Source organism: Lithobates pipiens, unplaced genomic scaffold (assembly GCF_037356315.1).
Source record: "Lithobates pipiens isolate NorthernLeopardFrog02 unplaced genomic scaffold, aLitPip1_a1.2 Scaffold_28, whole genome shotgun sequence".
Classification (NCBI taxonomy): domain Eukaryota; kingdom Metazoa; phylum Chordata; class Amphibia; order Anura; family Ranidae; genus Lithobates; species Lithobates pipiens.
The window spans coordinates 42,954,506-43,024,707 of NW_027507789.1; the positions used below are offsets into that span (position 1 = coordinate 42,954,506).

General features: G+C 45.2%; 1 protein-coding gene across 1 annotated transcript; it reads left to right on the forward strand.

The window, feature by feature from the left end:
• Positions 1-23,168: 23,168 nt before the first annotated feature.
• Positions 23,169-58,505, forward strand: PIGU (phosphatidylinositol glycan anchor biosynthesis class U). The gene is made up of 12 exons (XM_077459144.1): positions 23,169-23,342; positions 35,001-35,065; positions 40,115-40,174; positions 42,110-42,172; positions 44,523-44,632; positions 49,766-49,866; positions 50,545-50,642; positions 50,720-50,874; positions 52,011-52,154; positions 52,364-52,488; positions 55,871-56,013; positions 58,084-58,505. Exons 1-12 carry the CDS (start codon positions 23,213-23,215, stop codon positions 58,195-58,197), a joined length of 1,308 nt encoding a protein of 435 aa, XP_077315270.1. The 5' UTR covers positions 23,169-23,212; the 3' UTR covers positions 58,198-58,505.
• Positions 58,506-70,202: the final 11,697 nt, after the last annotated feature.

Genomic DNA, 70,202 nt, shown 5'->3' on the forward strand with positions numbered 1-70,202 from the left:
AATGTAAAACTCAGCTAGCCCAAAAAAAATCATGCCATTCGATCTTTGAAAGCACAGGCAATGGATAAAGTGCACAGCCATTGTTCTGCTAACAAGGATACACATACCTTTGTAACACAGGAGCAGGGAGACAGGATGCTGTTGGAACAGCAACCAGTATATTCGGCTGACAATCCTGAAGAATCCCCAAATCAGAGTTCAGCTATTTACTCCAGAAAGGACTGGGCAAGGAATAGGAATTATAAAAAGGGTGGGTAGCACCCAATCCACGACACTCTCCATACAAGATCGCAGAAATCTGTGCCAGATATTGGGGAAATTTGACACTAGCGCTTCACCCATTAGTCTCTCAAACTGTCTGGAAGCGTGGTGGCACAATACATTTTAAACAACATGGATGCATGCATACACCTCTGTGCATGGCTTCCATTGCAACTGTGTGCTTTGTTTGTAAAAAGGGAGGTCAAATTGCTAGGTATTGTTTGGTGGCTAATAATGATATGCAAAGCAAATACCCTAAAACTACACCAAGGCGTTATGAAGTTTATTCTGCGAGATGGGGTAGCAATCCAAGGCATTAGAGGCCATAGCAATCAAACCCGTTTCCCTTTTAAGACCCAAATGCTGAGACTACAAACCAAAAATAGTAGATTAAGACAGGAAAAGCATCACTATGTAGAACAGTCGTTTAAACTCAAAATGGAGGTAGCTGCATGTTCATTCAAATATAGCACTGGGGTAAACAATGTTGCAGCCCTTAGCGAGCTGCATGGATGATAAGAATTTTCTGGTTAATGTTTCTTTGCTATGAATAAGGTTTAGATGTGAGTTTCAGAGATTTGCCCTTCATGTTTGGAATATTATAGAGGACCTTGATATATTTTTAGTATCTTCAAGGATAAGCTTCTGGATTGTTATTTTTTTTCTTCTGTTGATTATCATGGCTTTTTTTTTCTTCTCTTATTTTACATTTTTTGTAAAAAAAATGCACCTGTCACCCATCAGTGCCCATAAAGTGCACCTGTCATCTTCAGAGACTGCCATCAGCGGTGCACCTGTCATCCATCAGTGACCATCGCCAGTGACCGTCATAAGTGACCCATCTGTGACCCTTATCTGTCACCTATCAGTCCCATAAAGTGCACCAGTCATCATCAGAGACTGCCATCATCAGTGACTGTCACCCATCACCTGTCACCCATCAGTTACCGTCTCCTGTTGCCCAATAGTGACGTCACCTGTCGCCCATCAGTGACCATTACCTGTCAACTATCAGTGAACGTCACTTGCCACCCGTCTGTCACCTGTCACACAGCCTATCAGTAACTGTCACCAGCCACCCATCGCACAGCCCATCAGAAAAATGTCCAAAAGAGTATATACTAGTGAGGAGGCATTCCAGATCATCTCCGTGACTAATGAAAGCAGCTGGGAGTTCTCATCAGATTCAAATGCCAACTCCAAGTGTGAATAAAATTTTAAAATTTAGCATTGGAACTTATCGATAGTAGTGGATCAGCAAATCAATCAGAGGAAGTATGGATCCCTCCTAAAAGGGCAGGGCGCTCTGGAAACCAGGTAGCCACCAGCAATATACCCCAGGATCAAATTCCCAGGCCCAGTACCAGCGCTGCCCCCAGCAATAGACCCCAAAACCAAAGGCCCACTACCAGCACTGCCGCCTGCAAAAGACCATAAGAAATGCCCAGGCTCAGTACCAGCACTGCCACCAGCAAAAGACCACAAGACATGCCAAGGCCAAGTACCAGCGCTGCTGCGGCATCACCCCCAGATGCCAGCACAGGAACTTCAAATCCCCCCAACTACTAGCACTGGAGTGCCACGTCCCCCAAGAGCCAGGGCCGCTACACATGTTCCAACTGGTCTTGCCAATCCTACATGGCTGCCTTCCGACTAAGCAAGAATTCCCCATTTCACTGCACAGCCAGGTCAATACCCAAAATTTTACTGAAATGGATTGTTTTTATTTTTGACTGACACTTTGCTGCAATTCATTGTGGACAAGACCAATTTATATGCCCAGCAGCATATTGCCAACAACCCCAAATCATCATACGCCCGTCCGTTTGAGTGGAAGGATTTGACTCTGGAGGTGTTGAAAGTGTTTATGGGCCTCACCATAAACATTGGGGGTTACAAACAAAATGAAGGTCCACCAACCCCATCCACCACATGCCTATTTATTCTTCCGTAATGTCCAGGTCACGATACGAGATGATTGTTCGCTTTCTTCATTTCAGCAACAACCCCCTGTGCCCTCCCCGCAATCATCCAAATTACGATAAGTTATATAATATTCGCCCACTCATTAATTTCTATTCCCAACGATTTGCAGAACTCTATGTCCCCGATCAGCATATATGTGTAGATGAGTCCCTGGTACCCTTTTCAGGCCGGCTAGGAATAAAGCAATACATTCCTAGCAAAAGGGGAAAATACGGAGTGAAATTGCTTTGCGAGAGAGTCACAAGATATCTGTATGCGTTCTGCATATACGAAGGAAGAGAGTCCCAGCTCCAGCCCCCTGAGTGCCCAGACTACATGGCCACAACTGGTAAAATTGTGTGGGACCTGGCATACCCACCCCTGAAGAAATGTTACCACATATACTTGGATAACTTCTACACCAGCCTGCCCCTTTTCAAACACCTATACCTCGCAGAAACCCTGGCCTCTGAAACCTCCAGAAAGAATAGGAAGGGCTTCCCACAAGCCACAGTGAATAAAAAATTGCGAAGTGGAGAAAGAGCAACTTTGAGATGCAACAAAGAGCTGGCCTTGAGGTGGAAGGATACATGATGTCCATAATGACACTACAATTGAAGTTCAGAGAAGACGAGGTCCCATTGAAAAGACAACATGTGCACAAGATTACAATCTCTACATGGGGGGTGGATTTCAATGACCAAATGCTTCAGCCCTATTTATCGATCAGGAGGTCCCATTTCTGAAAGTAGCAATCTATTTACCGTATTTATCGGGGTATAACACGCACCGGCGTATAACACGCATCCCAAGTTTAGGAGGGCATTTTAAGGAAAAAAGTTTTAGGAGGGAAGTTTAACCACTTCCCGACCAGCGCACGACGATGTACGTCGACAGAATGGCACGGGCAGGCATATTGGCGTACAGGTACGTCCAATATTCAATGCCGCCCTGCGCTGGTTCGGGACCCCCGTGAGTCCGGTCGCGGGACCCGCGGACTCGATCACCGCGGGCATCCCCGCGATCGTCTCATGGAGCGGCCGAATGGAAATGGCGAGTAAACAGCATTTCTCCATTCTGCCTAGCAACTAGTGACGCTGATCTCTGCTCCATGTGATTGGAGCAGAGATCAGTGTTCACTAAATGAAAGCCCAACCCCCCAACAGTTAGTAACACACCCCTAGGAACACTTAACCCCTACACTGCCACCCCTGGTTAACCCCTTCACTGCCAGTGTAATTTACACAGGAATCACTGCATTTATATAGCAGTGATTACTGTATAAATGACAATGGTCCCAAAAATGTGTCAAAAATGTCCGATGGGTCCCCCACAATGTCGCAGTCACAATAAAAATCGCAGATCGCCGCCATTACTAGTAAAAAAAAAAAAAATAATAAAAAATTATTAATAAAAATGCTATAAAACTATCCCTATTTTGTAAACGCTATAACTTTTGCGCAAACCAATCAATAATCGCTTATTGCGATTTTTTTTACCAAAAATATGTAGAAGAATACGTATCGGCCTAAACTGAGGGAAAAAAATGTTTTTTTATATATTTTTGTGGGATATTTATTATAACAAAAAGTAAAAAATAATGCTTTTGTTTCAAAATTGTCGCTCTATTTTTGTTTATAGCGCAAAAAATAAAAACCGCAGGGGTGATCAAATACCACCAAAAGAAGGCTCTATTTGTGGGAAAAAAAGGACGTCAATTTTGTTTGGGAGCCACGTCGCACGACCGCGCAATTGTCAGTTAAAGCGACGCAGTGCCGAATCGCAAAAAGTGGTCTGGTCTTTGACCAGCAAATTGGTCCGGTCTGAAAGTGGTTAAGTCTTTTTCGGCGGCGTTCGGTCTTTTTCGGCGGCGCTCGGTCTTTTAGGCTCACAGACAGTGGGGATCGGCGTATAACAAGCACCCACGACTTTCCCCCGATTTTAAGGGGGAAAAAGTGTGTGTTATACGCCGATAAATACGATAATGCCTACATAATTCACACAAATCCATGTAAAGCTCTGCCCACTTCCTAAGATTTATTGAAGAAGTTGTCACGTCCCTCATCAAAGACCCCCCCCAGAAAACCTTTGCTCTGATGCTGTTAGCCGACTTCATGAGCGCCACTTCCCGGACAACATTCCACCATTTGAAGCAGGCCGAAGATGCCAAAAAACATGTTGAGTGCGCAGCAAGAGGATTTCGAAGAGATACCAGCTAACATTGTCTCCAGTGTCCCTCCAAACCCGGCCTTTGCATTGGTGAATGCTTCCAACTATACCACACATCCCTAAAATATTAGCCCATATTCTTAACTATTTCCCCATTTTCATCATCTGTGCTGACCATTTCCCATGCTTCCTCAAATAACCATGCCACTGCCTTCCACGAGAACTGACCCTGGCCTGTTTTTTGACTATGCCTCTGCCTACCATTTGGACTGCTTCCACGTGAACTGACACTGGCCTGTTTTATCAACTATGCTTCTGCCTACCGCTTGGACTGATCTGTTGCCCTGCTACTGTGCACAGGTCTTACCTGATTGTGGCCTACAGCCTGCTGCAGACTTACTGCCATCATGCCTCTGCCTGTCGCATAAACTGACCACACCTCTGCCTGCTACCTGGACTATTTAAATAATTAGCTGTAGCAAGAGGCAGTATGTTTATGAAGGGTTGGAGAGCGGTACAATAATGAGTGCAGGCAGGTAACGGTGTACCAGGACCAATATTATGGCAGTGCTGGCTGTCTCTGCCTGGACAATTTCTATGGACAAATGCTTTGGCTGTGCTGACAATATCCATGTGCTGACTATAGACAATATTCCTGCCTGCTGCCTGGATAATTACTATTGTTGTTGCTAAGCACATCCCTGCCTGCTGCCTACTGCCTGGACCGATTCTCTCTTTTGGGGACCACATACTTTTTTACCCTTTCCTCAATAGAATTTCTTTTGGAGTGTAATTTTTGGTATGTAAATGCTACGTGTTTAGAAATATGAAGGGCCTTCAAAAATGAGAGGTTGTCAGGGAATTAGATGTGTAATTTATGCTTGTAGAACGCCTGAAGGTGCTACTTCAATGGTGGGCCTCTGTATATGGTCAGGCTGTGTAAAAGTCTCACACATGTGGTATCGCCATACTCAGGAGGAGTAGCAGAATTTATTTTAAGGTGTTATTTTTGCTATGTACATGATATGTGTTGGAAATATCTTAAAAATTGACAATTTTGCGTAAAAAAAATGCGTTTTAATTTTTTTCCAAAAATTTTTGTTTAAAAAAAAATATGGAGTTCTCATTTTTTTTCTACATTTTCCAAAAACTTCTGGAAAAAAATTAACTGTTCAAAACACTCATTATGCCTCATAGATTATACGTTGGGGTGTTTGCTTTCCAAAATGGGGTCATTTGGTGGGCGTTTCCATTGTCCTGGTGCTCCAGGGCCTTCAAAAGTGCGATAGGTCGTCATGAAATTATATGTGTAATTTATGTCCCAACAACACCTGACAATGCCCCTTGCATGTTGGGCCTCTGTATGTGGCCAGGCTGTGAAAAAGTCTCACACATGTGGTATCGCCATACTCAGGAGTAGCAGAATGTGTTTTGGTGTGTAGTTGCAAGCATGCATATGCTGTGTGAGAGAAATAACCTGTTAATGACAATTTTGTAAAAGAAATAACAAAATAAAATAAAAAACGCAAATCTTCAGTTTTCAAAGAATTGTGGGAAAAAATGACAGCTTAAAAAAACTCACCATGCGACTTACTAAATACCTTGGGATGTCTACTTTCCAAAAAGGAGTAATTTTGGGGGTATTTGTACTTTTCTGGCTTGTTATGCCGCATACACACAACCATTTTTTCCGTGAGAATAAACTGACAGTTTTTCCGACGGAGTTCCGCTGAAACGGACTTGTCCACACGATCACACCAAAGTCCGATCGTTTAGAACACGGTGACATACAACACGTATGACAGGACTAGAAAAAGGAAGTTCAGTAGCCAATAGCTGCCTTTGCGTCGTTTTTGGTCCGTTGAACAGCATACAGATGAATGGTTTTCCTGATAGAAATTGATTCTGTCGGAATGATTTAAAACATATTCTATTTCTAGGTCCGTCAGAAATTTAGAAAAAAAAAAAGTCCACTGAAGCTCACACACGATCGGAATATCTGATGAAATTATTCCGTCTGACTTAGCTTGTAGACTCTATAACTTTTACAAAGGCCAAAAAATATATACACTAATTAGGGTTATTTTTACAGAAGATATGTAGCCGTATAAATATTGGGCAAAATGTATGAAGAAAAATTACTAATTTGCAAAATTTTATGACAGAGACAAAGAAAAATGTGATTTTTGTACTCACCGTAAAATCATTTTCTCTGAAGCTCATTGACGGACACAGCTCCTTTAATTCTTGACCTTAGGGTTATCACGCCACCTTCAGGAGAGGACTAGTCAGAACATGGAGCTGTCAGAGGACCAACAGACTACAGACCTGTCAGTGTCGGTGCTTCCCTGTGCGCCTGCGGGGTAAAATGGCGCACACGGGCGCGCAATGCAATGGGTTTGCGCATACGGGTGCGTGAATTAGCAGGTCTGCAGTATTATGGGTTGGCGCACGCATGCGCATGATACAGCGCAACGGCGGGCGTGCATGCGCACTGCGTGATTGCTCTAGCAGGCCTATAAAAGGCAGCAGTGTGCTCTGTGTCCTTGCTGGTTTGTCTCTTCAGCTCCAGTGTTCCTGTGCCTTGCTTTCTGTGCCTACCCGTTGTGACTCGGACCGTGCCTGACTGCTCTTGGACCTCTCCTGCGATTGACCTTTGGCTTGCCTTTCGGATCTCTCTCTGCCGTTTCCCATGTTTGACCCGCACCCTCTTGCTATTCCAAGCTCCAGGTGTAAGAGCCCCAGCCGGGCATTTCTCCAATCAAGTACCAAGTCCATCTTGCACGGGTACCTCTTCTCCCAGAAGACTTCTGCCTACGTGTCACCTGCTGGCAACCCGTTCCCTTCAGTGCCCAGTACCCGCTGTTCCACTCTTAGCCCTTGTACACACGGTCGGACATTCCGATGGAAAATGTCCGATCGGACCATGTTGTCGGATAATCCGACAGTGTGTGGGCTCCATCGGACTGTTTCTGTCTGAATATCTGATGGACCAAGTTTGAGAGCTTGGCTTTAAAATTTTCCGACATCATGATCCGATCGCGTCAGTTCCAATCGTGTGTAGCCTAGTCCGACGGACAAGGTGCCACGCATGCTCACAATAAAATTCTGAGACAGAAGCGCTCGGTCAGGTAAAACTACCGCTCGTACTCTATATAGCACATTCGTCATGCTGCAATGTTAAAAATTCTTTAATGCAGCACATTCTCTTTTTCTTTACAATGCTACAAGAATGAAGTTGTTTTGCTGCTCATATTCACACACACTTCTCCAAAACTTTTATTCTTTTTACTAATTTCATGAATACAATATTTTAATTCGTCACATCTCCCCAATCATTTTTTTTTTTTGTGGTTGGTTTTTTTAATCAACATTTCCTTTTTTGACAGTTTGCTCATCTTCCCAGTTTTTTTGGTGTGTTTTGTGTGTCAACTTACCACAACACCATTATTATCTTTTTATTTTATTGTTTTCTTTTTTAATCTAGAGGAGGTTGTTTGGTGTTGGTGCCCCTTGTTATTAATTTGACTTTGTATTTTTGAAATGTACCTGCCTACTCACAACTGTCCTTTTTGAAGTAAAAAAGTATTTCTTCAAACAAAAAAAAAAACCTTTATTTAGGTGTCAGTAACAAATATAGAGGGAGGCAGCGCTGGAGAAACTGGGGAGATTAGCGAAGCCTTTGGCCCCCAGGTCAACTATTTAAATGCAAAATTTGGTGGGCAGAGGAGTACATATTCGAGAGAGAGCAGTCTGGTCCTGAAGTCCAAGAAACCCGGAACAGCAGCAGATGACATCTATGTTCCCAGGCTGTGGTCCTACAAGAGGCTGCGTCTTCTGTTAGACCAGACTGAACCCAGGTTATCACACTCTGGTCTTCCTTCCACGCTTCCTTCCAGGCTGTGGCGCTGGAGGTGAGGCAGAAGGAGGAGGAACATGGTCCAAATCACACAAGTGTGCTGCTTGTGTGATTTGGCCCAACAACCCATTGTTGAGGGTGTGGATGATGAGCTCCTCACACAAGATCTGTTGCCCCTCCTCCATTTGCTGGAGTTTGCAGGCAGCCAAGGCGGCAAAGGCCTCTTAATATGTGGGGGTGGCTTTGAGGGCAGATGAAGCCTCCCGATGAGATTCAGAGCCGACTCCTCCACATTCCCCCCCTTTCTGGCCCTTTTGTGTGGAAAGCGGAGGGGAGGGACCTGGGATTCAGTCAGGCACCTCCGCCTGCCCACCGCTTGGCTGCCGCTTACCCCTGCCTCCTCCTGGCTGCCACTTTCCACGGTCAACTCCTGGCTGCTGCATTCCACAACCTCCTCTTCCTGACTGAGGTCTTCCTGTGTACGATAAAGGGACATAGTTTTAGTTTTTGTTTCATCAAACACACACAATTTTCAGCTCAAGACTGTTGCAAATTGTTAACAAATAGAAAAGACTATCATTCTGAGCCCAGCATTTTTCATTCTTGGCCCAAAGGTTTTGGCCACTACTGTTTATTGATATGTGAAACACTTTCTAAAATCAGCAATTAGTGAGCAAAAATCAAGTTAACATCATTAATTTTTACTCCCAAAATATGTAGAACAATACTATACCTGGCTCAAGCTGGGCTCCTCCAGTTCTTCATGAGTGGAAGGCCCAGGTTGGGCGTTGGAAGACTGAGCAGGGGTGGAATGTAGCGTAGAAGGACGCGTGGAAGGAAGGGTAGAGAGGGATTCCCTGACATCAGCCTGGTCTGCCAAAAAATGCATCCTGTCATAATACCACAGCCTGGGGACATAAACGTCATCTGCTGCAGCTCCAGTTTGCATGGACTTCAGCACCTTCCTGCGCTCCCTCAGATATGTACTCCTCAGGCCACCAATTTTCATTCTTAAATAGTTGATGTCTGCTCTGGGGACCACCGGCTTCACAAACTCAACCAGTTTCTCCATCGCGTAGATTGCCACAGACAGGGCAGCTCCCTGTACTTATCGATGAACAGAGGGAGGAAACTATGATCGTTAAAACCATCCATATTCTCTGCAAGATACAACACAAGACAAACCCTAATGTCAGGCTAAAATCCACTAAATCTTGTCCCAATGCAGGCCTTAATCTAGAATCAGTATAGGCTAGTGATGTACAAAGTTAAAAATTGTACCTTCGTTTGCACAATTGGTGTGTCAGCTTCTCCCTCTCTTCACAGATTGTACGTACGCCACACGCGCCTTGCGTTTTATATACAGTGCGCATGCGTGAAACTCCTCTCGCCCCTGACGTTCTTTCTAGACTATTCCCCGCCCCTTCTCTTTCGGCGCAGTGGGGAGAGCACATGGCGGAAACACAGCAGGTGCGCACTAATAATTCCACTAACGAGGAGGAGGACGAGGAAAGCCCGGAGCCAGAAACGTCCCGATCCCGGAGGAGAAGGTTTAAGGCCTCAAATATGTCTTTGGGAGAGATGTTGGAGATGGTGGACATATTGAAGAGGAACGACTATGATGGGAAGTATGGACCTTACCCAAACCCAAATATCAGAAAGGCCAAAATCATGAATAAAGTTGTGAAGAGTCTTCAGAAGAATTTTGGGTTATGACGATCCAAGGATCAACTGAGAAAACGCTGGTCAGACCTGAAACTGAGGGAGCACGATCAGTACAGAAGGATCAAGCAAGTTCTTCAAAAAAGTAAGTAGGTGTCGTGTGTTCATATTATTATTATTGCTTGCATACTGCTCCATGTGCTTTAATTTAATGTTGTACAGTTTAAAATGGCCACTTTCGTGTTCATGGGTTCACTCGTTCGTAATAAACATTGTTCGTTAGCCCACTCCAAAAACAATGTTTTGCCAACTTGCACTTGACTACATTTGTTCACACTACAGGTAAGTATTCCAGCTTTGGAAAGTGTCAAAAATAATGTTTTCACCTTTGAACTCTGCCAAAAAACACAACTATATGACACTTCCAAGCAATGTTTCACATTCCTAGTTCTGCCCTCAAATATCTGTATGCTAAATGTATGAGGACACCAGGGACCCCACACCTCCCAAAGAAGGGGAAATACCAAAAGCACAAGCAGAGGAGGAGGAGGGAGAGATTTTTGAAATTGGCACCACAACAGGTGAGTGTCGGAGACCACAGCTTCTGGTAAGCTAATCAATGTATGTCTGCATATTTATAATACATGGAGTTGTTTTTTTTTTTTAGGTGATGTGGAAGAAGAATCGCATTTTACCAGTGAAAGTGCCCAGATCCTCATTGGGGAGATAATGGGGTGCAATCGTGATTTAGAGAATATACAGAAAAACATCAATGATGTTCAACAAAAAATTAAGAACATCATTGATGTTTTGGGGAGAGTCTGAAACACCCCAAACTAGCTAGCATAGTTTTTAAATTTTCAAAAACACTTTTATATTTTTAGAAAAGCCAAATTTGGAAGATGCACACAGTGTGTCAACATGTACTATCTCCCATCATGGGGGATCAATGTACGTGTTTTGTGGGTGCAACCCCTTCCTTGCTACTAAAGTGGCTGAGATGAAGGGGTTGCACCCCCAAAACACGTACATTGATCCCCCATGATGGGAGATAGCACATGTTGACATTAGGCATGGGATCAGGAGGAAACTGGCCACTTTTTGATTCTCAATTTGTGTGCATCTTCCAAATTTGGCTTTTCCAGGGGTGACACCCCATCTGATGAAGGCAATATCAGCACAGTTTGTACAAACTCATGTCTGATATTGTCTTCACTTTTCAAAGTTGAACTTTGTAAGTTCCTGTGTTCTGTATGTTATGCTTTGATACATGCCTGTTTACACAAAAACTACAAGTTCTAAAAATGTTACCCAAAATAATGTTATATACACCAAATATGTTGGTTTGTTGTAAAACCCTTTTCTAAACGCACATGTGAATGTGCTTTGAGTAAAAAGTTAAATTATCAACAATGTGTGGCTTCCTTTTTCAATGCACAAAAGCAGTATTTGGAGTAAAGTTGTGTTTTATGTGGCAATGGGTGTTATTTACTAAAAGCACATCCACTTTGCACTCCAAGTGCAGTTTTAGGTGTACTTATGCAGTGCACTTGTAGTGCATAGTGGATTTGCCTTTAGTAAATAACACCCACAGTGATGTTTAAATTTCCCCAATCACGCCATTTTCATGACCCCACATATTTCTGCCATGGTGCTGAAAATGAGCAATATTTTTGTCAGTAATGCACTACATACATTATCATCAAAAACAAGGTGTGTGTGTAGCAGACCCACAACATAATAAGATTATCTGAAGAAGAGACTGTCACCTCATCTTGCTCAGAACTTGGGTTTGCACTGTTGTAGAAAAAGGCCCAAAAAAAACAGCAAAAAGACCTAGGAGACACCTAACACAAAGCCAAGCAGTAAATGAAAACAAAGATTATTGGAGTTTCAAAGAAAAATGTATTAAAAAAATGCCTCTTAGACATTGTCTGGCATATCAATGGCCTTGGTCCTTTAGCACCTGGTTTTCAACAGCCATGCTGTTAAAACCAGCAACGGTAAAGCAGGATGAAGTATCGGACTTTGCAATAGAAGGTCCTCTCGCAGCGGTAGCCGCCAAGGAACATCCGCCACCAGTCGTACTAGTTCGGCATACCAAGGATGCCGAGGCCAATCTGGGGCAATCAGAATTACTGGAATCTCCTCAGCCTCTACTCATGTGGTAGAAGTTTGAGGGGGGGGGGGGAGGGGGGAAGGCATAAATCAGCCGATAATGCCCTCATGGAGACACCAACGCGTCTGACGCATCCTTCAAGGGGTCTTTTGTCCTGGACACAAACCTCTGCACCTTCCAGTTGAGCCGAGAGGCCAAGAGGTCCACATCTGGTGTGCCCCACCTTTTTTTGGAGGTGAGCCGATTGCAATAGCAGAGATGTCCACCAGTATAGCACCAGCTTCTGACGCTATACTGACTCTCACTCGCCTGTCCCAACTTAGGGACTTAAGGCAAGGTAAACAAATCCCACCCTCCTAGTTGCTCACAGACTGAGGGGCCCCTCCGCAGGACTCACCACCCTGACCAATTGCTGCGCTGTGCTGCCGCTGACCGCTCTGCCCTGTTTCAGTCACAAAATGCTCAGAATGAAAACCGCACTGTTTTGAGGTACACAGACCCAGCAATAGAGGTAAAAACGCACTGAGGCTACAAGAAAATGGCCGCCGGCCATCCTTGTACAAAAATCACCAAGAAAATGGCTGCGGAACCTTCTAGAAAATGACTAACAGCCCATACACTGTATAGACTACAGGAAAATGACTGCGGCCCACGCTGCAGCCTCTCCTGAGGTAAATTTACTCACACCTCACAACGCAGAAAAAAGGGACAGAAAAACAAAAACGGACCCTAACAGCCAGCACAGCTCTGCCAAAGCTTGGAGCCCCCCCGGAGGACCCCCGGCATAAGTACATACACCGCACCTCATGCCCAGTCACATGCAGCCCCAGCAGGGGGAGGAGGGAAGGAGGGATAGGGAGAGAGGAAAGGGAGAGTGAGAGACCTCCTAGTCGACCCCCCAGGGAATGCCCAGCTGCTCAATCCTGCGGAGGTAGGGACAACCGTACTTACCCTTCCTGTCCGTATTGCTGGACGCATTCCACCACAGACCCATCACCCGAGCAGTACAGGGTGGCTGCTGGCCACGGCACACTGTGACACGGACAGCAGTAGCCTGGTCATATGTGTGCCCCGGAGCATATAGCTCACCTGTGCGCCCCTGGAGCAGAAGGGGCATGTCGTGGCCGACCCAGCGCGTAGCTAGGGTATGCTAATGCTCGATGACCAGGCTGGGGAGACTACAGGGATCTATATTATCCAGCCTGTCACCCAGCCAGCTGTTGATAGTAGATCACAGGATCAATTTGTAGAAAAAATTAAAAAAATCCCAGGACCAATGGTCCCCTCAGGGAGCCAGGTCCTTCTCCTACACTAGGCAGAAAAAAACTGGGCTGCAGGAAGCATGGTCAGAGACTGTGGACATGGTACAGGAGATGGTGAAAGACTGCGGACATGGTACAGGAGATGGTGAAAGACTGCGGACATGGTACAGGAGATGGTCAGAGACTGGGGACATGGCACAGGAAATGGTCAGAGACTACGAACATGATATAAGAAATCAATGCAGCCTCACCAGTGCCTGTCAGATGCAGCCTTGCCTGTGTGTCCCCGGTGCAGCCTTGCCGCGCAGGGGAAGACAGAGGAGAGCCGCCGCCAGGTTGATTAGAGCGCTATCACATACAGCCCCTCCCCCTTGTCCGGGGGAACTTTGACAGACAGATCACCCATCTTAGATCGGACGAGTGATCTGTCTATCAAAGTGCCCGGACAAGGGGAAGGGGCTGTATGTGACGGCACTCGGCAGGGAACAAACAACTATTGAAATGAAAGCTGTGATGTTCCTGGCGCTCTAATCAACCAGGCTGTGGCCGCTCTCCTCTCAATTCTGCACCATACAACACCCCCCTAATGGGCGACACCAGGGGTGGGGCCCCCGCCCCTCCCCATTTTTGGCTCCATTATCAGCCTTTTTTCTCTCTGTGCAAATTGCTGAAAAGGCAATTTTTGGCCGATATGTTTCGGCAGCCGAAATTTCGGTGTATCACTAATACTAAGTAAACAAGTTTGGGCTGGATAGAAAAAAAACAACTTCAAGGACTTTAAGGGAAGCAAACGCTACTGTGCAATTTCACATAACAGCAAACAGTGTTGTGATCCTGTTAAGAGAAGTGAAAAAAAAATAACAGATCTATTGGCAGGATCAACAGGTAAGGGCTCATGCACATGGGTGCAGACAGCCGCAAAAGCGTAAAAACTGTTATATTTCAGTGCCGGGAAGTCACAGGTATTGCATACAGCCGCCTGTAGAAATCAATGACAGGCTACAGCTGTGCACTGATAAATGCAGATCTGTATACATTCATAGAAGATATGGATGTATGTCCCTGGATATAGACAGTCTGCGCCCAGGGCATTCATTCATATATGTACACGTGTACATGCTTTGCTGCAAACAATACCTCAGGCACAGAAATACAGTTTTTATTTTATGCTGTATGGTACGGAGCCCACGTGTGCATGAGCCCAAATTGTCTGCTCCCAAGGGGGGGGGGGTTGAGGGAAATGGATGGAGACAGTGATTATCTCTAGCAGCTATAGCAGCTACTAGCAATTATCCTAAGAGAATGTGGTGGGCTGGTTGTACCCAAATTGTTCAATCGATCAACTTGGTACATTCAGCCTGTCCATTAACAGTTCAAATCTTGGCCGGTTCCTACTGAACTGGCTGAGATTCGAACTGTGTATGGCCAGCTTTACGGGGGGAACTCCAGCATATATATAATTTTTTGTTTTGTGTCCATAGTCCTAAACAGCCAAAAACCAAAAGTGGATGTGCTTCTGCAATTGCTGAAGGCCCCCTATGATGACAGTGCTCTATAATACCCAGACTACCTAAAATACAAAACAGCAATAGCAAGCTGGCTGCTATAGGCAATGTTATCAGATTATCCATTAGGTACTTTGAGCAACACAGGATTGTGCCAGTTATTACAACATGTTTTCCCTGTGAAAAGAATAAAAAACAACACTGTTTTAACACACAGTGACGTCTATACTGTGCAAAACATATGATTCACTGGAGTAGTATTTATCAGTAAGGCGGGCGGTGATGCATGGCATGTGGACGCAGGCAATCCAATTTTATGAATCAGTAGTATCATGGCATTACGAGCAGGCTGTTCTTCCTGGCTATTTATCTACTACAGCATATACTGCATGCGTGACAAGGATAATAGTATTTAAATCCAATTATAACTGATATCTGGAGTCATTCAAGCATACAGAACTCAGGAACACTACTGAAGCACTAACATCCTGTGAAAGGCCATCGGCATGCCAATTTTCTTATCTTCAAATAAGGTGTATTTTATTGTTTAAAAAAATGTAGTTTTATAAACAACCATATAAATAAATATATAGAAAAGACACAGACAAGATATGTTGAAGTAGAGGGGATGGCGAAAATTTACATGGGAACAATAGGTTTATACTGAAACAAAAGTCCTTAGTGATTCACTGCTGAGTTTAAAAAAAAAAAACAATCAAGATAAAAGTGTCCTGCAAAAGATGAACTGTTATACTTACCACTCCAAGGGCCCATTTGTCTACCTTCCCTCTTTTCCAGCGATGCAGCTGCCATCAGTCTCTTTGGCATTCAACACTTCTGGGATCAGACTCCCTTTTTCCCGACCATGGGCTGTGGTTCCATCCTGTAGTGGTGTAAAGCCCCATACACACTACCAGTTTTTCTGCTGAGTTTTTCCTTCAGATTTACCAAAACCATATAATATGAGGTCAAACCTTAGGAGTTTCAATGTGTATGTAACCATGCAGGCCCTTCTACTACATGGTTTTGGTAAACCTGAAGGAAAAACTCAGCAGAAAAACTGATAGTGTGTATGGGGCTTAAGTGTTGAAGGATTGAACTATGATGTATGACAGGAAATCCAATCAGGCTCCTAGAAGTGTTGAATGTGAATTAGTAGGACACATGGTCTATGATTGGCTATGGTTCCTGTCTTTGCCTGGCCAATCATTATCTGCTGGGTTCTTCGGTTTTCTGGATTCCAAGACATCAGGCTGTAGGGTGCCAGCAGGAACACCCACTTTTTAAATTTTGGCAAATTCATCAGAAACTAGCCAGAATTTGATCAGTATATCATCAGCTTTACAATGGTGCTCAGTGGAAAATTCCCTCTTTGTACTGGTGCTCAGTGCGGGAGATCAAGACACTATTTCAAGGAACCCCTAGCAACATGAGGTGACACACTAAGGTTTCATAGAACTCTGGTTGAGAGACACTGGGTTAAACCATGACATACCAGATATAATATTACAGATGGACAATTCAGTAGGGCCAAAGCTTTGTTGGCCATATTTCTCCTGTGGGTCACAAGAGTGCACTTAGTGCTGCACTCCAGTGACCCGTATATACTTTAGCCCACTGTTGGTTGAACAGTGGGCTAAAGTCTGCTGACAGCACTCAGCCGGTCCAGACTCTGGAGGGATCCTGACTTCATTGAAGACCGAGAGCAATCAAACAATCCAGTGGAAAAGTCCGGCGGACTCAAGTCCGCCGGACAATCCGCCCTTGTGTAGGCTCCGGCGGACTGTTTTTTACCCAAAAGTCCAGCGGACTAAGAAAGTAGTTTTGCACTCCAATCTTTTCACCGGACTCGCATTTCGGCGGACAGTACGGTTGTGTGTGTGCCAGTCCACCGTACTTTTGAAATGAATAGACTTTTCCCGCCCAGAGAAAAGTCAGCTCAAAAGGTGCTTTGGGCCCCATGTTGAGGGCACGCGGCCTGGTACGGCTCAGGGGGGGGTAGCTCTCGCTCGCCCCCACCCCCTTTCCTGGCCGGCCGGGTAGCGTACTCAGATAAGGGTCTGATATGGACCTGGGGGATTTTTCGGCGTAGGGATTTCCCTTTAAGTCCATACCAGGTGACGGGACCAGCGACGCTTACTTCGCTGGTCCCGGCTACCTGGAGCCACGCTCAAAATGAGCGGATTTTACTCCGTGTGTGTGGACGAGTCTGTTCATTTTAAAAGTACGGCGGACTTAGTACGCCGTATTTAATCCGCCGCAAAAGTACCGTGTGTGGGCAGGTAGTTCGTTCGGACAGTCCGCCGGATAGTCTGCTACGTGTGTACGCGGCATTAGAGGCAGCAAGGAACAGATGCAGCATTGGACAGATGCTGCATCCACCTAGATCAGTATGTACGTTTCTTTTTTTTAAATCCTGCACTTCTCTTTTAAGAGGTGTTTTGGGAAATCCACAGACCCCACTGTTTAGCTCCATCGCAGCCAACTCCCTTCAGCTGTCATTTAGAAGCAACCAGAATGGAAGGAGGGGGTAGGGAACATTGTCATTGCCAGATAAGTGCTGAAGGTGTAACTAGGGTGTAGATCTATGCCTCTTAGTCACCAACTATCTAGGCCTTTTGTTTTTCCAAAAGCTATTTAATAAACTAAAAAACACAAAGTCAATTAAATTACACATAAGAATGACATCTATAGATAAATGTGTCATTGCACATCAATATCTGTCTCTCATTAAAAAAAAAAAAGTGTCTTCCGAGACTGAGCAGGTTCATGCCAAAAGAGAAATGGCGCCACCTACAGCCTTTCAGTAGTCAAATGCAACACTATTTTCAAATGCTGTGTGTGTTAGCAACAAACCTGGATGCACCTGATTTCCCTTAAATCCAGAACAATATTCCCAAAGCACACATTCCTGTAAGAGTCTGTAAGGTAAGTGGGTGCTGAAGCAACCAATGGCTTTGATTGTGAAAAATTTAGAAAAAAACCCCCAAAAAAACAGTTTTTATAGTTTGATTGAAAGTGAGAGGATGGGATTATAAAGGTGCTCAAATAATCAAATACATATCACAGATATAAAATTTGTAAGAATTTATTTATTGTTACAGAGAGTAGAAAAAGGTTCAATAAAAATAATTGACAAGGCATATACAAATTGCTTTTTTTTTGGGTCGCTGGTGTCCCACAAAGGTGAAGATGGTCACAGGTAGGTATTCTATCCCAACATTGGCTTCCCCAATGTACCACCAATATTAAACCAGCTCTAGCACAGACAAAGTACAAAGAAATTATCGTCAATTATATTGTAAATATAGGCAAGGATATAGAAGTATGTTTACATAACATCTGTCATGGTTTCAGAGCACAAATACCCACCTCCGCCAATCCTAGATCAAGGGGCACAAGGAAAGGGGGCCCCACCACCCCAGCCAGAGGCGGGGGAGGCCGTGCAAAACCACAGGAGGTACAAAAGGACCAGGCTACAATATGCAAACAAAAGAAAAAACAGGTTTTTAATTGTTATATTGGACATAGACCATTGTCCAATAGAGGGGGGCCAGCAAGGCCTCAACTTGTACTTACTATGCTCAGTAATATGCGATGGATAATGCAGGGGCGCCTGGTAATGAGGTCAGTCTTGCACTGAAATGCCTTATTTGCGAGAAAGGTAAGGGCGTATTCAAAATGTTCAACACTGTATATAACTCAGTGATATAAAAAAAAGTGGGGGAGAGGCAGAGTGTATATAGATGAATACAGAAAGTGGAAAAAGGGGGGGGAAATACTGCGCTCCTAAAAGAAACAAAAAATATGTGAAGCAGCATCTAAATATATGGAATACACCCATATATATAATAATATATATATATATAAAAAATAAAAAATAGTTGCGCTAAAAATGAAAAACACCAATAGTGAACCAGTGTTGTTCAAATTGAAAGAAAAATATTGACCAATAGAAAATTATTACAAACCAAATAATGTGAAATAAGTGAATAAAAGAGGATGATGATAAAAGTAAAAAAGTCCCAAAAATATATATAAATGAATAAAGTCCAAATGATCAAATAATTGAAGTGATATAAGTGCGATTTTCCATCACCAAAAAAGTGCTGAACACCATAAGAAATGCACGCTTACCAGAAGGCAAGCAAAACTCGCTTGCGGCTGTACACCCAGCCAGGGCCTTTATCCTAGATGGTCCGGGGCAAACAGCTCAGAGAGCGCTAAACCACAGAAACGCAACACGATCAATAGATCAATAGACCAGATTTATGATGTTGCCAAATCGAGTATGTGTCAAATTTCATTTCACCCAAAAATAGAAAGAAGGGAACCTCCCATAGTGTAATACTGGCATATGTACTTTAAAGCGGTTGTATAGTCTTTTTTTTTACTTTTACCTACAGGTAGGTATAAAAAAAAAATATCTCCTAAACCTGTATGGTTTAGGAGATATTCCCCTCACAATGCCTCGCAATGAGCCGCTGACTGCAGCGGCGCATGCACACAGGGGATTCTCGGCTGGAAGCCCGGCAGACGCCAGACCCTGCTGGAAAGAAATCTCCCGCGCACATGCACGGGAGTGATATTGCTGCTCCAGCCACTCACAGCGCCGGAGCCGCAATACCCAGAAGACATGCCAAGGGAACATGTCAGCTCCCTCCGCGTGTATCGGGTGAGATGTCGGGGCCTCGTTCTAAGGTAAGTATTTCATAATGAGCTAGTATGAGATGCATACTAGCTCATTATGCCTTTTCCCTTGCAGGTCTTTAATAAGAAAGGTAAAAAAACTCACTTACAAGCGTAGAGATAAAAACAACATGGATAGCCAGCCGGATTGCGAACATCCGTTCGCTCAGAGATCAAACGCGATGATGTCAGCGAGTCCTGTTCTTTTTTCTAATGAATACAGAAAGGCCAAGCTCAATTCACCGCCATTGTGTTATCAGCAAAAATGTAAGTACGTAATATTAGTTTAACAAACAGCAGAGCAGTCAGCTTTAAGAGAGAAGAAGAGGGATGAGAGTGTAACCCATTATAACAGGCATGTAAAGCCAACACGCTGTAAGGCATCAACAAACGGTGAAAGACCGATTAAAAAATTGCTTATCTGTGCATCCAAGAAGTACCATACGAAATATAAAGGGTTTAGGCATTAAGAGAGCATCAGATCTATGATCTCCAGCCGATCGTATGCTGGAGTGGCTGGCCTTAAATACCTCCCACTCACTCGGCGTCTGACGTCACCGAGCGAGCGCATACAGAAAGTCCCCATCGCGCATGCGCCAATATGAGATCCCTTTGCCAGCCTACAATCCTTAAGGAATCCAAGCGGCGAGGCAGAACAGAGTGGTAACGTGACGCATAGACGTCGTCTCAATAAGGTATGTCATGAGAGGCGTAACCTATGGGAAAGACGGACAAATAGGTCCACCAATGATGCTCGGGCCGACAGGGCCCGGGGTGGGACAGCGGAGGCTACAATTCGCACAGGCTCAACAAAATTGGACAACAGAAGATTGGAAAAACATTGCCTGGTCTGATGAGGCTCGATTTCAGCTGTGACATTCAGATGGTGGGTTCAGAATTTGGCATAAACAACATGAAAGCATGGATCCATCCTGCCTTGTATCAATGGTTCAGGCTGGTGGTGGTGGTGTAATGATGTGGGATATTTTTTTGGCACACTTTGGGCCTCTTAGTACCAATTGAGCATCGTTTAAACGCCACGGCCTACCTGAGTATTATTGCTGACCATGTCCATCCCTTTATGACTACAGTGTACCCATCTTCTGATGGCTCCTTCTAGCATTATAATGCACCATGTCACAAAGCTCAAATCATCTCACCACTGGTTTCTTGAACATGACAATGAGGTCCCTGTACTCCAATGGCCTCCACAGTCACCAGATCTCAATCCAATAGAGCAGCTTTGGGATGTGGTGGGATGGGAGATTCGTATTATGGATGTGTAGCCAACAAGTCTACAGCAACTGTGTGATGCTATCATGTCAATATGGACCAAAATCTCTGAGGAATGTTTCCAACACCTTGTTGAATCTATGCCACCAAGAATTAAGGCAGTTCTGAAGGCAAAAGGAGATCTAACCCGATACTAGTAAGGTGTACCTAATAAAGTGGCCGGTGAGTGTATGTATTGTAAGCTCCTTGAGGGCAGGAACTGATGTGAAGGTATAAAATATATGTGTAAAGTGCTGCATAAATTAATGGCGATATAAAAGTACTTGAAATAAATAAATAAATAAAATAATACAGCTTTAAATACTTTTTTTTTTAACAACATTTTGCGTTTGATAAACCATTGTGCAAATATTGTGTGCCATAAAAAATTGGAACTACTGCTATTTTATTCTCCGGGGTCTCTGCTTTCAGAGAACATATAATGTTTGGGGAACAAATTTTCAGGCCTAAAATGATTTTTGAAAAACCCTTCACAGAAAAACACAAGAACGCCACTGTTCAGGGTAGTGCAGTTTGATGGCATGTCACAGGATTGTGATACCCTAAGGCAGGCATGTCGAAAGTCCGGCCTGCGTTCCAGTTTCAAACGACCCCCCTGGTAATTTGTACATGCATATCTTTTGAGGCCAACGAATTTCCGAGTGACGGGGGTCACAAAGGATATATATGCTGGCTGCCTAGGAAGGAATGGGGGGGGGGGGGGAGTGCCGCCCCCCTCCCTGTCTCCTGCAAGGCTGCAGATGGGCAAAGATAAGGCTGCACTGCTGGAAATGGTAAGTTAGCAGTCATGTCAATGGTAAGTCTGCATTCATGGCAATGTGGGTGCTGCATTTATGGCAATGGGGGGTGCTGCATTCATGGCAATGGGGGGTGCTGCATTCATGGCAATGGGGGGTGCTGCATTCATGGCAATGGGGGGTGCTGCATTCATGACAACGTGGGTGCTGCATTCATTGCCACGGTGGGTGCTTCATTCATGGCAATGGTGGGTGCTTCATTCATGGCAATGGTGGGTGCTGCATTCATGGTAATGTGGGTGCTGCATTCATGGCAACCTGGGTGCTGCATTCATGGCAGTGGTGGGGCTGCAGATGGGCACTGACCCTTATTTTGCTTCACAGTTCTTTATTTAAAATGTAAGATTTTTTCCCCGAAACCTCTCTCTTAAAGTGGGAGCAAACCTGCTGACATTTTTTTTTTTTTTTTTAGACCTGTAAGGGAAAAGGCATAATGAGCTAGTATACACCGCATACTAGTTCATTATGAAATACTTACCTTAGAACGAGCCCCCGACATCTTGCCCTATCCACACCGAGGGAGCTGACATGTTCCCTCAGCGTGTCCTCCGGGTATCGCAGCTCCGGCGCTGAGTGGATGCGCGTGGGAGATATATTTCCGGCAAAGTCCGGCGTCTACCGGGCTTTCAGCCGAGAATCTGCTGTGCGCATGCGCCGCTGCAGTCAGCGGCTCATTACGAGAGGAATATCTCCTAAACCGTACAGGTTTAGGAGATTTTTTTTTTACCTACAGGTAAGCCTTATTATAGGTTTACCTGTAGGTACAAGTAAAAAAAAAAAAAAAACACTATACAAGGGCTTTAAAGTGAAGGTGTGAGTTATACACCTATAAATACGGTATATCCAAATAACACGCCGGAGCTCATCTCCTCACCACACACAGCCATAAAGACAACAGAACTCTTGCTGGGCGGTGTATTGGCGCTCGGACGAACACCCTTAGATCAAATTTTAATGGTTCAAAGAATGGCAGGCAAAATGGTCGGCCCTCACACATGTTCACTTCATCAAATTGGCCCTCTGAAAAAAGTTTGGACACCCCTTTCCTAAGGTGTGACATGTTTGGTATCTATGTACTTGATGTAACCTCTTCTATTATATGTTACCTGATAAATTGGGTGTTAGATTGTATTTGTGTGCACTGAGGTGATTTTTACTGAAAATAATGGGTTTGATAAACGTTTGTGTTATAACAAATGGCAACTAACACCATTTTCTTCTCCGGGGTCTCTACTTTCAGAAAACATTCCCGTTTAGGGGTTTAACTAATCTTTATGCCTAAAGAGTACCTTTTACTATGTGTGGAAGAAAAGCTTAGGCAGTGAAAGGGTTAACAATGGCGGCCTGTATCGCTCCTTCTCCTCAATATCCAGGCGGGGACGTTCTATGAGCGGAGGATGTTCGGAGGGAGGACGCGCTCACCGTTTCTATAACGAACCGACTTGTCCCATCCCAGCCGCCGTACCTCAGCTTCTCCTGCCAATCCCGGAAAGGGGAGCCGTCCCGCGGTGCACTCTGGGAAGTGTAGTCCTCCCTTCCGCCTCCTCTGTCATTGGGACGACTCACAGAACTACAAGTCCCATGTTCTCCCGTGAGCCTCGGCGCGACCTGGCCAGGCTGGGCTGGGGAAGATGGCGGCGCCTTTGGTGCTGGTGATACTGATAGCGGTGACAATCAGGGCTGTTCTGTTCCGCTCCAGCCTGGCCGCCTTCATTTCCGAGCGGGTGGAGGTCGTGTCCCCCCTCAACTCATGGAAGAGAGGTGAGGGGGCGCCGGGGGGGGGGAGGAGGGTGCTGGGACAGGTGTGGTGGGTAGGGGTGTGAGCAGGGAGGAGTGCGAACAGGTGTATGGGTGAGGACAGAAATGGGGGGCAGGGAAAACATGGAAGAGGGGGAGGATGGGGGGGGGGGAGTGGCATGGAGGATGATTAGGATGGGGGATGACATGGATGGTGATGATGATAGGGGGAGGTGACATGGAGGATGATGATGGGGGGTGACATGGAGGAGGATGATGATGATGATGGATTGGGGGGGTGACATGGAGGATGATGGATTGGGGGGGTGACATGGAGGATGATGATGGGGGGTGACATGGAGGATGATGATGAGGGGGTGACATGGAGGATGATGATGATGAGGAGGGGGTGACATGGAGGATGATGATGAGGAGGGGGTGACATGGAGGATGATGATGAGGAGGGGGTGACATGGAGGATGATGATGAGGAGGGCGTGACATGGAGGATGATGATGAGGAGGGGGTGACATGGAGGATGATGATGAGGAGGGGGTGACATGGAGGATGATGATGAGGAGGGGGTGACATGGAGGATGATGATGAGGAGGGGGTGACATGGAGGATGATGATGATGATGAATGGCAGCACAGTGGTGTAGTGGTTAGCACTCTCCCCTAGCAGTAAGAAGGGTCGCTGGTTCAAATCCCAACCACGACACTACCTGCCTGGAGTTTGCATGTTCTCCCTGTGCCTGCGTGGGTTTCCTCCGGGTACTCCGGTTTCTTCCCACAATCCAAAGACATGCAGGTAGGTTAATTGGCTTCTGTCCAAAATTGTCCCTAGTATAGGAATTGGGACCTAGGATAGTGGGCTCCTTGAGGGTAGAAACCGATGTGAGTTTGCAATGTACAGGGATAGGGACAATTGTAGACACTCACTCAGGTTGAACTGGATGGACTGGTGTCTTTATTCAACCTAACTATGAAACTATGAAACTACTATGATGAGGGGGTGACATGGAGGATGATGATGAGGGGGTGACATGGAGGATGATGATGATGAGGTGACGTAGTTTCATAGTTAGTAAGGTTGAATAAAGACTCCAGTCCATCCAGTTCAACCTGAGTGAGTGTCTACAATAGACCCCATCCCTGTACATTGCACACTCACATTGGTCCCTACCCTCAAGGAGCCCACAATCCAAGGTCCCCATTAGAGGTCGACCGATATATCGGCCGGCCGATATATCAGCCGATATTTGCCGTTTTTTAAATAATCGGCATCGGCCGATTTGAGCTGATAAAAAGCCGATTTAGAACTACAGCGGGACTTTTCTATTACAGAAGTCATTTCAGTCAGTGTAAGTTGCCTGAGTCGTCATAGCAACCCTTTCCTCCTCTCTGGGCAGACTGCCAAGAAAAGAACAGAATGATACAATGTTTACACTTGAATGAATGAAATCATCTCTGTGTGTAGAAGTTCTCAGTTTAACCATTTAAAGACTAAATCTTTTCTGACACTTGTTGCTTACAAGTAAAAATCCTGTATTTTCTTTTTTTTTAAGATCCTGCCAGCGCATCGCCTCAGTGTGAAAGTTTCACACAGACTGCAGGGGAGCCATTTTACAGGCGCTATTTTTAGCCCAAAAGCGCCTGAAAAACGCCCCAGTGGGAAAGGTGTGTTAGATCAAGGGGGATTAAAAAATAAAATAAAAAAGGAAAAAAATAAATAAAATAAAATCGGCCTAACATATCGGCCCAAAAAAAATCGGCATCATATATCGGCTATCGGCCGCCATGATTTCTAAATATCGGCATCGGCCAGAGAAAAACCCATATCGGTCGACCTCTAGTCCCCATTCATATACTAGGGCCAATTTGGGACAGAAGCCAATTAACCTACCTGCATGTCTTTAGATTGTGGGAGGAAACCGGAGTACCCGGAGGAAACCCACGCAGGCACAGGGAGAACATGCAAACTCTAGGCAGGTAGTGTCGTGGTTGGGATTTGAACCAGCGACCCTTCTTACCGCTAGGTGAGAGTGCTAACCACTACACCACTGTGCCGCCCATAAACATGGAGGACGACGAGAGGGGGGGTGACATGGAGGACGACGAGAGGGGGGTGACATGGAGGACGACGAGAGGGGGGTGACATGGAGGACGACGAGAGGGGGGGTGACATGGAGGACGACGAGAGGGGGGGTGACATGGAGGACGACGATGGGGGTGACATGGAGGATGAAGATGGGGGGGGGGGGTGATATGGAGCATGATAATGGGGGGGTGACATGGAGGATGACGAGAGGGGGGGTGACATGGAGGATGACGAGAGGGGGGGTGACATGGAGGATGACGAGAGGGGGGGTGACATGGAGGATGACGAGAGGGGGGGTGACATGGAGGATGACGAGAGGGGGGGTGACATGGAGGATGACGAGAGGGGGGGGTGACATGGAGGATGACGAGAGGGGGGGGTGACATGGAGGATGACGAGAGGGGGGGGTGACATGGAGGATGACGAGAGGGGGGGGTGACATGGAGGACGACGAGAGGGGGGGTGACATGGAGGACGACGAGAGGGGGGGTGACATGGAGGACGACGAGAGGGGGGTGACATGGAGGACGACGAGAGGGGGGGTGACATGGAGGACGACGAGAGGGGGGGTGACATGGAGGACGACGAGAGGGGGGGTGACATGGAGGACGACGAGAGGGGGGGTGACATGGAGGACGACGAGAGGGGGGGTGACATGGAGGACGACGAGAGGGGGGGTGACATGGAGGATGAAGATGGGGGGGGGGGGGTGATATGGAGCATGATGATGGGGGTGACATGGAGGATAATGGGGGGGTGACATGGAGGATGACGAGAGGGGGGGGGTGACATGGAGGATGACGAGAGGGGGGGGTGACATGGAGGATGACGAGAGGGGGGGGTGACATGGAGGATGACGAGAGGGGGGGGTGACATGGAGGATGACGAGAGGGGGGGGTGACATGGAGGACGACGAGAGGGGGGGTGACATGGAGGACGGCGAGAGGGGGGGTGACATGGAGGACGGCGAGAGGGGGGGTGACATGGAGGACGACGAGAGGGGGGGTGACATGGAGGACGACGAGAGGGGGGGTGACATGGAGGATGAAGATGGGGGGGGGGTGATATGGAGCATGATGATGGGGGTGACATGGAGGATAATGGGGGGGTGACATGGAGGATGACGAGAGGGGGGGGTGACATGGAGGATGATGAGAGGGGGGGGGTGACATGGAGGATGACGAGAGGGGGGGGTGACATGGAGGATGACGAGAGGGGGGGGGTGACATGGAGGATGACGAGAGGGGGGGGGTGGTGACATGGAGGATGACGAGAGGGGGGGTGGTGACATGGAGGATGACGAGGGGGGGGGGGTTACATGGAGGATGATGATGGGGGGGGGGGTTACATGGAGGATGATGATGGGGGGGGGGGGTTACATGGAGGATGATGATGGGGGGGGGGTTACATGGATGATGATGGGGGGGGGGGGTTACATGGAGGATGATGATGGGGGGGGGGGTTACATGGAGGATGATGATGGGGGGGGGGGTTACATGGAGGATGATGATGGGGGGGGGGGGTTACATGGAGGATGATGATGGGGGGGGGGTTACATGGAGGATGATGATGGGGGGGGGGTTACATGGAGGATGATGATGGGGGGGGGGTTACATGGAGGATGATGATGGGGGGGTTACATGGAGGATGATGATGGGGGGGGGGGGTTACATGGAGGATGATGATGGGGGGGGGGGGGTTACATGGAGGATGATGATGGGGGGGGGGGTTACATGGAGGATGATGATGGGGGGGGGGGGGTTACATGGAGGATGATGATGGGGGGGGGGGGGGGGTTACATGGAGGATGATGATGGGGGGGGGGGGGGGTTACATGGAGGATGATGAGGGGGGGGGGGTTACATGGAGGATGATGATGGGGGGGGGGGGGTTACATGGAGGATGATGATGATGGGGGGGGGGGGTTACATGGAGGATGATGGGGGGGGGGGTTACATGGAGGATGATGATGGGGGGGGGGGGTTACATGGAGGATGATGATGGGGGGGGGGTTACATGGAGGATGATGATGGGGGGGGGGGGGGTTACATGGAGGATGATGATGGGGGCGGGGGGGGTTACATGGAGGATGATGATGGGGGGGGGGGTTACATGGAGGATGATGATGGGGGGGGGGGGTTACATGGAGGATGATGATGGGGGGGGGGGGGTGACATGGAGGAAGATGGGGGGGTGACATGGAGGATGATGATGGGGGATGTGACATGGAGGATGATGATGGGGGGGGTGACATGGAGGATGATGATGGGGGGGTGACATGGAGGATGATGATGATGGGGGGGGGGGGGTGACATGGAGGATGATGATGGGGGGGGGGGTGACATGGAGGATGATGGGGGGGTGACATGGAGGATGATGATGATGATGATGGGGGATGGTGACAAGGATGATGATGATGGGGGGAGGAGACATGGAGGATGATGGGGGGTGGAGACATGGAGGAGGAAGATGATGATGACGAGGGGGGGTGACATGGAGGAGGATGATGGGGGTGACATGGAGGAGGATGATGGTGATTGGGGGGGAGGGTGGAGGGACAGAATTGCTGAGGAGAAGAGTGTGGAGTAGAAAGACAAGGAGGCTGAGTGTGTTTAGGAGATGAGTATGGATTCCAGGTACAGTAGGGTAGATGTTGGGATGGGTTCTTGGGACTGCAGGGAAGATGCTGATCATGGGAGATTACTGGAGGGAAGATGAAGGTGTCAAATCGCACGCCTGGAACCTTGGAGAGACATAAGCTGGTGGGGAAACACTCGGCACCCATACAGAAGTAAAATCGGTTTTGCATAGGCTTCTGTATTAGTTTGTTCAGTAGACATTGTAATAACCATGGGGATGCTCGGGCTGAACACGGAAAGTGGGACAAGATTTGTTTGGCCTTCTCTAACTTCTCTTGAGACTTCTCCCTGAGTATTTGTAGGTGCTTTTTATATAGCATCTATTAAAGTGGTTGTAAACCCTTACAAACCACTTTGACCTACAGGTAAGCCTAGATTAAGGCTTACCTGTAGGTCCAAGCAATATCTCCTAAACCTATATGGTTTAGGAGATATTTGCCCAAAAACGGGCACCGCTGTCTACGGCGCATGCGCCGTAGACAGCGGCGCGCAGGCGCACTGAGGGCGGCATTTCCAAGAATGGAGCTGCCGCGCGTGTCGACTCCCGTGCGCATGCGCGGGAGTGACGTCATCGCGGCTTCGCCGAATGACAGCGGCGGAGCTGCGAGACGCCACCAGCAAGATGGATGCGGCGGACTACAGGGGACAGCGGTGACTTCCCTGGCTCCTGTGTCAGGTAAGTGACACATAATGGGCTACTATGCGATGCATAGTAGTCCATTATGCTTTACCTTTGCAGGGAATGAAAGAGGAAGTAAACCCATCAGGGTTTACTTCCTCTTTAAAGCATGCTTTAAATTCCTCCCTAGAGCCAGCCAGTGTGAATTTTGGCCAATTCAGCAGCAACCAGTCGAGATTCGAATCGTGCATGAGCAGGCTGGTTGCACTAAAGTTGATTTAAAAAAATATATATATATTTTCTTTGCTTCATTGAGGGATACGGCACCTTTAATCTTGACCTTAGGGTTATATCGTCACCTTTAGGAGAGGTAGGGGTGCAACAGATCAAAAAACTCACGGATCGGATCGTTCCTCGGATCAGAGTCGCGGATCGGATCATTTTTTGGACCAGCAAATTATTTAATTTGCAAAAACCTGTGAAAATTCCACCACCATATAGTCCCCACTGTTATATACACAATCTCCCCCACTGTAATATTGTCTGGGCATGGCTGGGTACGACTGAGCATGGCAGGGTATCGCAAGAGTATTGGCAGGCAGGGTATCGCAAGAGTATTGGCAGGCAGGGTATCGCAAGAGTATTGGCAGGCAGGGTATCGCAAGAGTATTGGCAGGCAGGGTATCGCAAGAGTATTGGCAGGCAGGGTATCGCAAGAGTATTGGCAGGCAGGGTATCGCAAGAGTATTGGCAGGCAGGGTATCGCAAGAGTATTGGCAGGCAGGGTATCGCAAGAGTATTGGCAGGCAGGGTATCGCTAGAGTATTGGCAGGCAGGCAGGGTATCGCTAGAGTATTGGCAGGCAGGCAGGGTATCGCTAGAGTATTGGGGTATTGGCAGGGTATGGAGGGATGGCTGCTTCCATCTCAGGATCTCTCCCCTCCACTGTACAGATTAGTACAGAGAGGGGAGAGAGGAACCGGCGTTTGTTTACAAGTGATCGCTCCGTCGGAGGGATCACAGTGTAAACAGCCTGGGTGTAGAAAGATGGCCGCCGCTTCGGAGCTAGGCCGAAGCCGTGGCCTTTCCTAAGGCCGAGACTGCGGAGCGCGGCATGTGCCGATCCGAGTGGGGTGACCCGTTCGGATCACGGATCAGTGACGATCCGTTGCACCCCTAAGGAGAGGACTAGGCAGAACACATAAAACAGCAAAGCTGCATAGTACCGCCCAGGGGGCGGTCCTACTGGCTATAACCCCTCGCTCTGCCACCAGCAGCTCAGTTTTTTTCTGCCTAGTCTTAAGAGAAGGACCTGGCTCACTCTGGGGACCAATGGTCCTGCATTTTTTTTCTTTTTCTGCTGTTTTTTGATTCCTGTGATCTACAATCAACAGCCGGGCTGGGTGACAGGCTGGATAATATAGATCCTGGTAGTCTCCCCAGCCTGGTCATCAAGCGTGTGCAGACCTTAGCTACACGCTGGGTCGTCCACGACATGCCCCGTCTGATCCAGGGGCGGCTGGTGAGCTATATGCTCTGGGGCACACATATGACCAGGCTACTGCTGTCCGTGTCACAGTATGCCGTGGCCAACAGCCTCCCCATACTGCTCGGGTGATGGGTCTGTCCATAGAATGCGTCCAGCAGGGGGTAAATACGGTTCCACCTGTTTCAGCAGGATGGCACAGCTGGACATTCCCTGGGAGGTCGACTAGGGGGGTCTCTCTCTCTCCCCCCCGGTATCCAGGTTAGATGAGGTAACCACGATTCCGGTGGAAGGGTCCCCCTATTTCAAGGACCCTGCCGACAGAAGGGCCGAGGCGGTTGCCCGGTCCATGTTTACGGTGGTGGGGTCAGCATTGCAGCCAGTGTTAGCCACGGCCCTGATGTCACAAACGCTTACTGAATGGGCTAAGTTGTTGCACCGCGAGTTGGAGAAGAAACGGGTTTCCTCAGTCTGGCCTTAAGCATGTCTGTGATGCGGCCCTGGATACTGCCCCTTTGCTTTCTAGAGCCTCAGTATCAGCAGTAGTGCTGCGTCGCTTGATTTGGCTTAAATGCTGGTCTGCATACCAGACATCTAATGCCGCATACACACGATCGGAATTCTCGTTGGAAAAAGCTCTGATGGTTTTCCTGATGGAATTCCGACGAAATTCCGCTCCAGCTGTCTTGCCTACACACGGTCACACCAAATTCCGATAGTTTAGAACGCGGTGACGTACAACACATATGATGGGACTAGAAAAAGAAAGTTCAATAGCCAATAGCTTCTGTCTCGTAGTTGAATCTGAGCATGCGTGATTTTTGGCATGTCGGAATTGCATACACACAATTTCCGATAGAAAGTTTTTCCGTCGGGAAAATTGAGAACATGCTATCAATTTTTGGCTGGCGGAAATTTGTGCAGCTAAATTCCGATGGAGCATACACACTGTTGCATTTTCCGATGAAAAGCTCTCATTGGTCTTTTCCTGGCCAGAATTCCGATCCTGTGTACGCGGCATTAGAAAGCACTGGTGAATTTGCCAAGGTGAGAGTATTTGGAGCCTCGCTGGATGACATTATTAATAATCTTACTGGGGGAAAGAGTACTTTGCTCCCACAGGCCAGAAAGGGTAAGGAGCCACGCCGTAGGCAGGGGCCCTCCTTTTCTGCTCAGAAGCAGATTTTTCATCCGCCTGGGTCGGCAGGTAAGCGCCCCCAGTCTGACAAGGTGCTTGCTGAGGGACAAAAGTGTCCCTGATTTCGCAAGCCGAACAAGCCTGCAAGCAAATCTGTTGCCGCATGAAGGTATGCCCCGCCCGTCTCTCAGGTGGCTGGTCGCCTTCTGGAGTTTGCAGTACGGTGGACCTCCCTCCTTTCTGACCAGTGGGTCTGCGAACTGGTTTTGTCAGGCTACAAAATTTGTTTTTCTTGTCCGCCAAACAGATTTTTTTTTTCCCTCCAACCTTCATCTTCTTCCAGCTCATTGGGAGGCCCTGTTTGGGGCAGTACAGGACCTGCTGCTGCTGCTCGGGGTGATAGTACCTTCACCGACGCCGGAACGGTTTCAGGGATTCTACTCCAATCTGTTTGTAGTCCCAAAGTAGGAAGGGGTCTGTCCGGTCTGGATCTCAAGGCCCTCAACTGCTTTGTGAAGGTGAAAAGTTTCAGGATGGAATCAGTTCGTTCCGTGGTAGCTGCACTCCAGCAGGGGGATTTCTTGGCGTCTTTGGACATCAAGGATGCATATTTGCATGTCCTCATATGTGTCAGGCATCGGAGGTTTCTGCGATTTGCAGTCGGGGACGAGCACTACCAATTTGTAGCTCTCGCATTTGGCCTAGCGACGGCGCCAAGGGTCTTCACCAAGGTGCTAGCCCCAATTCTGCTGTTGCTTAGACAACGAAGGATCGCAATCGTGGGTTACCTGGACGATCTCCTCCTGCGAGCAGCTTCTGCCTCAGAATTAAGGGAGGATGTGTAGACCACCATACAGACTCTCTTGGAGTTTGGGTGTTGAGCCTCCAGAAGTCAGTGTTGGTGCAGACTCAGCGGTAGGGGTTGATTACCTGGGGTTGATTCTGGACTCCTCAGAGGCGAGAGTTTTTCTCCCTTCGGGCAAGCTGAAGACTCTTCAATCGGCGGTGCATTTATTGGTGTCCCGCCGGTGGTCGTCGCTGCGTTTCTGCATGCGAGTTCTGGGTCTCATGGTAGCCACTTTTGAAGCGCTACCTTATGCTCAATTCCACACTCGAGTATTGCAGACTCCGACATCCCTGGATTGTCAAATTTGGGTGAGCCAGCTGGTCAGGGATTCCCTTCTCTGGTGGCTAAGGTCTCCACCCTTCGGTCCGGGAAGTTTGTTCCTTCCTCTTCATTAGATGGTGATCACAACGGACGCCAGCCTGACGGAGTTTGGGGCATACAGTCGGCCCAGGGTCGCTGGATGCAGGAAGAATCCCGCTTGCCGATCAATGTGCTGGAGCTTTGGTCGATCAGGCGGTGCCTCTCCACATGGTCGCAGAGGCTACAGGGGTGTGCGGTCAGGATCCAGTCTGACAACGCCACGGTGGTGTGGTATGTCAACCATCAAGGAGCCCGGCTGCAGCGCTAGAGGTCGCTCACCTACTACAGTGGGTTGCGTGCCAGGTCTGTCAGCCGTAGTCTTCTGGTAAGCCGACTACCTCAGTCGTCAGCTGCTGGACCAAGGGGAATTGTCGCTGCATCCGGAAGTATTTTGGCTCCATTGCCTGAGGTGGGGCATGCCAGATGTGGATCTATTGGCCTCTCGGCCCAAACGGAAGGTACAGAGGCTTGTGGCCAGGTCGAGATTTCCCCGCCGCTCAGATCTCTACCTTGTCTGCTATGCAGAGTGGAGGCCAAGGGGAATCCGGTGATTCTGATTGGCCTCGATGTCCTTGGTACGCCGACATAGTCAGAATGGTGGCGGATGTTCCTTGGCGGCTGCCGATGCAGGAGGACCTTCTGTCGCAATGTCCAATACTTCATCCTGCTTTAGTGTCGCTGGTTTTAACGCATGGCTGTTGAAAGCCAGGTGCTAAAGGACAGGACTGTTTGCTTCGGTAATCTCCACTATGCTGAGGGCGCGGAAGTTCTCCTCTCTCAAGATTTAACATCGTACGTTGAGATGGGGTGCCATCTGCGTACGTATTCAGGTTCCAGGATCCTGCTGTTTTTGCAGCGAGGAGTGGATCAGAAACTTGCATTAAGCACCATAAAGGGGCAGACATCGGCTGTCTTTTTTTTTTTTTTTTTTTTTTTCTCAGCGACCTTTGGCGACTCATTCATTGGTTAGTACGTTTTGTTCAGGGCGTTCGAAATGTGGCCCCTCCGATACAAGCACCTCTGCCTCGGTGGGATTTGAATCTGGTGCTCTCGGTGCTTTAGAAACCACTTTTTGAAATCATTAGGGAGATCCCCCCTTTTGACACTCTCTCAGAAGTAGTCTTTAGTGGCTATTACATCTCCCAGGAGGGTTTCTGAGTTGGCGGCCTTGTCATGCAAGTCTCCCTACTTGATCCTCCACAAGGATAAGGCGGTGCTGCGCCCGCAGCCTTCGTTTCTTCCAAAGGTTGTTTCGGTCTTTAATCTAAATGAGGACATTTTGCTTCTGTCCTTATGTCCTCGGCTGTCGCATCGCAAAGAGGTTGCTTTGCATTCTTTGGATGTGGTCTGGGCTCTGGGGGTGTATCTGTCTGCTACGGCTCCTTTTCGGAGGTCAGACTCCCTGTTTGTATCGGCTGATCCGAAGAAGGGCTTGGTGGTCTCTTCGGGCACCATTTCTGTCACGGCATATATTACCAGGTCAATTGGTGCTTCCTGGGCTTTCCGACATCAAGCGTCCGTTTCCCAGGTGTGTAAGGCGGAGACCTAGACCTCCGTTCACACTTTCACAAAATTTTGCAAGGTTGATGTGAGCGCATCTTCGCATGCATGCTTCGGCTGCAAGGATTTGCAGGTGGCCGTACGGCACAGCTTTGCTGTTTTTATGTGTTCTGCTTAATGGCGATATAACCCTAAGGTCAAGATTAAAGGTGCTGTGTCCGTCAATGAACTTCAGTGAAAAGGATTTTACGGTTAGTACAAAAATCATATATATGGCATGTCGGAATTGCATAGCATACTAGCTCATTATGAATAACTTACCTGAGAATGAAGCCCCCGAAGCGGTCCTCCGTCTTCCTCTTCACCGCTGCCATGGATCCCGGAGCGACTTCCGGGTCTCGTGGCTCCGGCGCTGTGATTCGCCGGAGCCGCGGTGACGTCACTCCCCCGCATGCGCACGGGAGCCGACGCTCGCGGCATATCGCCGCGATCTGCGGCCTTCCCCAGTGCGCCTGCACGCTGCTGTCTACGGCGCATGCGCCGTAGACAGCGGTGGCTGTCTTCGGGCAAATATCTCCTAAACCTTTATAGGTTTAGGAGATATTTCTTGGACCTACAGGTAAGCCTTAATCTAGGCTTACCTGTAGGTCAAAGTTGGTTGTAAGGGTTTACAACCACTTTAATTCTTTGCTAAAAAAAAAAATATATATAATGTTTGGGAGTTGGAAGTCATTTTCTAGCAAAAAATACTAACCCTAATAAACAAATGTCAGAAATAGGCCTGGTCCTTAAGTGGTTAAACTCCAAAAGATTTATTTGAGTAAAGCACTGGAGAAGCCATCTTTGAATGACCACACACCCTGATGTGTTTTAGAAGTTCCAAGCATTCCACCCAGACTGATAGAATGTGGACAGATATTGGTAAATCATATCAGCAGTTCCAATGCACGTTTAGTCTGTATTACAGTTCCTCATTGTACCCTTTCTTTTACAGTTGTGGAGGGGATGGCCTTGTTGGATCTTGGTGTGTCACCATACTCAGGAGATGTCTTTCATGAAGTGAGTATCTGCAATTTTGAGTATTTTTCAGTTCTCCCACAAATGCTTCTGGCTTGTAAGTTACTGATGTATAGCTCCTGTTGCTGGACATGTGAGTTTTAATCTGAAACTTTCTAGTCAAGGAACTGACCCATGTTAAAACATTGCAGAGATATGGTCAGCAATCAGCCAGAGCTCTATTGCTTTGCCTGGTGGTGTCTGTAGGTTTATGTACAGAACAGAAGGTGGAACTGATCAGCTTGCTGCTGCTCCATCTTTTTGGTCACAGGCTGGGACAGGTACTGGAGCAGAGTAAATTACTTCAGTGTAGTTTGCTGGGAGGTCCAGGAACTGTCTGTTTTGTTCTGCAGAGGTGTCCACATCATAAGGTTATTTCAACAGAATTTGGGCTCAAGTAGATAGGCTTTGTTACTACTCCAGCGCTCAAAAGGGTAGTCACCAGACCAGGGGGTGTGTGTGTGTGTGTGTTCTATATTACGTCTGGGACAATGCTTCAGCGCTGAAGCCCTCCTCAAACTGGGGAATCCAACCATATACTGCAAAAGAACACACAGGGGGCAAAAACACCTAGTGGATTACCCAAGATTTATTACAAAAGAAAAATGCAAATAGTCAATTGAATACTGACAGAAGAAACATGTATAACAGTCTCTGATGGTCAGCCAGTGTGGCAACGAGTGACCAGAATGTAGGCAACTGATGCCTTTCGGGGACTCATCCCCTTCTTCTGAGCTCCCCAAAATGTGTTATGCATGTTTCTTCTGTCTTTTGTGAGTATTCCATTGGCTATTTGTTTTTTTTCTTTTATAATCGTGCGTAATGCACTAGGCGTTTGCGCCCCCTGTGTGTTCTTTTGTTTATGAACAGTGGGGGTTATTTACGAAAGGCAAATCCACTTTTTACTACAAGTGCAAAGTACACTTGAAATTGCACTGAAAGTGCACTTGAAAGTAAAGTTGCTGTAGATCCAAGGGGGACATACAAGGAAAATAAACAGAATTTTAGCTTGCACATGATTGGATAATGAAATCAGCTTAGCTTCCCCTCATTTCAGAGCATCCCCTCATATTTACAGCAACTTTCAGTGCAATTTCAAGTGCACTTTGCACTTGTAGTGCAAAGTGGATTTCCTTTTTCGTAAATAATCCCCAGTGTATCTAGTATTCCAATATAGTGCTACTCAGATGAATGAGGGGCTGTGTTTTAAGTTGCTTCTTCCTGGAACATGAACAGATCTCAGTAGGACTTCCAGAGAAAGGCAGGTTAAAAGCCATAGAATGATCATCCAGGCTGCACAATTAAAGGCTTAGTTCACTTTTCTGACTTTTGTTTCAAATTACACCGATATTTGAAACCTGGTCACATTTTCCCAACCCACCACCTTCCCACTTACCTGAATTACAGGATGCTTTTCCCCCTCCCCCCCCCCCCCCAATTTAGCTTGGATGTTCATGGCTCTGTCCGCAGCTTTGTCATCCATTCACATATCCGTTCAAAGAGATATGTGAATGGAAAGACCAAAAGTGGAATTTGCCGTGTCAGCAGAGGGACTCAGATCATGCCAGCACAAGTTGTCTGTTGTCTGTTGTCTGTACACTTGAAGTATATTGTTTACGTCCTCCAGCCCCATAACGGTAGGTCTGGCGCTGAGATGTAAACTGTGTGTAAGCCTGTGCATTGCACTCCTGATGCATTGATGGCAGTTGCTATGCTGATAATGTAATGCATTTAAATTTTATTAATGTGCGTGCATTTAGTCACATTTTACAAAAGGAGGACTATGCCTTTTTACAGCTCTCTTAATCAATATTGACTGTTTTTAATCATAATGTTGCTAGCATTAGTACTTGTTTTTGTTTTTTGCTCTTTTATTTATTTTATTTTTTTGTTTACATTTCTTCAGTTCCTGTTTTTTTTTTTTTTTTTTTTTTTTTTTTTTTTTTAGGGCCTAGGCAAATTATGTTCTACATTCCAGGGGTCTTCAGGATGGGAGGAGGGGGTTTTCTCAGCTAAGCACACCCTTCTGCCTGCATGCCCGAGCTAAGGGCAGATTGATTCCAGGAAGTAAATTCTGCATGAATTATCTGCCCTTACTTAAAATGGTCACAGGGAGAAATGCTGGGTGGGGGATAAAGTTATCCCACAGTAAAATAAAACATGGACATGGACTGTGTGTATATATATATATATATATATATATATATATATATATATATATATATAATTTATTAAAAAAATTCTTTAAGTTTTGCATGGAGTGGACATTGATTAGAACATCTGTTTGTATCCCTGTCAAGGAGATTTACCATCTATTTTTCTCCATTTTACCATTATATTTAAAAGTAAAAGAAAATGCTAGCTTTTGGATTGTCCCCAGAAAAGTAATAAAGGGGGAATCTTCCATTTGGGACACTGGTTCTGGTGACCTGGGGTCCCCAAGGGATTCCCTTAAAGTGGATGTAAACCCTTTACATATACCCACTGAAGTGAACAGCCTCAGATTATACACAGAGATGAAACAAATCTCCCTACTTAAGCTTTGTTTGTATATCTGCTGTCTTCAACTTTATTTATTCTTTAGAAAGTGCACATTGTGTTACAAAATCTTTCTTCCTGTTTCAGCAGTGGGTGTGGAGTCTGAGCTTACACACTGTGTGAGCTGATTGGAGGAAAGGCACACACCCCCCTCCATAGGCAGAGGAACAAAGGAACTTGCAGAGCTGCAGTCTGAATAGACAAGTTCTCTGCTAAACACACACACACACACACACACACACACACACACACACACACACACACACACACACACACACACACACACACACACTTTTTCCAGCTGCTTTTATCTCCTGTGTCGAACTTTTCAGATGTTATCATGCTGATAACAGAAGAATGGAGCAGCAGAAAGACACCGCACTCAGAGCTTTGGAGAGGGATAAGAAAACATTAGATATATGTGCCTAGGTCAGGTTTCATGAATGGGGTTTACAACCACTTTTAATTTGCAAGGATTTCCTTTCACTTCCTCTTGGTTATGGGACAGGAAGTGAGGGGAAATTTCCTAAGTGGGAAACAGATGACAAAATTAAAGTGTCTGGGGCTGCTCTAAAATGAGAAGGTAGGTGAAATGTAGCGCTAAAGCTTATTAATGAACTTTAGCGCTACATTTCACCTAACTTCCCATTTGAACATTTGTCACATTCTTATGTAGCTGCTTTATCCACTTTTTATTTCTTTTTGATATTTATTTGTTAATAGTTTGGGCAATACTACCCCATATTCCTATCCAAAATGAAAAAAATAATAATTAGCATATTGTTCTACTTTAAAAATCTATGAAATGATGTTTTGAGTTTTCTCAGATGCAGTGTAGTTCTGCTTTAGGCCCCTTTCACACGGACGGAACCGTTCAGGCCCGCCTGTCGGTTTTTCAGGGGGACCTGAACGGATGCTCCATAGGGGTCTATGGAGCCTCGGATGTCAGCGGTGACATGTCCGCTGACATCCGCTCCGATCCGAAAAAGTGTGACGGAGGAAAAAGCTATTTTTTCATCCGTCATCGGATCGGGTGACGACGGACAATGCGGTCCGTCGTCATCCGATCTCCCATATGGGAGAGCGGCGCTGTGACAGGTCTGTCCCTGCGCAGTGTGCAGAGACGGACCCGTCATCTTCTGCTCAGCGGAGATCGCTCCGGCGATCCCCGCTGAGCAAGCGGACATCCACGGGGCAGATCAGCACTGATCCGCCCCGTGTAAAAGGGGCCTTAAAAGTACATTTTTATGATACCCCTAACTAAAATCTAGTGGTACCAATCGCCTTCAGAAGTCACCTAATTAGAGTCCACCTGTGTGTAATTTAAACTCAGTATAAATACAGCTGTTCTGTGAAGCCCTCAGACGTTTGTTAGAGCCTTAGTGAACAAACAGCATCATGAAGGCCGAGGAACACACCAGTCAGGTCGGGGATAAAGATCTGGAGAAGTTTCAAGCAGGGTTAGGTTATTTAAAAAAAAAAAAATCCCAAGCTTTGAACATCTCACAGATCATTGTTCAATCCACCATCTGAAAATGGAAAGAGTATGGCACAACTGCAAACCTACCAAGATATGGCCGTCCACTAATACACCTGTTAGAATCTGCAAAAGACTTGAGACTGGGGCGGAGGTTCACCTTCAAGCAGGATAAGGACCTCAAACATACAGCCAGAGCTACAATGGAATGGTTTAGATGAAAGCATATTCATGTGTTAGAATGGCACAAAGTCCAGACCTAAATCCAATTGAGAATCTGTGGGAAGACTTGAAAATTGCTGCTCAGATGCTCTCCACCCAATCTGAAGAGCTTGAGCTATTTTGCAAAGAAGAATGGGCAAAATGGGGGGGGGGGTTTGCTGAATACAAACGCACACCACTTTTTTCATATATTTATTTGTAAAACATTTTGAAAACCATTTATCATTTTCCTTCCACTTCACAATTATGTGCCACTTTGTGTTGGTCTATCAAATAAAATCCCAATAAAATATATTTACGTTTTTGGTTGTAGCATAACAAACTGTTATGCCTTCTGATCAGGAGTCAGTGGGATGGGTTCCCAATCATGTGACTGCTAGAGCGAATCACAGTGATTATCTGATAAATAAGCCGCTCCGCCTCCCAGGCATTAAAGCCCGCATTAGGGCCACTAGGAACTGGTGTGAAGGGGACTTTGCAAAGGCTGAATGCAGGAGGGACTGCTCCTGACCACATGGCTCTGAAGCTGCAACCGGCAGCCACATTCCTACATATAGCCTCAATGCTCTTTGATTACAATGATACTTCTAACATTTTGGTCTGGTGACAGGCAGCCCAGCATATAACTTTTACTTTCTTTTATCTGAAACATAAACTGTAGGTATAAACAAGAAAAGAACAAAGCACCATAACAAAGTACTATTTTTAGGAAATAATTACTTGGTCCACAGTCACTATGTTCTTTTTAATTATTAGTTTGTCATGAGGAAAACCCATATGCTTTTAGTAACTCTGAAATGTCTTTTCTCCTACAGACTCCTCTTATCGTCTATCTCTTCCATTTCCTTGTAGACTATGTAGAAATAGTGTATATGGTAAGTGAACTCTTGGCATTATACCATTAGCTGTCATAAGTTTTTGCGTTCTTTTGCACATATTAAAAATCTCAAAGTTTATATATTTTCTGAAAGAAGAAACCAGGAGAATATAAGGGATATGGATATATATATATATATATATATATATAAAAATTTATATCACATGATATTGGCACATTGGTTTACTTTTATGTATGTACATTAAGGATGAGCTCCGGTGTGTTTGAACACTCCACATACAGAGCCCGCCAGGAAGTCGGCATGGCGCTACGCTAATCACAGGCAGCAAGACATTTTCCCAATGTGTGGCTGCAGAGATCGGGAAATGTCTCGCTGCCTGTGATTAGCGCAGCGCCGACTTCCTGGCGGGCTCTGCATGTGGAGTGGGCGAACACGACGGAGCTCATCCCCAATGTGCATGAGTGCAGTGGGCTTTAAATGTTGTTCATTCTTTTTTTTTTTTTTCACTTAACCACCTCCAGACTGCCCCATGCATATATACTGCAATAGGGCAGCCTTTCAGCACAAAATTACATACCTGTACGTGATTTTATTTCCTGGGTCCACCTTTCAGGTTCACAGATAGTTCCCTACTGCTCATGCGTGAAACGTACTGTGCTTTCTGAATGGCCCGGCGGCGGGGGAGGGAGGAGGGGGGCCTGAACTTCCAAGTGATCGTGCTGTGGCACAATCTTCCAGAAGTGGGGACAAGTACCTGGCAAAAATGGGTAACCCCCCACCCCCCGCGCCGAAAGGTGCTAAATGTGGCACAGATAAGTGGAGCTTCCACTTTTGGGTTGAACTCCGCTTTAATCCTTTTTTTTTTTTTTTTTTTTTTTTTACATTTGATCTTTTTTTCACGCATAAAACATATATAGAAAGAGACAGCAAAAATCCCCGAAGCCGCTGAAAACAAACTAAGACTGAATTGTAAAACTTATAAACAAAGACCCGGAGACCCAAGAGTCTCTCCGGTCACCCATTATACATATATTTTCTCAGTTACATCACAACGCTATGTAAAATTCTATACTCCCATACCAATCTCTGTGCTCTGTCATAAATCATAGGGCTTTCAGCAATTGACCTTGGCACTCAAGCTACCCACTTCCTTGCAATTTCATTTTCTAACCACAAATAATACTTGTGTTACATCCTCCGCTGTATAATGGCTGTAAGGATCTATATCTAGACGCATGTGAGAGGACTGCATTCCAAACTTACCTTGTCTGATTACAATATTAAATTATGTCCTGCCTCTTTGGGGCAATTCCAAACTAAGTGTAGTAGGTCTTCCTGGCCTCTTCTGTACTTTAATACACCTCTAGTCCTCCTAGAGCCCCATTAGATGCAAAGATTTGGATGGTCTTATACATCCTATGTAATATAAATAACTATGTAAGTCTGGATGTCTGGTATAAAGATACCTTCAATCATGAGTTCAATCCTGCATCACACGTGTTCATCTGTAATATTGCCCAGGTCCCCTTCCGATTTATGTTTAGGACCCTTTCTCACATGTGATCTGATCAAATCTGCCTGTTAGTTTTTCAGGCGGATCTGATCAGATTGTTCATATGCTTTTGTTTATTTCCTGTCTGAAGTTTACAACTACTTCAGGCAGGGTTTACACTGTGTGCGGCTGCGGGGCACAGACAGGGGTCTGGTACATCCCCGTTCATCGTTTTGGGTCCAGATTTTTGGCTGAATTTGGTCCTGAAAGCCAAAGACACCCACGAGGACTCTTCTGCTGTGCGCTGCGCGCCCGCCCCAGAGATGTGTGATCCGACTCCATTGAGAGCTCCTCTTGTCATGCAAATTGAATGCGGAGAAATCCAGCCTTAATGTAGTATCTAATATAAAAAATTTTAAGCAAACATTTTTCTAGTACATGGAATGTTAATTTACTCAACCTGATTTGCTGCTTCTCAGTTTACAGATGCACTTACAGCCTTTGCACTTTATTTGGCTGTTCAAGAATATAACAAAGTATCGGTAAGAGATTTTATAATGACTACCCTTTGTTTCATGGACTGTACTACCTTGGCATAAATGTTTTACAGCATATAAATTGTTAATAACTTCAAGATTGCCTGTATATGAAGCAAGATATGATTGTGTACTTTAAAGTACATTAGGTGGAGGATAGTCCTCGGAACCTTTCTCAGTAACCCCTATGAGGGGGAGAGGTACTCACCTCCATAATATGAGGGTGGTAATCTACAGAACAACTATCGAAACCAAAAAAAGGTACTATAAACACACACCTTGAGTAAATGTCTCCAAAAATGTTTATTATCCAAAACCACCCCCCCCCCCCCCCCAAACTCAACAGAACCACACCACACCGCAGAATCTACCTAACCAACTAAATCCCTTTCCAACCATCTAACCTACCTAATGCACATATATATCCCCCAAGTTGGAGCTGAAGGATAAACCTCCCAAAAGGTGTTGCATCCCCCCCTTTCCCTGTAATACACCTACACCACAATGTAAACTGCAACTTGAAATGGCCCCTGAGGAGCCAGCACCCCACCTTTTAAAACCTCCAATGGGTAAATGGGGTGCTGAATGCCTCAGGGACAGAACCAAACTGATCTAGGCCAGAGGTAGGTAATCTTTCAGTGCCCAAGGACACAGATAATGAACAGTCCAGGGACAGTGAACCTGCTGAAAGAGTCGCAAGATCTTCAGTATAGAGGTATAGATGTTGCATGTATTGGTAAAACAGTGTAAGGTACCAATAAGCTGCTAATGAGCATACGGGTAGCGAGGGTGGATATCGCAGCATATGGTAAGTATGCTGCTGCTGAACTACAAATGCAGTCATAGTGGTGAAGCTGAGGAAAAGATTGTAGAGGCAGGCAGTCCATACATCCCATCTAGAAACTAGAGGTTTGAAGACTCACTAGGCATATGAGGTGTAGGGATGGTCCTGTGGAGTTGGGTAACCTATCCCAACTTACAACCACAGCTGATGTGACCTATACATAGATATCTGGGGTCTGTGTGGTGTAGGCCAGTGGTTCTCAGCCCTGTTCTCAAGTACCCACAACAGGCCATGTTTGCAGGTTTTCCTTTTATCGTACACGGATGCTTTAAATCTGAGTCAATGGCTTGGTATTTCGGACAGCTAAGCAAAATTCCCAAAGCATGGCCTCTTGAGGGTACCTGAGCACAGGGTTGAGAACCACTAGTGTAGGTTACTTGCAATCCTTCAGCAGACCAATGCTAATGTTCAGCAGCCGTCTGTGATATCAGTCTCCTCTTAATTCTTGAGCAATGCACGCTCTGGAGACTCAATCCCTGCTGCAATGCTGATGTTTCAGACTGTGGTGACAGTAATTCCAAGTAGCCCTCGTGCTGGAAGCTAGTCCCCAATATGGTACTGGCCGGTTCACGGAAGCACTTGGTCCTAACAGGTAAAACAGGATCGGATGAATCAAAGGATGCGTCACACAGGGAAATGGGGGGGCCCGTCCTTCAGGAGCTGTTGCTTTTGGCGGACCACCGCTATAAGGGATGTTGCACAACATGCCTAAAGTTTAATAAAAGCTGAACTTCTGGGGAACATTTTAGCCCTGGTTCACATTGATGCTACTTTGAAATTGTGCTACTTCATTTGAAGTAGGTCAGCGCGAGTTTTATGTGCTACTTGAAAGATCCGTGTGGCTTCATGCACAGATGTCTATTGAACTCGCACACGAAATTGGCAAAAGTAGTGCAGGAACTATTTTTCCATATGGATGTGGCGCCGCAAAGTTGGCGTCTCATTGATTGGAACGGTGCCATTGCGGCAATAGGCTGCGATTTGTCATGCTCTTTGACCTGTCAAATCACATTATGAATCGCTCCAATATGAACAAGGGCTTAAATCTACTCTTGCGGAGGGGCTTTTCCCTCACTGCCAGAAATAAATGTTTGTTTTTTGTCTAGTGGAACAATAAAAAGCGCTTGAACTTGCCTTATCTTTTGCTTCAAGAATGGCAAGGGCTCTCCTCATCCCTCCAAAGCTCCAGGTTCTTGGTGGGCCTTTAGCATCCTCACCTACAATGCACACATGCTCCCCAAAGAAGTGGTTTCAGTCGGTCACATAGAGGGGAGGAGTCTGCGAGGGTATAAGTAAAACTGCATTTTAAAATGCCCTGGACAAAACAAGCATGTAACACTTGCAGTGAGAGAGAACCCCATTGCAAGGGTATTTTTTTTGCATTTTCCCTGGCGTTCAGCTTTATATATGAAATTATTTTATTAAAGTAGACCTTAGGTTTTAGGTCATTGATTTCTGTTATGGTCATTATCAATATTATTGTGTATTTAATGACAAATTGTTACTTCACAGTTCAAGCAGCAGAAACTGTACTTGGAACTTAAGAAGTATTCACCAGGAGCTGCAGAAATCCTCAGAGTACCGACTGAAATGTACTATATTCCACTAAAAGTGGCAATATTGTAAGTCTTTTTTTCTTTTATATAGTGCTGACCTAACCCAATTCTCCCTGCTCTCTGCAATGTTTTTTTCACAGAGCAGCCCCAATCCTTCTCGTCTTGGTTCCCCCGCTTGCGCTCGTACACTCTGACGACTCCCCCCCCCCCTTAGAAACGCACAGAGCGTGGCCCCGCCCCACGCTCCCTCCTCACTGGCTGTGATTGACAGCACTGGTATCCATTAAGAAGGCAGAGACCAAGGAGAGCTTCTGCTCTTTTGAATATTACTGGATCGGTCTCGGGTAAGTATTGGTGAGGGGGAAGCTGCACACTGAAGGTTTTTTTACCTTCGTGCATAGAATGTATGAAGGTAAAACACCTTCAGCCTTTAGAACCACTTTAAATGGAGCTACTTTTTTATATTTTATCGTTTTGTCTAAAATGGTGGTCGTCAACCCTGTCCTCAGTGCCTGCTAACAGGCCAGGTTTGCAAGATAACTGAGATACATCACAGGTAATATAATTTGCTCCTCAGTGATTGCAGTATTCTAGCCTGCATCTGCTCAAGGCAATACATAAAACCTGGCCTGTTAGTATTTTTTTGTATGGTTTTTCCATCCTCTTTTTTTTTTATTTTTTTGCATCTCAGTGCTGCTAATTTTCTCTATCCATTTTCAACCATTTGCCCCTATATCAGGGATATGCAATTAGTGGACCTCCAGCTGCTGCAGAACTACAAGTCCCATGAGGCATAGCAAGACTGACAGCCGAAAGCATGACACCCAGAGGCAGATGCCTGATGGGACTTGTAGATTTGCAACAGCTGGAGGTCCGCTAATTGCATATCCCTGCCCTATATGCTATTGCCCAAGCATTGGCTGCACATCATCATTGCCTTTTTTACAGATTTTGTTGATAGCGAGGACAGCAGACCACGCCTTCACAATGTCAGTATTGCTGTTTGTAGTCTCTACCATGTGACAGGTTGGCAATGCAGAACCACAATTGGAAGATCGTTGTCTTCATATAGTAGGAAGTGCCTGAGCAAGGACGTTAATGGCAGCATCACTGGGTTCTTTTGTTTCACATATTAAAACGCCCACATAACAGATATTTGCAGCAGCAAAGCGGGGATGGCTTTAACGGTCTTGCACCGCTCATATGTGTCCATGGGAGGAAGAGGTTTCTAGTGCACTCCTAGTACAGTGACCGAGCAGTCGAAGGTGTCACCTGGTCTCTAATAATTATCTGGAGCCTGCAGGACTGGCTCTTGATCACGTGACCACTGTGGCAGCTAAGTATTTACATGATCAAGTAGACCTTTCTGCCCCCTTCGAGCATAATAGCCCAGTTTAGGCCCCAATCACACGTGCAACTTGACCTGCAATGTGGGACTGCAAAGTCGCATAAGTAGTACCCCATGATTTTCAACTAGTAACATTCATATCTGTTCAACTTCAAAGTAGTCCCTGCACTACTTTGGTCCGACTTTGATGCGGCTTGAGGTCCATAGACCTCAAGATTACACAGGCATTGCTTAAAGTCACACAAGTGGGAATGGGGCTTAAGGCTTCATGCCATAGAAATTCAGTCCAGATGCTTTTCTGCTTGTGCGCTTTTGATGCCGTTCAGTGCATAAGCCCCCCCCCTCCCTTTTTTTAATTTTTATTATTAATCTTAAGCACGTGTGTTTTTTTTTTTTATTTATTTTTTTATGCGTTTTACTGCATTCCAGTGCAGTATGTTTTACTTTCTTTTACTGGAACTGCAAGCACTGGTGTGAACTATGCCATTGAAAAGCATACAACCTACATTCCATGCGTTTTTGGTGCTGAAAAATAAGTCGCTGGACTGCATGTGGTGTAAACTGGCCCCAAAGCAATGCCAGGGCTGGACAGAAAGGGGTTAACATGAGATTTTAGTGATTGGGTTTAGAGTTATGGGTCATACCGGCCCTGCTTACCACCATCCCTGTAATGTGTGAAAGAATCTAGAGACAAAGTTTTGCGTACTTGTTTCTATGCACGTAATGAAAATGAGTAACCCAAGAGACGTGTGTGTTTTGAAGGCATGGGACTCCGGTATTTCAATAAGCCCAATGAAGGGCTTTACCATCTGGCTTCAATATTTGGAGTCACTGACCCAAAAATAGCTTGCAGCAAGAGCTGTCAGAAGCCTGATCTGTATACTTTTCCCAGTTGATCACTGAGTATTCAAGCCAGGCAGTTTGTATTTTCAAGTGAGGTCATTGGCTGCTTCCATATTTCTTGTATGACCGGCTTTTATTAACATACCAATCTCCACCTAGAGCTGGATTTTCAGGTTTGGGTAAAAGGTTAACGCCTACACCTTTTTGGGTTGTTTAACAAAATATGGCCATAGCAACATTAGAGATGTCCCCTGCCCTGCAGTCTCTCTATAGCACCTTGACAGTTCTGTAACAATACTGTTGTATAAGTCAGAAGTATAACTATTTCAGGGAGAGGTTGTAGGGAAGCGAGCAGTCAGCATGGTCAGTACATTACTAGAGACCAGTGTGGATATAAGTGGTCTGGGAGTAACAATATATAGAATTAACCTAACCACCATCATATTTTATATATTTACATAAGTGTTGGAGCTCCTGCACACAATTAGCACACTCCAATAGCCTAATACAAAATTATTAACCACTTCATGACAAGGCAATTTTTTTGCTATTCAGCACTGTTACTTTAACTGGCCATTTTGCGGTCATGCAGCACTACTCAAAAAAAATGTATATCATTTTTTTTTTCCACATAAAGGGAGATTTGTTTTGGTGGTATTGAGCACCACTGTGTTTGTTTTTTTTTTTTTTTTCTTAAAATTAAAATGACCGTACTTTAAAAATCATTTGTAGATGCTGTAACTTTCAAGTAAAATCAATATACACTTATTGGGAAATAGACATGTAGCAAAATACATCTTTGACAAAATTTGTAGAAGAAATTTGATTTTTTCCAAGATGTATTCTGCTACATGTCTATTTAGTAAAAGCTCTACTGCAGAAGGGAAATGCATCTGCGCTGCTAAGACAGCTAAACAAGTTCCTTAACTGCACATAGAAAACAAGTGGGGTGTCTGACTAGTGACAATCCGGGGACTTCTATACAGCACACTTTGCCTTAACAACCTGCCTAATGGGGCTCCTCTCACCCCCAGACCCCGAGTGTGGGCTGCTTTGTTTATAGTTACACCACGTTTGTAATAGGCAAGAAGAATGAGAGGAAAGAAGGAAATGGAGCAAGAGTATGGAGTGTAAGGGCGAGCAGGCCCACATGTACATTCTATTGGTTATTAACAGTCTCTGTGGACATAAGTTTAAAGTGGAACTAAACCCATCAATTAAAGTGATTTGTAAAGTCTCGTTTAAAAAATAAAATAAAAATAACAAACATGTTCTACTTGCACCCTCCTGTGCAGTTGGTTTTGCACAGAGCAGCCCGGATCCTCCTCTTCTCAGGTCCCTCTTCGCTGCTCCTGGCGCCTCCCTCCTTGGAGTGCCCCTCAGCCAGCAGCTTGCTACAGGGGGCACCTAAGCCGAGTCAGAGCTCCATGTATCCATTCAGACATTGAGCCCCGATCTGGCCCCACCCTATCTCTCCCCTGATTGGCTGACTGTGTTTGACAGCTGTGGGATTCATCCATCCATGCAGCTCTTACATATATACTGACTGAAATCTTTTTAAAAATTATAGGTTTTCTCTAAATTCTGGTAATCTGGTTTATTTTAAGGAAGGGAAGTACTTTTGTCTAGTGTTGTCTGTTATAACCTAAGCTGTTTGTTTACATAGGTGAGCAGCAAAGCCTAGGAAGGATCAGACAATGGCCATTATTATTTTTTCTAGCTATAGCTCTGGGTTCTCACTTATCAGTTATTGCTGGGTAATTGTTTTCAGAACATGCAACTGCCCTCTGATGTTTTTTTGGGCCTGTGGAGAGCATGGTACCTTATTCCACATTTGGTGGACCTGCCCCAAGGCGGTCCGCTTTTGGATTCGGGTGTATGCTGTGATTAGAGCTGTATTGAACATATCCCTGGCCCATATTCCGTAGGAAGCTGTGCTACACAAGCCTATCACAGCTCTGCCTAAAAAACAGAGATTAGAGGGTTTTGTTTTCTTGGCAACTCGCTAGACATTGGCCAAGGCCTGGTTACAACAGTTTCTCTACCTAGCCAAGGTTAAATGACGACTCATGGGGACCATGGTGGAAAAAACGTGCCTCTATTCTGAATGATGCACATGCTAAATTTTTGAGGGAACCATGGACCACTTATGGCTATTTGAACCTGGACTGCTTCTTACTGATGACTTGATGAACTTGATACAGCTTTCAGCTGTGGATATATTGGTATATCCTGCTGGTTCCATCTCCTTCCTTCCTTTTCTCTTTCTGCTCTGTTCTCCCTTTCAGTTTTGGGCTCCTTCAATCCTTTTGTTCGCTTGCTTGAAAAGTGGTGCTCAAGTCATCTCATCCCCTATATTGAGGGTGGGCTTGTTGAATAGGAGGTGCAGACCCCCACGTAGTAGGGCTGTTCCCTTGGCATATGCATTCCCACAATTCAGCTATACCCACTCTATCTATCTGATATTATTGTAGTGACTTCCTTATTTTTATTTGCCTTCGATATCTTTGCAAAAAGAAGCCACTGCCCCATCTATAACTGGTCATTGTAGCAAGCCGCGTTGGAAGGAAACATATGTTAGAAAATAAGGATAAATCCAAGGAAAATAAGGATAAATCCAAGGAAAACTCCAAGCTCACTTACAAACCAGCCTGTGGACAACCAAATTAACTTGTCTAACAGGGTTAAAAACTCCTGTTTTTAATGCATACTGTTAGACTGGTTCATTTGGTTGTCCATGGGCTGGTTGGTAAGAGCTTGGAGTTCTCCTTGGCCGACTTGTCCATCCATTTTTCACCTCCTCCTTTGTACTTGATTTTATCGGTTATCTTGTGCTGTAAAATTGTTGAAAAACCTTAATAAACCTCTTTCTAAAAGAACATGTGACTACCACAGGGGTAGAGGCCAGAGGTTCAGAAGGTTGCTCATGCATATATATCTCCTGGGTCTATTTTGAATGCTTTACCAGTGAAAAAACTGAAAAATAATACATGTTTGTTTTCTTGCAGCTACTTGTTGAATCCATATACTATTTTATCCTGCGTGGCCAAATCTACCTGTGCCATCAATAATGCAATCATTGCCTTGTTTATCTTGGCTACTGTGAAAGGTGAGTCTCATTTGTATAGATTTTATTTTTCTAGGAAGAAAAATTCTTGTTGTCCATAGGCAACTTTTTAGAATCTTTGCTTTCTTTGCTGAATTTCTAATTAACTTTTTCCTGATTTAAGAAAAAAAAGAAAAATGTACATTTATTGAATATTTTAATTGAAGAATACAGATCATTGCAGAGGTACAGTGCACAGGCTTCTGCATTGTTTACATCTCAACCCCAGGACTGTATGGAGGTACAGACCTATCATTATGGGGCTGGAGAAAGTAATTTGTGAACAGCAAGTCTGGTGACATCACCGCACTAGTGTTCCATTGAGATCTGTGAGTCCCTCTGCTGGAGTACAGATGGGACTTGTAGTCTTTCCATTCCCAGATTGAATTTGTAAATGCACTGTGTGGGTGGTACCACACACATCCACACCAAATTTTAATATACAAATGGGAGGTTGCTGGAGGGGTACCCTGCTATTCAGGTAAGTGGGGGTCAGTTTAAAGGTAGGGGGTTGGGGAATGTGACCATATTTAATATTGGACCCTAAATATGGATGTAAAATGAAACATGGTCACAAAGGTAGACCGGGCAGTCTATTCTACATTTTAATGTTTATATTTTACTACTTTCATTTTCTTTATGTGCTAAAAAGGTTACTAACTTTTGTCTGGTTTTCCTTAGGTAGCCCGCTTCTCAGCGCTGTGTTCCTGTCATTGGCTACATACCAGTCCCTGTACCCAATCACACTATTTACTTCAGCACTCCTCTATCTACTGCAGGTACCCACTTATACCATTATAGCCAAAGTAACACAAGCAGATTTAAGCTGGTACTAACACGTATGTTTTTATTTTAGAGACAGTTCATTCCAGTGAAGATGTCCAGTACGGATTTCTGGCTTTTCACTTTTCAGTATTCATCGCTGTACCTGGGCTGCCTCACGGTTTTAATTTGCCATTCCTTCTTCTTGTTAAACTCTTGGGACTTCATCCACTCCATTTATGGCTTCATGTGAGCATCATATTTTTGTTTGCCTATGCAATATTTACTGTACTAAAAGAGGAACTAAACCCTTCTATACTTAACAGCCACAGAGGCTGCCATCTTGGTCTCTGTTTAAACTGCAGCTGCTGCAAATGTGATCAGTTTTGGCTCCAGCCATTTGATGACTTGACAGTTCAGTTGAGGGCAAAAGCAAATGTAATGATTATCTTTCATGGCATGCCTTGAACTTAACTGGGGGTTATGAAGTGGATGTGGCACTGTTTGTTTAATGTGAGCTCGTGTGTGTGTGTGTGTGTGTGTGTGTGTGTAGTGACAAGTGCTATGTTATTACCTATTCAACATATTTGATTCATAGTCATGCAAATGGGAAAAAAAATCAAAATATATACAAATCCTAGACGTGCAGTCAGATATGTAAATGACAAAATGCAGCACTGGGTTAGTATAAGGAAAACGGATATCCCATATCAAGTGAATGATGAAAAAAAAAAAGCATTACCCAAAGGTGCAATACAATACTGATGATATGTAATAAAGTGCGATACAATAATTGAAAATGAGCAAATATGCAATTCATATGTGATTAATCTTTATGACTTCTCTGTTTTAATTGCATATTTGCTCATTTTTAAATATTGTATTGCACATATGCACTTATGTATTTTCAGTATTATATTGCACCTTTTGGGTAATACTTTTTGTATTCGCAGAATTAGCATGGCATACTTGCAAAAGAGTGCATGGGATATTACTATTGAGGCTGCAGTCACACCTGAGTGTTTCAAAGTCGTGCGTTTTTACAGTGTTTTGCTGCAATTTTGTTCAGGTCACCAATGTAAAAGGCAGAAAAAGCCTGTAATCTGCCCCAAAGAAGCTCATGTTCTTTTTTTGAGCTTAGGGCATTTTTCAGGCGTTTTGCTTGAGGTGACATAATGCTCAGATGTGAACAGGTGCCATTGAAATGAATGGGATTTGAAAACGCTCAGGTGTGACTGCAGCCTTATAGTAATTGGTATAGATGACGTAGGGTGGTTGAATCTTGTCTGCACATTTTAATGCTCATGTCCAGCTTGTTGTAGAGAATTATGACAAATGCACAAGATGTGTCCATGTGACCTTATCACTCCTGTCTACCATTTTAGACTCTCTGTCCCAGACTTGACTCCAAATATTGGCTTGTTTTGGTACTTCTTCGCAGAGATGTTTGAACATTTCAGCTCGTTCTTCGTGTGTGTCTTCCAGATCAATGTGTTCTTTTACACTGTGCCTCTGACCATCAAGTTAAAGTAAGTTGCTGACAGTTTACTGATTTGTGACAGTTATAACTTATCAGAGCCAAGGTGAACCCGGTCTGCCCACCACAAACATTTTTGAATCATGTTCAGTTAGAACACAGCCTCTTTCTTGACCCCTTGAGTGGTCTATGTAGACTATTTACAACTTTGCAAATTGTATTTCACAATTGTTTCTGTTAATTTTTTTTTTATTATTGTAGAGAGCATCCTATGTTCCTGATATTTATACAGCTGGCCATTATCTGCATCTTCAAGTCATACCCTACTGTTGGAGATGTGGCACTCTACATGGCTCTGCTTCCTATGTGGGCCCACCTGTCAAGATGTAAGTCTCTGACAAGTTTGCTGCAATGTTATTTCTTAACCACTTCAATACCAAGCACTTTCACCCCCTTCCTGCCCAGGCCAATTTTCAACGCTGTCACGCTTTGAATGACAATTGCAATGCTGTACCCAAATTAAATTTTTAATCTTTTTTTTTTTTCACACAGCGCTTTCTTTTGGTGGTATTTAATTACCGCTGGGTTTTTTACTTTTTGCTTTAAAAAACTAAAAAAAAAACTAAAGACAGAGTTTTGAAAACAAAACATTTTTGTAAATAAGTATTTTTTTTCCTTCACTGATGCGCGCTGATGAGGTGGCACTTATGGCCACTGAAGGGCTCCGATGAGGAGGCACTAATATGCTGCACTGACTAGCACAGACTTTCTCAACCTTTTCAACACAAAGGAACCCTTGAAATAGTTCTCCAGTCTCGGGGAACCCCTGCTAAAAATGTGAAATCTACAACTCATGATACATTAGTGTGCTGGTCAGTGGGAAGAATGATCCTTACACTTGTGGTCATTGGGAAGAATTACCTCCTTACCGATGGTTAAAAAGATCAATGGTATCCGTGGGAACTTATGTGAGAGACAGAAATTGCCCAATGCTGAAGGAACCCCAGGGTTCCACGGAACCCTGGTTGAGAATCGCTGGACTAGCATCACTGATGGACTCCGATTGGCATCACTGATGGGCACATATTGGTGGCAGTTTGGCATCACAGATCGTCATTGACTGCCATCACTACTGGGGCTGCACTGATTACCAGTGCCCTGATTACCTTTACAGGTCTCCCCTGTGAGGAGATCCCGCTGATCGGCTCTCCTCTCCTCATTCTGTCATTGTGAGGTGAGGAGAGCCGATTACCGGCACTTCTGTGTTTTACATGTGATCGGCAGTGATTGGTGATCACTTGGGTAAAGAGCCAGCATCCGCTCGTTTCTGAGATTGGCGTCGCACTGTCACAGGGACATGCCCATAATCGCCGCGCTGCATGCCAAAACTGGGGCACCGTCATATAAGATCCTCCCAGAACAAGAGGGGATCCCACCTCTTGTTGTTTTAGTATATAGGGGTATATTTAGGTTCAGCATCCCTTTCCTGTCCAGGGATCCAGCGCTGTCCTCACCTGGGCTGTTTGTTTTTTTTTTTTTTGTTTTTGTGTGGTTTTGTGTGTGTGTTTTTTTTTTTTTTTTTTTCTTTTTTGCTGGCCTTCGGGTCCTTGCTAACTGCTTGCTGTGACTCCTTGTGGCTCCACACTGCGCAAGCCGTGCTGTGCCCTGTGAATGGTCCTGCAGCCCCTTGGGACATGTGATGTGTAGGGCAGGGGAGTGCAGATTAGACAATCTAGGTGGAAGCGGGTAATCGCAAACCTGACTCTGAAACTGAGCTGCACCATGGTGGCCAAGACCACACAGCAGTTTAAAAGGACAGGTTCCACTCAGAACAGGCCTCGCCATGGTTGACCAAAAAAGTTGTGTACACGTGCTCAGCCTCATATTCAGGTGTTTTCTTTGGGAAATAAATAGACGTATAAGTGCTGCCAGCATTGCTGCAGAGGTTAAAGGGTGGGAGGTCAGCCTGTCAGTGCTCAGATAATATGCCACACTGCATCAAATTGGTCTGCATGGCTGTTGCCCCAAAAGGAAGCTTCTTCTAAAGATGATACACAAGGAACCCTGCAAACAGTTTACTGAAGACAAGCAGACTTGAGGACATGGATTACTGGAACCATGTCCTGTGGTCTGATGAGACCAAGATAAACTTATTTGGTTCAGATGGTGTCAAGCCTATGTGGTGGCAACCAGGTGAGGAGTCAAGCATGGTGGTGGGAGTGTCATGGTCTGGGGCTGTATGAGTGCCGCTGGCACTGGGGAGCTACAATTCATTGAAGTAACCATGAATGCCAACATGTACTGTGACATACTGAAGCAGAACATGATCCCCTCCCTTTGGAGACTGGGCCGCAAGATAGTATTCCGACATATCGACCCCAAACACACCTCCAAGAGGACCGCTGCCTTGCTAAAGAAGCTGAGGGTAAAGGTGATGGACTAGCCAAGCATGATTCCAGACCTAAACCCTATTGAGCATCTGTGGGGCTTCCTCAAACGGAAGGTGGAGGGGAGTGCAAGGTCTTGAACATCCACCAGTTCCTTGATATCATCATGGAGGAGTGGAAGAGGACTCCAGTGGGAACCTGTGAAGTTCTGGTGAACTCCATGCCCAAGAGGGTTAATGGTTTTCGCACAAAATATTGACACTTTGAGCCCAATTTGGACAATTTTCACTTAGGGGTGTACTCACTTTTGTTGCCAGCTGTTTAGATATTAATGGCTGTGTGTTGAGTTATTTTGAGGGGACAACAAATTTACACTGTTATACAAGCTGTACACTCACTACTCTACATTGTAGCAAAATTTCATTTCTTCAGTGTTGTCACATGAAAAGATATAATAAAATATTTTCAAAAATGTGAGGGGTGTACTCACTTTTGTGAGATACTGTAGGGTAGTTTTACCTGCCAGAGTTTTGTATTTCTTTCCATCTATTCCTGAGATTTACACAGTTCTGCCATACAGCACAGCCTGTTTGGCAGAGGAAAACACCTAGTTTTTGTCTGCTAAAGCCAGCCAGCCATAGACGGCTGAATTAACCGAGATTTGATCCATCTAGGGGCAGGGTGATTGTACCAAAGCCAATCCATCGATCGACTTTGGTATAACCAGCATGTTGGATTTCTAGCATGCAATTATTACCAGTGGCTATAGTCGCTAGCAATAATCACTGTGTCCTCCTCGGCCTTTAGTTCTAATTTAGGCTAGGTTCACACTTGTGTGGCTCTGTGAGCTGCATTTTACACTGGCATGTCATGGCATAGCATCCACTTGAATGGGGGCTGCAGTGCCTCCAAATAATGCAGATCCTGAGCTGCAGCAGGTTTTTTTTCTGTGCTGGTGGTTGTGGCTGCAGGAATAGGTGCGAACCATAACCTAACTGGATGTGATATTTAATTTGTTAAAGCATTGTGTATGACAAAAACACCTTTTTTTTTAATTACTATTTCTGCTTCTTTTTCCTTGGTTGTATTTCAGTGCTGTTGATCTCCTTCAGCTTCCTACTTACTGATATATAGATAGAGAGATCTCTCTCTTTTTTATATATAGATATAGATATATAGACTATAGAGAGATATAGAGCTATACCCTAGATATATTATAGAGATAGATCAGTATGTGTATATAATAATCACTTGTCAAAGAAATGCATCAACTGCGGAGCAGAGAACAGTTTATATTGTGTATTATCTCTGTTTATATGTTTTATCTCAATGTTGTGCTGTTTTTTACTTTCCTTTTTATTTTATTTTTTAACTCTTACAGTCCTGCGGAACATCTTCATAGTCTCTTGCATGTTGGTGGTATGTTCACTACTATTTCCAGTTCTTTGGCACTTGTGGATATACGCAGGCAGCGCCAACTCCAACTTCTTCTATGCCATCACACTGTCATTTAATGTGGGCCAGGTAAGTCTCATCACGGAGCATAGTTCCAGCTTGGCTTGGATCACAATGCCTGTATGCACTAGCAGATCTAGAACCCATTTTACGATGTGCCATCCATTTAAAAATCTCCTAGAAACTAGATAAGCTGCTCAGTTTTTGTTACAGCCCACTGGATTTAAAGTAGAACTACAAGCAAAACTTTTTTTTTTTTTTTTTTTTTTTTTTTTTTTTTGATTGTGGATAGAGCGAGGGAGGGTTATAACACCTGTCAGATATAGATTTTTTTTTTTCAACCATCTGTGTCCTGTTGGGGAGATTTTATCTCCTGTCCCATAGCCAAAACAGGAAAACGAGTGGAAATCCCTGCAAATTGAGGGAATTTCTTGGGGGCCCCCCAGGACACCAGAACTAGTGTCCCAATTGGAAGTTTTTCCCTCTTACTTTTCTGGGGACAACCCCAAATTTGGGATTTTATTTCACGTTCAATGATAATGGTACAGAGGACAATTAGGGAGGGTGAATATCCCTAATGGGGGTCCAGACAGCAATTGAAACTGACAGGTATTCTAATCGATCTCCACTCTATCCAAAAACTGAAGTTTTGCCTTTAGTTTAACTTTAATGGAACTGAGAGTGCAACTAGTTAATTTTAGGTGTATAACGGTGGCCATACACTATACCAGTGATGGCGATCCTTGGCACCCCAGATGTTTTAGAACTACGTTTCCCATGATGTTCATGCAGTGTAGTTGAGCATCATGAGAAATATAGTTCCAAAACATCTGAGGTGCCAAGGTTCGCCATCACTGCACTATACAATCTCTACAATCTCCTTTTAGGTTTGCCAAAACTATGGAATAGTTTTCTATCCAATCGGGCAAGCCCTTGCACTACATCAGGGGTGTCCAGTCCGCATGTGGCTCCAGAGAGTTTAGCATGAGGACATGGCAGTTGTGGCAGCCTACATTGACAAGCCAGGCAAATGCACACGCGGAGGGATGCAGAGGATGCTGTACAATCATAGTACATAGTTGATTGTGTGTGTGCTAATGAAATGCAGGTGTTCCATCAGATTAGGCAATCCGTCAAAATTTGTAACGGAAGTGACGTTCCGTCACAGCCATCTTGGTACACCCTACTGTTACTTTTTTTTTTTTTTTCTACCATTAAACAGCTTATATCATGAAATACAGTATTTACAAGTCTGTGACACTGTTTTGATGTTGAATTTTAAAAGCAGCGGTGTTCTGTTACATTAGCAAACATGTGAGATCAGTAGACTCGCCGCTGCTTTTAAAATTCAATATCAAAACAGTGTCACAGACTTCTAAATGTTGTATTTGAAGATATAAGCTCAGTTTAGTGGTAAAAAATAGTGTGAAATGCAAGATTTCGGTGGGTGTAAAAAGATGTCCGCTTGGCTACTTCAGATTTGTAGGCTTAGTGTGGGTGACTGCAGGGTGTACCAAGATGGCTGTGACGGAACGTCACTTCTGTTACAAAATCTGGCGGAACACAGGATGTGAGTGCTAATTAGGTCAGTTGGCATATCCATTCCTGTGTTTTACTGGTTTCTCCATCCCAAATCTACATACTAGGACGTGATGAAGCTTTCCCAGAAATAGAGCAAAGGCTAAGGTAAGGCCTTGCTCTAAAAAAAAAAAATCAAAAAAAGCTTTTATTTTTCTGCATAAGAGGTACATTAATGGTGTATTGGTACATAGGAGAGCTGGAATTTAGGGGGGGGGGTGAACTTCTTCTTTTTGGGTACAAATTTTGCACGTTTGGGGTTCTGAGTAGTCTCACACCTAGCACCGCACTGTTTGTTTTTTAACCGGATTGATGTGAATGGATCTATAAGTGTTCAGCAGCCAAGTATAAATTGGGTAATTTTTTTTTTTTTTTTCGTGTGCAGTACTGGTTTATTTATTACATGAGAATGGAAAGGTTTTATTCGTTATTTTGTTAGCATGTTGTTAAAGGGGGTGAGACGGAACCAGGGAAGGTAAACTATGAGCCGATTTAAACTTTTAATTACATTGACCATTGAGTAAAATAGGTTTTTCACGCACTTGCATTTTTCCTCTTCAGATTCTCCTGGTGTCCGATTACTTTTACGCTTTCCTTCGGAGAGAATACCACCTCCATCATGGCCTCTACCTAACCAAGAAGGATGGAACTGAAGCCACTCTTGTTTTAAAATAAAGCCATGGAGGGACTTTGTATGTTTTGGATCAGGGAAGCGGCTTGATGGAGGGCAGCGCCCTCCTGTGGAGCAGAGAGGCACAGCTCAAGCCTGTCCCTTCGCAACATTTTAAAGAACAAGCAAGAGGACTATTTATTACTACTTTTTAACAGTACAGTGAATTTTGACAAGGTTATTCAGCATGGAACTCATCCTGTCCCCTTCTAACAAACATGTTGCAATATGATTGGTAAGCATGAAGCACTGATGAAGAAGAAAAAAAAATGGTATGAATAAAAAGGCAAGTGGGCAGCCGATAAGCAGACAAGTCCAGTATGAAGCCTGTTTTGTGTAGATTTGTTTAAGCCCCAGTACTAAATTGCTTATGAACAAAAATTCCTACACAAAGAATACAGTGCAGCATGTTTGGAATGAAGGCTTATGGACAGTTGTTGCTGCAATGTGGCACCTGGTGATGTCATCAACAGGTCTTTTCTAAGCCAGATTCCCATATTTGATTTTAGTTTTGTTACCAAGGGGAGACCTGCACTATCTTTTTTTTTTTTCTTTTTGTTATTTAATAATCTCTGAAATGGTAACTCAGCATTATTGCAGGACTGGACAAATCCCAAGGTGAGTGTAGAAAATGCTTCTGGAAAATGACAGGCCAGTTTCTGTATGGTTTTCCTTAAAGTGAGCCTGTGCATCGCCCATGCAGGGAAGAATAGGTACCTGTGGCAGCCTTACCAGCTGCCAGGATGAATCGGAGGAAGCCCTGTGTGAGCCATGACTTGGAGCTTACATAAGCTAGGTACTCTGTCTGTCCCAGTGTGAAAAACAAGCATTCTCCTGCGCTTGCAGTGGTAGACCCAGAGGTACACTGTGTAAAATTCCTTCTCAACACCACACATGGTCTTTCTGCCCTCTCATGGCAATGGGTATCCTCAGACTAAAAAAAACAATAGAGAAGGGGACACCAACCAAGCTTTCGAGATAAAACCAGCAATAAATATACTCGCAATATATTAGAGCTGCACAATTAATCGTTAAAATATCGTGATCTCGATTCAATCCCCCTGACATCTGTATTGCAGGATTTGCCGATTCTTTCATATAACAAGTGTATCTGCTCACTCAGCTGTCACAAGAAAACGTCCAGGCAGTCTGCCAAGTTTTTAAAATGAAACATTGTAACTAAGCTTCCTTCTTAGGGCCGGTTCACACAGCGGGCGATGCGAGGCGACACGACTCGCCTCGCCTCGCTCCCGCAAGTCGCCCCCGTTCTGTACAATGGAACCATTCTGAGAGGAGCGACTCGAGTCGCTCCGACTCAGAAAAAAGGTTCCTGTACTACTTTCGGGCGACCTCGGGGCGACTTGCATTGACTTCTATACAGAAGTCATTTGCAAGTCGCTGCTGCAGGTCGCGGCGAGGCAAGTCGGAGTCGCCTCGCCTCGCCTGCAGTGTGAACCGGCCCTTAGATCAAAGGGATAAACTTCTGTGTAAAGAAAAATCTGCCAGGTTTTTAACAATATGTAAATGCAGGAAGTTTAACCACTTAAAGTCTTTAAATCTTTTTCTGACACTTGTTTCTTAAGTTAAAATCAATATTTTTTGCTAGAAAATTACTTGGAACTCCCAAACATAAAATATATTTTACACACACACACACACACACACACGGCAAACCTTGGCACCCCAGATGTTTTGGAACTACATTTCCCAAGATGCTCATACACTCTCCAGTGTAGTTGAGCATCATGGGAAATGTAGTTCCAAAAACCTCTGGGGTGCCAAGGTTTGCCATCACTGCCCTAGGGAATTAAATGTAAATTTCTGCAATATTTTATGTCGCACTGTATTTGCCCAGACACATTCTTGAGAAAATATATATATATATAATTATAAAAAATGTATTTCTGTTGAGGTAATGCACTAGGTCAGTGCACCCTTTTCTTTCTATTGTTGCCCCAATGTGACAGCCAGTCATCAAGCACCAGCACAGGATTGGTAGTGGAGCAAATCACGTCATTTTCATACCTGGAAGCGACAAATATTTTTCTTCACTTCTAGCGAAGGGATGGTGAAGTAAACAGCCGCTGGGCCCACCGTTGGGTACATCTGCTACTTTCCCCTGCATTTGCAAAACACGTGTTTACTTCAAAAGGGTAACTTTGTATTTGGATAAACAATTAATATCCCCTTCTCAAATCTGCCAAAAGAACTACAGCTCTTAGAACTAGTAGTGATCCGATGTATTGCATTTGTATTCTGGGAGCTATTTTCATTATGTCTGGGCCTGCCCTAAGCATTAAGTTTAAATTTACACACGATTGTTGTATTGTGGTGCATTACTGCACAGTGTATTTGGCCTTAAAATCCTTTCTGTCGAGGCAGCCCATTTATATCCATAGGCTGCCAATGCACCCAAAAACACCGGTGACCCCTTTTTATTTCCCCCACAATGCACAGATATGCTAAAGTGCCGTTTTTAAAGGAGAAGTACAGCCAAAGCTTTTTTGCCTGTACTTCTGTGGATCACAGGAGTGCAGTTCGTTCTGCACTCCTGTGACCTGTTTTTATGTTTTTAGCAGATAGCGAGCTGAAGGCCTCTGTTGGCTGACATCACAGTGCTGGTCCAGGCTTGGAAAAGATTTCGACAATGAAGTCTGGATCTATCCACATGCCTGGACCGGCATCAGGCTCAGGCTCTCAGCAAGTTGCTGAGAGCCTTAGCTGGCTGCCCCCGTCCCCTCCACAGCCCAGTGCTCCAGTGGGGATGGGGCAGAGCAGAGAGCTGGTGCCTGACAGTCTAGGGAGCTCTGAGAACCGAGTGATCGGCAGTGTTAGCTCGCTCGGTTCTCAGTGCTGCATCCCCCTAGGTAAGTATGAATCTGAAAAAAAAAAAACCCATACTTCTCTATTAATGCATAACAGTGAATTTGGAGGCAACGTGCAAAAATGCATGTTACCACAGTGCAGAAGTCTGAATCGACCTTTAGGAGCAAACACAAACATGAGCTAACTATGGCAGCAAGGGATGACTGCATCTGAAATCCTAGCTCTAAGATCTATAGGCAGTTTTGGTGAGTATTGGGAACCGTTACCCTCACTGGGATTACAAAATAAAATGGTTAAAGTGATTCTAAAGGCAGATTCTTTTTTTTTTGTTTAACCTTCATGCATCCTATGTATGAAGGTAAAACAAACAAAAAACACACCTGTGTGCGGTTCACCACCCCCCCCCCCATACTTACCTGAGCCCCATTTCAATCCAGTGATGTGCATTAGAGCAGTGACTCTCCCTGGTCTCTCTCATTGGCTCACACAGCAACTGGAGGCATTGGTTCCTGTTGCTGTCAATCACAGCCAGTAAGTCAATGAGTAGCGAGAGCAGGATGTGGTGTGTAAATAGACAATGCCCATTCGTAGCAGTGCAGCTCGGGAGCACCGCCTTAGCAAGAGGCACATGGTAGGCACAGACTGGTCATCTGTGTGGATACTGATTGGGCCATTGCCTTTAGATTTCACAATAAAAGGACAAGCAGTTCTAGCTACATTTAACAAATGCTCCCGTGTATTCTCACCCATACTATGGTATATTTTGGTTTTAAAAGGATAGTGCGCGGCTTTTTGATTTTGTATTTTTTGGGCAGATGGCGTAAGACTCGCTCACTTCTTTTATCTGTCGCAGCCAAAAAAGACTTCAATACTGAGATGCTTTCCCTGGCTCTAGAACACCTACACTATATTGTGAAGAGTATTGGAACGCCTGCCTTTAAACACACATGAACTTGAATGGCGTCTTAGTCTGTAGGGTTCAATATTAAGTTTGGCCCACCCTTTGCAGCTATAACAGCTTCAGCTGTTCTGGGAAGGCTGTCCACAAGGTTTAGGAGTGTGTCTATGGGAATGTTTGACCATTCTTCCAGAAGCACATGCGTGTAAAGGCAGGTGTCGCACTATATTAAATGCATTGGATGTGTGGTCAAATCCAGCCCTTTTCAATGTGGCCCTTGTACAGCTTTTTAGTCGGAACCTGGTGGACCTCCATTCTACCATCTCCGGCTCTCCCTCTCCACTTCCATGTCCTGCCGTCACTTGTAAACACAAAAGCCTTCTGTGTTTACAAGGGACTACTTTTCTCCCACAACAAACAGATCTCTGCACACTCAGGGTTTGGGACATATCTCCAGAATATGAGAGAGTGTTCTCCCTCCTAGGCGAGGCAGAGTCTCACTATGTAGGTGGTACTAGAGCCAGGCAAGATGGGGGGGGGGGTTTGCACACTGCATAGTGCACCCATAAACACTACACTCTGTATGTAGTGCACTACTGAACTCTGCATTCTGTGCGTAACATAGTCCTGAGCTCTGTACATAACACACTCCACAACTCTGCGCGCTGTACGTAGTGCACCCCAGATACAACCGACCCTTTGAGGGCAATCATACTACTGATGCAGCCTGCAATGAAATAGAGTTTGACGCCCCTGCTCTGGAATATCCTGCACTTACAGTATTAGTGTGTTTAATGGTAAAACATGTACTGCATTGATTTGCCGAAGAACAATTGCATTCTCCACACTCAGATCTCAATTAATGGCATGCTTATCCTCACAGTACTTATAGATCCTCAGCAGATTTTAAAGCTGGTTCCAGACCATTCCAGGGACTTTTCAGTAAGTGAGTTGGATCATAATCGACTAGCTCCATAATAGTGATAATAGGGTTAAAGAGAACTTGGTACAGGTCATGGCACTGTGAACCAAGCCTTGGGAATGGGTGCCTAAGATTTTGATGTATAACACCTTCTCCCTATTAAAGTTGTGTGTTGCTGCAAACTGCACCAAAGTTGCTGCAAATTAACATGCAGAGACGTGAATGCCTCCTGAAAAGACCTGGCCAGTCCTAGGAGTAGTTGAAGATCTAAATGTAAATTTGAAATCGCATTGATTTCCAATACGGTCTACTATACTCAGCTGGTATTGATCCCACTTTGACTAACACACAAAATCCAATAAATGAGAGTCCATCCACTGATGATCTGCCCATCAATATATGCAGCTTAGTCAGTTTATTCTTTTTTTTTTATATATAAACATCTCCACCATAGCATTTGAGTATTGAAGAGTCTTAGTGGAAATTCAAACTGGTTCAAGGTTATTTACTCCTTTGGAGACAGCAGCTGATTAATTAAGCACGGTTATATTTAATTTCATATATTTAGACCAGGGGTAGGCAACCTTTTGAGCACAGTGTGGCAAAATGTTTTCTAAGAAATTGAGCGTGCCAATTTTATAACAAAAAAATGTCAACTTCACACTCTCAATCACGAAAAAGGATTTTTTTTTTTTATATATAAAATAAATGCTTTAAACTACTTGAGTAGTAATGAGCAATTGACATCCTGCACTCTCAAGCCTCAGCTCAGCCCCAATTCATGCAACTTCACACCACCTGAGGTTATCCCTCCCACCACTGTACCTCCGAGACATCTGCCCCACCACTGTAACCCTTTTCTCATCTTCCCCACCACTGTACCTTCCTGCACATCTGCTCCACCACCGTATCCCCATGCTCTTCTGTTTCACTGCTGAATCACCTTCTCATCTGGCCTAACACTGAACCCATCTACTCATCTGCCCCACCACTGTTGCCCGCTTTCTCATCTGCCCAATCAATGTACCTCCTCCATATCTGTTCCTCCTGCCCAACCACTGTAATCCCCTACTCATCTGTCCCACCAATACACCTTTCACATCTACCCCACTGCTTTTCTGTCCCACCATTAAACCCCTTTTTCATCTGGCCCAACACGGAAACCCCCCCCTCATCTGCCCCATTATTGTAACCTCCTCATCTGGCCCAACACTGAACCCCCTTCTCATCTCTTCCACCACTGTACATCCCTGCAAATCTGCCCCACCGCTGTACCCTCCTGCTCATCTGCTCTAGCACTGTACCTTCTTATCTATGATATGTGTGATATGCAGAGTGGTGAAATGAGGCAGAGATGAGACACATCTACCTGTCCTGGCACACTCATCCCCGCTGATCCACCTCTCGCATCCAGCCCACCTGCTTGTATGTGATGTGTGATGTTGCATACAAGCATCTGGAATGGAATACGCAATGATGAGCTCAGGTCAGGGGCATTTTCTGAAAGCAGTGGGCCTGTGTGCAGGACCATAAATTGGGCCCCCGCAGCTGAGGAAATGTGTGGCGCGAAGCAAAAGTTGGGTGTGATATTCATTGCACTTAATACTGGCTGTGGCTTAAAGGGACGCAGAGTGCTGGGGTTCAGTATTAAGTGACGCAAACGTTCAGGAATATTGTCACCTGATTGTGGTTTTTCTCGATCACAGTGAAATCCCTTCACTGTAGTAGTGGCAACCAAGCGCGTCATCTTCCTCCAGATGGTGGGCTAGCAGGACTGTGATTGACGTTAGCAGTAGCCAATGACAGTCCTCCTCCTCCTGGAAACAGGGACCACCCCTCCCCAGCAGGACTGCACTCAATCTCTTTCCCATTACAAAAGCTGACGATCACAGCTACAGCAACGGTACAGAACCAAACAATGGTTCCCATCTTTTATAATGGGTGGGGGCACAGTGCGGTGTGTGGAATTCTGAAATTGTAATTCATTAGTGTCTCACTGACACTTCCCTGCGCTGCTCTTCTGATGGGGAGGGAGTCGAGTGCCGGAAAAAGAGTCTTAGAGTGCCGCTGGCGGCACCAGTGGCGGGGGTTGCCTACCCCTGATTTAGACCATGAGAAGGAGGAGTACAGGATTTTGTTCTATAGGAATTCCAGGTCTTGGAGATGAAGAAAGCTGAATAAAAATGTGGATACGTGTGACCAGTAATTAGTGGACTGGAGTTGAGTGTGATTGGGTGACGAGGACCAGTGACATCACCAGTTATCAGTGTCTGGTGTGTCTACTTCTGCTGTTGGATTTCTGATATGCTGTGAGTAGCATTGCCTCTGGAAAATGCCTAACATACTTTTTCTTCCATTTTTTTTTTTTTTTTTTTTTTTAATCGAGAGATGTATTTGTATGCACTGAAATGTTTTTTTTTGTATTTGTTTTTTTCATTTGATTTAAAATTCTACATTTTTATTGATATGTTGGGTGGGGGACCTGAATAAAGACATCTGCAAAGGCAGACCAGAGACTCATTATTTGCTCTTACATTATTATGAGTGAATAGTCATGATGATGCTACAAGGCATATATCTCAATAGGTTCAAAAATTCCATCTTTGCGAGTGGTTTCTTTTTTTTTTTTTTATTTGCTGTTAAAGGTGACCTACAAGCAAACTGCTAAATATGCAATTGGAATTCACATAAGGATGTTGTTTTACTCCTCAAAGAATTGGTAATTCTGCTCATCGAGCATGAGATTTTTAGCTTTTCTTATCTGCAGGTGTCCATTAAAGCTTGGTCACCTACCTAGGGCTAGCATGTGACTGCCAATCTCTACTCTTTTGCCAACTACTGCTGGATGAAGAAACGTCAGCATCTGCACCAATTTTGCAAATGTTGAATTGTTGGTTCCCCCCTCTGCATGGTATGGTTTCTTCCTCTGACCGTCCTATGTCATTAGAGAGGCCACAGTAGTGATGTGGCCAGAGGAACGAGCCAAAGTGTCTAGCAGGGGATCAGGCATCCAACACTCCCGGATGTGCAAGAGGAGGCGTATATATATATATATATATATATATATATATATATATATATATATATATATATATATATATATATATATATAAATTATTTTTAACCCTTTGCAGAAATATTTTTCAGGTTAAAAAAATGTGAATAAACCATAATTAGATGCTGGCTTGCTAAAGAATTGTGTATGTTAAATAATTGCCATGTTTTATTTCTCCTAAAATACAGTTTTCACTTTATTTTTTTTAATATCTTGGTGGTGCTGCTGCTGATCTTCTCTAAACTTTTACAACCACTTCTTGTTTACATGCACTCACTTCAGTGTTGACTGCACATCCTTGCTCTGGACTGGATTACTGATATTGTCAATGGTGGACCATACCTAAGAAACGTTTGTCAGTTCAGGCCGCTTGTAGTCTCTACCAGGGGTGCAGGTTACAGGGTGACAAGAGACGGCCATTAACCCATAACGGGAAGTGCCTGAACAAGGACTTTCATGGCAGGATCATTTTATGAACTGTCTATGGCCAGCTTTAGTTCATCTTTACAAAAAAAAGCTGCCTGCGCAAGTAAGGGGCACCTGTAAATAAAAGCAAACCATGCAGCTGTGACCAAAGGTGAATAATTCCCTTTGCTTTAGCTGTAGGCTATTTCTGTGTCTCCTGAAGCTTAGCCAAAAAAAAAAAAAAAACACTCCTAGAGGTGACATCATCCCCCATTCCGCCTTGTCGCTAGGATGTTGCTTAGGCACTCCCAGTAGTTACTGCTTACCCCACTATCACAGGAATGAGTCGAACCCCCTTGCATGCAATCTATCTTCCTTGTTGCAGTGGTTCTGAGCTCAGCGATGCTGCAGTGGAGGAAATAGCAGACCACGCATGTGCAGGAGTTTGAGAGCCCTCTCCTGCAATGGTAAGCGTGAGCAATAACAGCTGCGCATGTCTTGGCAACTTCCCAGCAACAAGGCAGGACAGAATGATGCCATCTCTGGGAGTTTATGGCCAGGTTTCAGGAGAAAGGCAGTAGATGACCTACACTTAGGTTGTAAACTTTTTTTTTTATATATAAAAAAAAACAAACATGCCTATACTTACCTGCTCTGTGCAATCGTTTTGCACAGAGCAGCCCTGATCTTCTGGGGTCCTCCACCAGCGCTCCAGGCCCAACCTCCTCTTCATCGGGTGTTCCCATAAAAAGCATCTTTCCATGGGGGCAACTGTGCGGGCTCGCTCCTGAGCTCATTGACACAGACAGCAGGACTCGGTCCCCACTCCCGTGTCACATAATTTGATTGACAGGAGCGGGAGCAAATGGCTCCCGCTGCTATCAATCTTTCCAATAAGGAGAGAGAACAGCTGGCGCTGCTGCGCTCCTGCACATCACTGGATCAGATAGTCTCCCCCGAAGTCGGACTGAAATTCGGCCTTGAAAACGTGCACGTTCAGATGAACTTGCACGATTTCAAAGCCGCGTTTAGTGTGATCGAGGGCTTAGCCCCATTTGTATGGCAGCTGGTCTAACGGAAGTGCTGACTGGACTGTTCTGGCAGAAGGGTCGTCCCCCTGTCTGAACACAACAGCTCAGCGGGGGAGATCGCTGTACTAACGTGCTTACCCTGTCAGCGGAAAGCTGTTTACCGGAACTTCCTGGTTACACGCTGTGATCAGCTGTGATTGGTCACAGCTGATCACGTGGTAAAGAGCCTACTTCATAGGCTCTTTACCACGATCAGAGTTGCGGTGTGTCAGAGTGACGCACAGCACCACCATTCGCCGCGCTGCGCACCCCCACGGCTTATCCTGCTGGACGTCCTATGACACCCAGTCAGGATAATGCATCCCACGCCTGGCTGTCATTCTGCTATAGGCCGGGTGGGAAGTGGTTAAAGCTCAGGTAACACTGGTGGCACATGCCCTCTGACTTTGAAAGCACATGTCGCATCACAAGTCGTGCCCCATTAAGTGCAATGGAACTGTTCGAATAGGAGCAACTTCAGTTGCTCTAACTTATAAAAAAAAAAAAAAGGTTCCTGCACTACTTTTGCTACATCTTTGGAACTAGCATTGACTTCTGTTAAGTCATATGCAAGTAGATCTGAAGTCACCCAAGGATGTCGGCTTCAATGCTGTGGCAGTGTGAACTGGACCTAAAGTCTACAGGAAGCCTTTAACCTTCTGTTTATACTGTTACCTACAGGAGGATTGGACACTAGCAAAAAAAAGAAAAAATTCTCTACATTGTTGCTGTTGCAGCTATCCAGCACTGTTGACCCCAGCCTGGATTTTGGAATACTGCATCCAAACCTGCTGGACTGAACATCGTGGAGACAACCTGGAAGTAACCTTTAGGCATTGGGTTCCATATATGGTGCTTTTCTATGTCCGCAGACATTGGCATTTGCCTTAGCACTTGCCCTGCCTTTAAACCAGGGGTCTCAAACTGGTTGCCCTCCAGCTGTTGCAAAACTACAAGTCCCATGAGGCATTGCAAGGCTGAAAGTTCCAAGCATGATTCCCATGGGCAGAGGCATGATGGGAGTTTCGCAACAGTTGGAGCGCCGCCATTTTGAGACCCCTGCTTTGAAGCGGAGTTTCACCCAAAAATTGAACTTCCGCTTTAATTGTTGGTGACCCCCCAGACATGCCACATTTGGCATGTGATTTTTTTTGGGGGTTGAGCGGGTACCCTGTTTTTACAGGCACCCAGCTCCCACTTCCTCCCCTACACCAGAAGGAAGATCACCTCTCCCCCCTCCCTCCCTGCAATCTTCTGGGACAACGTCACAGGTCCCAGAAGATTGCCAGGCCATTCACAGCTTGGCTCGTGCCCGGCTGTGAAACCCTAGCTGGGCGACCACAATTGGAATACAGGTGCCGAGGAGAGAAGCGGGGCTTCATGCACCAGCATCGCTGGACCCTGGGACAGATGTCTGATTATTAAAAGTCAGCAGCTACCCTTTTTTTTTTGTAGCTGCTGACTTTTAAATGGGTGGAACTCGCCAACCTCATCTGCAGATATCACCCAAATCGTCCCCTCCGCTCCTCCCAGGACCTCCTGCTCTCTAGCTCCCTTGTTACCTCCTCCCATGCTCACCTTCAGGACTTCTCCAGAGCCTCTCCCATCCTCTGGAACTCCCTACCCCAGTATATCCGATCAGCCCCTACCCTGTCCACCTTTAGGAGATCCCTGAAAACTCATTTATTCAGAGAAGCCTATCCCACACCCACCTAACAACTATCCCTGAGCCACCCCCCATCAAATCATTCTCTGCAGCTATTACCTTCTCTACCACCCCCTCCCTTTTAGAATGTAAGCTCTACGAGCAGGGCCCTCCTTTACCCTTTGTATTGAACTGTACTGTAATTGTGTTGTCCCCCCCCTATACATTGTAAAGCGTTGCGTAAAGTGTTGGCGCTATATAAATCATGTATTATAATAATAATAATAACTTTGCTTTAAACACTTGGTGAGTAGGCCAGTCAGGCTGAGCACCCAGAGTTATCTAAGTTACATAGGTTGCTGTGTGTCTTTATTATCCGTTCCAGCCGGTTTCTACCATGGAAAGGATTAATGGAGTAGGATTGCGTACTGATGTCACAGACTGGGTGGAGGAGTTGTTCATGTTCCCTTACCCAGCTGTGGAGGAAACGTCTGCACCAGCTTTGCACATCTGGAGAGTGACATTTTTGCCCATTTTTCTTTGCAAAATATTAAGCTCTGTGAGATTGGATGGACAGCGTCTGTGAACAGCAATTTTCAAGTCCTGCCAAAGATAAATAGGCAAAAATTTTACTCTCTGGATATGCAAAGCTGGTAGAGACATCCCCAAAAAGACTTGCAGCTGTAATTGCAGCGAAAGGTGGTTCTGCAAAGTATTGACTCAGGGGGGCGCCATACAAATGCACACCACACTTTTCACTTATTTGTTAAAAAAAAAAAAAATTGAAAACCATTTATCATTTTCCTTTCACTTCACAATTATGTGCCACTTTGTGTTGGTCTATCACAGGGGTCTCCAAACTTTCTAAACAAAGGGTCGGTCTACTGTCCTTTAGACTTTAGGGGGGGCCCAGACTGTGTCCAGTGGAAGTAGAAAATGCCCCAGCATCAGTGGGAGTAAAAATAAATTACATAGTGCCTGTAGTCAGTAGGAGAAGGAATAGTGCTCCATTATTGGTATTAGTGGGAAGTATAGTGTACCATCACTGGAGTCAGTGGAAAGAAAAATGCCCAGTGGAAGGAATGGTGCCCCCTTGTTTGTGTCAGTGGGAATAAAGGCAAGTACAGGCAGTCCCCAAGTTACAAATGGGCTAGGGACTGTAGGTTTGTTCTTAAGTCGAATATGTTCA

Excerpts from the sequence above, each read along its gene's own strand:
- PIGU (XM_077459144.1), top strand. The coding sequence starts at position 23,213 with ATGGCGGCGCCTTTGGTGCTGGTGATACTGATAGCGGTGACAATCAGG. Across the intron at positions 42,173-44,522 it reads AAGAATATAACAAAGTATCG|TTCAAGCAGCAGAAACTGTA; the intron begins GTAAGAGATTTT and ends GTTACTTCACAG. Across the intron at positions 56,014-58,083 it reads TGTCATTTAATGTGGGCCAG|ATTCTCCTGGTGTCCGATTA; the intron begins GTAAGTCTCATC and ends TTTCCTCTTCAG.